Source organism: Ovis canadensis, chromosome 6, assembly GCF_042477335.2.
Source record: "Ovis canadensis isolate MfBH-ARS-UI-01 breed Bighorn chromosome 6, ARS-UI_OviCan_v2, whole genome shotgun sequence".
Lineage (NCBI taxonomy): Eukaryota > Metazoa > Chordata > Mammalia > Artiodactyla > Bovidae > Ovis > Ovis canadensis.
In genome coordinates, this window is record NC_091250.1 from 105,598,931 (window position 1) to 105,653,554 (window position 54,624).

Sequence of the window (54,624 nt, forward strand, 5' to 3'; positions counted from 1 at the left end):
TTGCACTCATATGCTACTGCTGTCAGATGGCTTGTTATAAGGCTACAGCTAGATGAAAGGGCAACTAGGAAATGTAGTCTCTCACAAGACAGTCATATTTTGGGTAAAAGGGAAAATTGATTGTGGTTTCTACAATTGATGTCTACCACACAGGCAAAGGAAACCAAAAGCTGTAATACTGGAAAGAGCTTGGCACACTAAAGGAACCAAGCGGAGACTAGGGTGGATTAGGGAAAGTGGTATGAACATGAAGCTAAATTTCAGATCCTCTTCTGCAATCAATTTATAATCCATTAGAGGCACAGACAGTGACTTCCCTGGTGGCTCAGGGAGTAAAAAATTTCACCTGCAATGAAGGAGGCCCAGGTTTGATCTGGGTCGGGAAGATCCCCTGGACAAAGGAATGGCTACCCACTCTATTATTTTACCTGGAGAATTCCATGGGCAGAAGAGCCTGGCAGGCCACAGTCCGTGGGGTTGAAAAGAGTCAGGCACTATTAAGCGACTTTCATTTTCTTTCAGGAGAGACAGAAATAAGCAAACATGATTAATGCTATTATGAACACAAATAAACACCATGCATTGGTATCAGAGAATGAGGACATTGGTTTTCCTCAGGAGTTTGTGGAGAATGGGACATTTTAAATGGACCTCTGTGGCAAAGAATTTGGGTGCAAGGTGACAGGTGGAGTCATGGGAAGGAAGACAGGCATTTGTACAGAACAAAAGCAAAGGCAAGGAGCCAGGAAATTTCAGGGTAAATTCTAAGAGTGCAAGGACTGTGGTTTAAAACATGGTCAGAAAGAGAATTTGCCTAGCCGCTAAGGAGAAATTCTGCACCATTATTACAGCTGTGTGTTGTGTTTAGTTGCTCAGTCGTGTCAAACTCTTTGAGACCGCATGGACTGTAGCCCACCCAGGCTCCTCTGTCCATGGGAATTCTCCAGGAAAGAACACTGGAGTGGGTTGCCATTTCCTCCTCCAGGGAATCATTCTAACCCAGGGATCAAATCCAGGTCTCCTGCATCACAGGCGGATTTTTTACCATCTAGGCCACCAGGGAAGCTCAGTAATACAGATAGGAAGTATTATAACAACAACAAAATCATGGAATCAAGATGTAATGTCAGTTTCTTGAGTTATGTTCAAAAATGTTTGAGAAAACAGTGCTCTCTGTCTTCATCTAATATCATAGTTCACTTCAGTTCAGTCGCTGATTGGGTCTGACTCTTTCCGGCCCCATGAATTGCAGCATGCCAGGCCTCCCTGTCCATCACCAAATCCCGGAGTTCATTCAGACTCACGTCCATCGAGTCAGTGATGCCATCAAGCCATCTCATCCTCTGTCGTCCCCTTCTCCTCCTGCCCACAATCCCTCCCAGCATCAGAGTCTTTTCCAATGAGTCAACACTTCCCATGAGGTGGCCAAAGTATTGGAGCTTCCGCCTTAGCATCATTCCTTCCAAAGAAATCCCAGGACTGATCTCCTTCAGAATGGACTGGTTGGATCTCCTTGCAGTCCAAGGGACTCTCAAGAGTCTTCTTCAACACCACAGTTCAAAAGCATCAATTCTTTGGTGCTCAGCCTTCTTTATAGTCCAACTATCATATCCATACATGACCACAGGAAAAACCATAGCCTTGACTAGACAGACCTTAGTCAGCAAAGTAATTTCTCTGCTTTTGAATACGCTATCTAGGTGGGTCATAACTTTTCTTCCAAGGAGTAAGTGTCTTTTCATTTCATGGCTGCAATCACCATCTGCAGTGATTTTGGAGCCCCCAAAAATAAAGTCTGACACTCTTTCCACTGTTTCCCCATCTATTTCCCATGAAGTGATGGGACTGGATGCCATGATCTTCGTTTTCTGAATGTTGAGCTTTAGGCCAACTTTTTCACTCTCCACTTTCACTTTCATCAAGAGGCTTTTGAATTCCTCTTCACTTTCTACCATAAGGGTGGTGTCACCTGCATATCTGAGGTTACTGATATTTCTCTCTGCAATCTTGATTCCAGCTTGTGTTTCTTCCAGTCCAGCGTTTCTCATGATGTACTCTGCATAGAAGTTAAATAAGCAGGGTGACAATATACAGCCTTGATGCACTCCTTTTCCTATTTGGAACCAGTCTGTTGTTCCATGTTCAGTTCTAACTGTTGCTTCCTGACCTGCATACAGATTTCTCAGGAGGCAGGTCAGGTGGTCTGGTATTCCCATCTCTCTCAGTATTTTCCACAGTTTATTGTGACCCACACAGTCAAAGGTTTTGGCATAGTCAATAAAGTAGAAATATATGTTTTTCTGGAACTCTCTTGCTTTTTCCATGATCCAGTGGATGTTGGCAATTTGATCTCTGGTTCCTCTGCCTTTTCTAAAACCAGCTTGAACATTTGGAAGTTCATGGTTCCCATATTGCTGAAGCCTGACTTGGAGAATTTTGAGCATTACTTTACTAGCATGTGAGATGAGTGCAATTGTGCAGTAGTTTAAGCATTCTTTGGCATTGCCTTTCTTTGGGATTGGAATGAAAACTGACCTTTTCCAGTCCTGCAGCCACTGCTGAGTTTTCCAAACTTGCTGGCATATTGAGTGCAGCACTTTCACAGCATCATCTTTCAGGATTTGAAATAGCTCAACTGGAATTCCATCACCTCCACTAGCTTTGTTCATAGTGATGCTTCCTAAGGCCCACTTGACTTCACATTCCAGAATGTCTGGCTCTAGGTTAGTGATCACAGCATCATGATTATCTGGGTCATGAAGATCTTTTTTGTACAGTTCTTCTGTGTATTCTTGCCACCTCTTCTTAATATCTTCTGCTTCTGTTAGGTCCATACCATTTCTGTCCTTTATTGAGCCCATCTTTGCAGGAAATGTTCCCTTGGTATCTCTAATTTTCTTGAAGAGATCTCTAGTCTTTCCCATTCTGTTCTTTTCCTCTATTTCTTTGCACTGATCACTGAAGAAGGCTTTCTTATCTCTTCTTGCTATTCTTTGGAACTCTGCATTTTTGCTTATATCTTTCCTTTTCTCCTTTGCTTTCGCTTCTCTTCTTTTCACAGCTATTTGTAAGGCCTCCTCAGACAGCCATTTTGCTTTTTTGCATTTCTTTTCCATGGGGATGGTCTTGATCCATGTCTCCTGTACTATGTCACGATCCTCATTCCATAGTTCATCAGGCACTCTAGCTATCAAATCTAGGCCCTTAAATCTATTTCTCACTTCCACTGTATAATCATAAGGGATTTGATTGAGGTCATACCTGAATGGTCTAGCAGTTTTCCCTACTTTCTTCAATTTCAGTCTGAATTTGATAATAAGGAGTTCATGATCTGAGCCACAGTCAGCTCCTGGTCTTGGTTTTGTTGACTCTATAGAGCTTCTCCATCTTTGGCTGCAAAGAATATAATCAGTCTGATTTCGCTGTTGATCATCTGGTGATGTCCGTGTGTAGAGTCTTCTCTTGTGTTGTTGGAAGAGGGTATTTGCTATGACCAGTGCATTTTCCTGGCAAAACTTTCTCAGTCTTTGCCCTGCTTCATTCTGCATTCCAAGGCCAAATTTGCCTGTTACCCCAGGTGTTTCTTGACTTCCTACTTTTGCATTCCAGTCCCCTAGAATGAAAAGGACATCTTTTTTGGGTGTTAGTTCTAAAAGGTCTTGTAGGTCTTCATAGAACCGTTCAACTTCAGTTTCTTCAGCATTACTGGTTGGGGCATAGACTTGGATAACTGTGATATTGAATGGTTTGCCTTGGAGACGGACAGAGAGCATTCTTTCGTTTTTGAGATTGCATCCAAGTACTGTATTTCAGACTCTTTTGGTGACTGTGATGGCTATTCCATTTCTTCTGAGGGATTCCTGCCCGCAGTAGTAGATATAATGGTCATCTGAGTTAAATTCACCCATTCCAGTCCATTTTAGTTCACTGATTCCTAGAATGTCTATGTTCACTCTTGCCATCTCTTGTTTGACCACTTCCAATTTGCCTTGATTCATTGACCTGACATTCTAGGTTCCTATGCAATATTGCTCTCTACAGCATCGGATCTTGCTTCTATCACCAGTCACATCCACAGCTGGGTATTGTTTTTGCTTTGGCTCCATCCCTTCATTCTTTCTGGAGTTATTTCTCCACTGATCTCCAGTAGCGTTTTGGGCACCTACTGACCTGGGGAGTTCCTCTTTTGGTATCCTATCATTTTGCCTTTTCATACTGTTCATGGGGTTCTCAAGGCAAGAATACTGAAGTGGTTTGCCATTCCCTTCTCCAGTGGACCACATTCTGTCAGACCTCTCCACCATGACCCGCCCGTCTTGGGTGGCCCCTCGGGCATGGCTTGGTTTCAATGAGTTAGACAAGGCTGTGGTCCTAGTGTGATTAGATTGACTAGTTTTCTGTGAGTATGGTTTCAGTGTGTCTGCCCTCTGATGCCCTCTCGCAACACCTACCATCTTACTTGGGTTTCTCTTACCTTGGACGTGGGGTATCTTTTCACAGCTACTCCAGCAAAGGGCAACCACTGCTCCTTACTTTGGACGAAGGGTATCTCCTTACTGCCGCCCTTCCTGACCTTCAGTGTGGGATGTCTCCTCTAGGCCCTCCTGCGTCCGTGCAGCCATTGCTCGTTGGGTTGCTCCTCCCAGCCACCACCCCTGGCCTGGGGCGCTGCCCCTGGCGTCCAGCATGGGGTGGCTCCTCCCAGCTGCCACCCCTGCCTAATATCATAGGCCCCCTTTATTCATCTCTCCAACTAAGGAAGAACTCCTTTGCATCAAAATCTTGTCGAACAAGTGAATACTTCTGATGTGTCAGTTTTATCAAAAAGATAAAATATCGCTGTACTCTTATCAGTAACACACACACAATGCAGAATTAATTTTTGTTTACTTATTATGAATTTTACTTCAATAACACTTAGAAATTCTGTTTTTCTCTCAAAGTTAAAAACATATTCAGACCTTCATACACTTGCTCATAGACTTGTTCATTCAAGAATGTTCATGAATGTAAAAATTCTATATAACTGCTAGTCACTGGAATGTGAATAAGAGACAGTTCTTGACCTCAAGAGATACTGGATCTCATAAGAATGGGAGAGGAACAAACATTACAATGTAATGCAGAGCAGGGTCAAAGACATGATATTATATAGGTATACACAAGTGCAGAAGAAGGCGAGGGTTGCTCTGTGAAAAGAAACAAGAAAGGCATTGTGGGAAGCTCGAATATTGATTTGGATTCTGAAACCTGAAGAAGAGTCTTCCAGTCTGTGGAAAAAAAAACAATACACAAATTTCTGAGTATGGCTAGCTAGCTTAGGAGTGGCGGTTAGTCTAGAGTAGATGTAACAGCTAATCAAAAGGAGAAATAGAATAGAATATAGCAAGTGAAAGTGTTAAGAGCCTTGAATGCAGAGCAAATATTTTTGAAATTTATTTCAGAAATAATGGGAAATTATTGCAGATCTTTAGGAGGAGGATAGATACAACTGGATCCATATTTTAGGAAGAGGGCTCTGGTGAGAACACAAATGGTAAGAGGTAGCTGAGCTCAGTGAGCACAGAAGGGTGGTCTCTGCAGTGCATCTTGCCCTGTGATTGTTGTGTGATACTAAGCGAGTGATTCACCCTCTCGGTGCCTTATTTTCTTCATCTGTAAAACAGGATGATAATGATGGCTACTTTACAGGGTTGTCATGAAGATTAAATGAAGTAATTCCTGTCAAGATTTTAGAACAGTGGCTGATACTTAGTAAGCATGACAGTACCTATCTCATAGACTTGTGAGGTATTAAATTAAGCAGACACATGCAAAGCTCTCAGCAAAGAGCCTGGCACTTAGTAACTGTGGGCTTCCGAGATGGCTCAGTCGTAAAGAATCTGCCTGCCAATGCAGGAGACTGCATTCGATCCCTGGGTCAGGAAAATGCTGGAGGAGGAAATGACAACGCACTCTGATATTCTTGCCAGGATAATCCCATGGACAGAGGAGCCTGGCAGGCCACAGTCCATGGGGTCACAAAAGAGTTGGACACAACTGAAGTGCCTGAGCATGTGTGCACTTAGCAATTGCTCACAAAAGAATAGGTTTTATTATCAAAAGGTACTCATGCAGGGAGTTTGTAATCCCATAGCTCTTTACCCTTGAATAACTCCTAGCCCTGGGGATGTAACTGACATAGCAAAAAAGAGCACAGGCTTTGGAATCAAGTAAGTTTGATGCTTGTTCTGCCATTTAAAGTGATATGAGGGACTTCCCTGGTAGTCCAGTGGCTGAGAATCTGATTTCCAATGCAGAGGATCTGGGTTTGATCCCTGGTTGGGGAATGAAGATCCCCCATGCCAGGAAACTTCCCAGGGCTTCCTTGATGGCTCAGAGGTTAAAGCGTCTGCCTACAATGCAGGAGACCTGGGTTTGATCCCTGGATTGGGAAGATCCCCTGGAGAAGGAAATGGCAACCCACTCCAGTATTCTTGCTTGGAGAATCCCATGGACAGAGAAGCCTGGTGGGAGAATCCCATGGACAGAGAAGCCTGCTGGGCTACAGTCCATGGGGTCGCAAAGAGTCGGACAGGACTGAGCAACTTCACTCACTCACTCAGGCCAGGAAACAACTAAACCCACATACACCACAACTAAAGAGATCGCGCTCTGCAACAAGGGAAGCCTACACACTATAACAAGAAGCCCGCCTGCTGCAACTAGAGAGAAGCTCCCATGCGCCAAAAGTAGAAAAAGCCCGTGTGCAGCAATGAAGACCCAGTGCAGCTGATAAATAAATATTTAAACAAGTGGTGTGAATGTGGACATTTTTCTAGAACTGGGACCACCTCGTTTCCCTCTGAGATAATTAGAGTACTTCCCACTTCCAAAGGCTGTTGTAAAGGTCACAGGAAACAGTTTATAGAGAGTAGCTAGACTGGTACAAAGTGGGCACACAGTAGAAGTTGCCTCCCCATCAGTTTTGAGCTTCTCCTTATATACGCTGTGAAAGATGAAAAGTCACACACCATGACCTCAGCCTCAGTATGCCTAGCCTCAAAGACAGTCCTGGTGAGAAGCCAGGCAGAAGATTAGGCACTGTTTTGGATCATGACTTGAGGGTTTTAGAAAAGGACGAGAATAGAATGAAACTCTTTACTTGCCAGACCGCTTGCTTGCCAGACCGCTTGCTCTCTGTTTCCCACTAACACATAACCTGGATTAGCCACAGACCACCAATGGACAGATGAGCCCTTGTGCAATATTTTCAACTGGATAAAGCGTGGGAAATGAGGCAAGAAGGAAAGACCAACAGACAGGGCAGTTGGGAGTTGAAAGTATTGGGTTGGCCAAACAGTTCTTTTGGGTTTTTCAGTTACTTCTTAGGGAAAAATCTGAACAAACTTACAAGCTAACCCAATATAAAGAATGATTGTAATGCATCTGGAGCATTACATTATGCATCTATGCATTAACATAGAGGGAGGTGAGATTTTTTCCCCCATCAATACACAGAATTAGCCCACATAAGTAAATAAGTGTTCTTCATATTTAGATGGTGTTATGTCATAGTGGTTGAGAAACATGGTTTGGAAATACAGATTGTTGAGTTCAACCCTGGTTTCACCACTTGTTCAGCCTTGGCAAGATATTTAAAATTTCTCAGCTACAGTTTTCTCATGCCGTGCTAAGTCACTTCAGTTGTGTCCGACTCCTTGTGACCCTGTGGACTCTAGCCCACCAGGCTCCTCTGTCCATGGGATTCTCCAAGGAAGAATATTGGAGTGGGTGGCCATTTTCTTTTCCAGATCTTCCCGACCCAGGGATCAAACCTGCAACAGTTTCCTTAGTTCAGTTCAGTTCCGTCACTCAGTCATGTCCGACTCTTTGCGACCCCATGAATTGCAGCACGCCAGGCCTCCCTGTCCATCACCAACTCCTGGAGTTCACTCAGACTCACATCCATCGAGTCAGTGATGCCATCCAGCCATCTCATCCTCTGTCGTCCCCTTCTCCTCCTGCCCTCAATCCCTCCCAGCATCAGAGTCTTTTCCAATGAGTCAAATCTTCACATGAAGTGGCCAAAGTACTGGAGTTTCAGCTTCAGCATCATTCCTTTCAAAGAAATCCCAGGGCTGATCTCCTTCAGAATGGACTGGTTGAATCTCCTTGCAGTCCAAGGGACTCTCAAGAGTCTTCTCCAACACCACAGTTCAAAAGCATCAGTTCTTTGGCACTCAGCTTTATTTACAGTCCAACTCTCACATCATACATGACCACTGGAAAAATCATAGCCTTGACTAGATGGACCTTTGTTGGCAAAGTAATGTCTCTCAGTGGTGCCTAAATCATTACATTAGTGCAATGATTAAATATCATAATCCATACAAAGCAGGTGAAATAGTCTTGGCACAAAGCAGCATATGTTTAAAATATTAACTATTGTATTTATGATTTAAGCTTTTAGTTAAGTCAACACAGCTCAAAATATATAAAGGAGAGGTAATTATCTATCTGTTGTAGGTGGTGCAAATGACAAGTCAGAGTTAAATATCTACTTTACAGCCTGAATGATATAATTTCTTAGATTTAGTCAGTATAGAATGAACCTAAATTGATTCCCCTGAAAATGACTTCCTAATAAATTCTTTTCTCTTTTCCCATTAAAAAATTATCTTTCTAAACTTCTGGATCTGAGGAACTTCTCTGTTTCTTGAGTAAATACTCTTACTAAGCATTTTTATCAAGTGATTTGCTTCTCAAATATCTTCAGGCTTGGCCATGGCTCATAAATCTTTTATGCATCACTACCACTAAGCCATGTGGTTTGGATTTATTGCCTTTCCTTCAATCTGTATAATATTGGATTGGCCAAAATTTTCATTTGGGTTTTTCCATACCATCTTACAGAAAAACCCAAATTTTTGGCCAACCGAATACTTCTTGGAGACAACAGGGCTATTTTCACCTTCTCACTCTATGATAGCATTAACTTTACTTAGAAAGTGCCCTCCTGGTCTCTACTTAGCATTGATCAAGTGCCAATTTTGTTCCTAAAGCTGTACTAGGTACCCTGAGTGTACAGGTGCAAAATTTGGGTCTTGCCTCCTAACAGTTTGCTGCTGCTGCTGCTGCTGCTAAGTCACTTCAGTCGTGTCCGACTCTGTGCGACCCCATAGATGGCAGCCCACCAGGCTCCCCCATCCCTGGGATTCTCTAGGCAAGAATACTGGAGTGGGTTGCCATTTCCTTCTCCAATGCATGAAAGTGAAAAGTCAAGGTGAAGTCGCTGAGTAGAATCTAATAAAAGAAATAAATCTCAGATGCATGGAACAGCTAGAGAATAGAGCCAAGGCAGTTAAAAAAAAAAAAGGATAATATGGTAAACACAGGACAGGGCCTCACCAGAGGGATGAGAATAGATACACATCGCTTTCTGGGAAACAGTGATCATTAGAGCCAGGAAAAGGAGAGGGTACAGTGAAAAAATATTTCTAGAGGCCAGACGGCTGACTGGCAGCACCACAGCTGAGGACACCATACTTCTCAACCTGCTGTGGCCTTTTCTAGGCACACAATGCACTTTTCTCTATGGAGACATTATAAATAGTGCTTAGTTATCAACTTTGTTTACCAAGGGTGATTCAATCCAAAGAGGAGCTAAACCATAGAGTACTAGAGAACCTTAATAATTAACATTTTGGAGGATAATGCAATGTAAAAAGAACTTTTGCTTACCTTGCCTTACTCAAGGCTGACAATTAACCACTCTATAAGGAAGTTATGATTTCCATTTTCAAAATGAGTAAAATAAAATTGACAGAAATTAAATATATTTCATAAGGCCACTAATTTAGCCCCAAATGATTACTGGTGGGTGTTATTGTGTTCCATCACTAAAATCTGTACTATGTCATACTGCCTGATATTTGAGATTAGAAAGGTTATGGATTTATGTATATATGCATGTGTGTGTGTGTGTGTGTTGATGCTGTGTCAGAAAAAGGATTATTCTGTGAAGCAATCCAGCATTCAGCACGCTATTTCTATAGGGAAAACATGTCAAATACTAACAACCCAACTTGGATTTAAAATTTTAGAATATAACCCACTTATAAATTGCAAACTGATGACAGAAAATATAAATGTGGGCCTCCAGCCTAGCATTTTACGATCTTATTTTTCCGTCAAGCAAAAAGATGTGGATTTCCTTTTCAGCATAGTTTTTCAAGTACTGATTGACGAGATCCTCGGAGATATACTAATATAGGTCTATTTTTCTCTCTCACATTAGAATAAATAATCATGCTAGAAATGAAAGGATCCCCTTTATCAATAACAACAGACTTCTGAGACTTTCCTGAAGGTCTGTCGGTTAAGACTCTGCATTTCCACTTCAGGGGGTATGGTTCAAACCCTGATTGGGGAACTAGGATACCATGTGGGCCATGGCTGCACCATGTGGCCAAAAAAACAAAACAAAAAAGAATAATAATATGCTTCTCTGGTAAGCTGTGTAATGCAGTAGTTTCCGAGGAACTTTTTGCTACATATCCCATTACTTAGACTGTTTGGCTTTAAATGAAAATGCATGCCACACCGTATTCCATTTTATTTTCTAGTTTTTCCTATCTAAGATCAAGATTTTGGTCAGAGACACTCAAGCCGTGTTTGTTTCAGTGAATTTGTAAGTATTCCAAGCTCTTGGCTGTCTGTCCCTAGATTATACCATTACCTCTCTGCTATGTTCCCTGACCTCCCATGCCTCAGCCAGGATACATTTTTTGCTAAGAATTTTCACCAAGAATTAGAGATAAATGTCTAAAAAGGTTTTGAAAAAGATTGTCTATTCCCTTTTCTGTGGTTCCAAGAATCTGTCAACATATGTTTAACAAAATGAGTCTGTATTTTCCTTCTTTTGGGAAATGAATAATTGAAGACATGTGATGCTCAGTTAATATCTTCATGAGGCTTTGATCTCTGTTAATGCCTCCACCAGTTGGCCAACATTTTAGAATGATTTAAACTATTAAATACTGGAATGTGGCAACCGTTTCCATTTTTTCATAAGACTTTGTCAATAATGACATTAAAACATGTACACACATTTAAAAGATGATATGAACTGAAAGCTGAACAGTGACTTCTATTCCTACATCTTCTTCAGATGAATTTTACCTAAAAGGATTGCTTTGTCATTTTTCTTATAGTTAGTACTTGTTATTGTAATTTCTCTCATAGTTAGCACTTGCTATTGAGAAACAAAAGTTAAATAATTTGTTCAAATATATAAAGTAATTGTCAAGGCTAGGATTAGAGCCCAGGTTTTCTAATTCTCATCTCCTAGTCCTGAGCTTGATTCACAGGATTCTACTCCTTCTGATCTCTATTTCTATAAGGCTGATACTAATATCTAAACAGGAAGCTGTCATGGACAGTACATTTGGTCTCTAATGATCTTCTGCAAGCTCCCATGGCCATCATTTTTGCAACTTTTTGAGCTCTTCCCAGTCCTTTCATTAAAAGGTTTAGACTTATTTGCCAGTTAACTTGTGTTATTCTATCTTTTGTTGGCAATGTGTATTTAGCACTAAGTGTGCAATTGAAAGGGCTTCCCTGGTGGCTTAGACAGTAAAGAATCTGCCTGCAATTGCGGAGACCTGGGTTTGAGTGGAGCTTATCTCTTCACGGTGAATTTGTTAAGTGCTGAATTATGGTATTGAGAATAATCATAGTTCTACCTATCTCCAGACTTTTGAATTATACTCTGGTCATGCTTATGAGATTTTTTGTGGGTTGGAAGATTTTTCCTTTCCCACCTGCCTAGACATGATATGTTACAGAACAACTCCACGTAAAAGTCTGACCATACAGCCCAACCCCCAGGGGAAGTCAGAGGACTTGGGAGGACAAGCAGACATCCTCATATGCAAAGCCTATGTCCAGACCTCTGTCCCCACTGAAAGCAAGCAGTCAGCCACCAGAAAAGCTAAGAAAGCAGTAGATCTAGCTTGAACCAAGAGATAGAAGTCATGGTTGAGTAATATTGTGAGACAGACAGAATGTGAAAGGTTGGAAGAGAGAGACTGGAAAGCCAGACTTTCTGGGATAAGTGGCACTCGATCCAGAAGTACTCAAGAAAACAAAGCCTGCATTTAATGAGTAAAATGATGGGAGAAAATACATTTCAAGAATTGCAAACACTAACTTGTTAAATTAATATCAGCTAAAGTAAACAGTGGCCTTTATTTTGAAATGAACTTGTCTTCTAACTCTAAATGATTAGAAATTCTTTGGGAGGTAAAGCCATTGCAAAAGGGCAAATAAGGGGTCAACAAAAAGTCTCATGGGAAGTTTTAAATTATTTTTTATTAAAAAAAATCTGGAGCATTAAAACAAAATCATGTCTTTGGGATAGGAATTAGACTTCCAAGAATATATTCTAAAAATTCATCTTACATATCTGCATTATAAACTTTAAACACAAAGATATAAATGTAAGATTTTTATGATAAAAATGAATGTACCATAAATTGTTAAAAACATGAAAGTTGTTAAATAAATGATTTTCTTCATGGTAAATGAAGAAGTCATTGTGTTCAAACAATTTAAAATACCTTAAATTGTGCATTATGATACATTAAGTGAAAAATGTGAAAACTTTGCATTGGGAAAGTATTCGCTATGTACACAAAAGTTTCAAAATACAGACTGACTATATCTTCAGTTCATTTCAGTCGCTCAGCCATGTCAGACTCTTTGCGATCCCATGAACCACAGCATGCCAGGCCTCCCTGTCCATCACCAACTCCCAGAGTCCACCCAAACCCATGTCCATCGAGTCGGTGATGCCATCCAACCATCTCGTCCTCTGTCATCCCCTTCTCCTCCTACCCTCAGTCTTTCCCAGCATCAGGGTCTTTTCAAATGAGTTGGCTCTTCACATCAGGTGGCCAAAGTACTGGAGTTTCAGCTTCAGCATCAGTCCTTCCAATAAACACCCAGGACTGATTTCCTTTAGGATGGACTGATTGGATCTCCCTGCAGTCCAAGGGACTCTCAAGAGTCTTCTCCAACACCACAGTTCAAAAGCATCAATTCTTTGGTGCTCAGCCTTCTTTATAGTCCAACTCTCACATCCATACATGGCTACTGGAAAAACCATAGCCTTGACTACATGGACCTTTGTTGGCAAAGTAACTTCTCTACTTTTTAATATGCTGTCTAGGTTCGTCATAACTTTCCTTCCAAGGAGTAAGTATCTTTTAATATCACTGCTGCAATCACCATCTGCAGTGATTTTGGAGCCCAAAAAAATAAAGTCTGACACTGTTTCCACTGTTTCCCCATCTATTTGCTATGAAGTGATGGGACCAGATGCCATGATCTTCGTTTTCTAAATGTTGAGCTTTAAGCCAACTTTTTCACTCTCCTCTTTCACTTTCATCAAGAGGCTCTTTAGTTCTTCTTCACTTTCTGCCGTAAGGGTGGTGTCATCTGCATATCTGAGGTTATTGATATTTCTCCCAGCAATCTTGATTCCAGCTTGTGCTTCTTCCAGCCCAGTGTTTCTCATGATGTACCCTGAATAAAAGTTAAATAAGCAGGGTGACAATATACAGCCTTGACGGACTCCTTTTCCTATTTGGAACCAGTCTTTTCCTATTTGGAACCAGTCTTTTCCTATTTGGAACCAGTCTTTTCCTATCTATTCCATGTCCAGTTCTAACAGTTGCTTCCTGACCTGCATACAGATTTCTCAAGAGGCAGGTCAGGTGGTCTGGTATTCCCACCTCTTTCAGAACTTTCCACAGTGTATTGTGATCCACACAGTCAAAGGCTTTGGCATAGCTATATCTTAGCAATGCAATTATGTGACATTTTCAATTATTTTTCAAATATTCTAAAGAACATAAAAAGTGGTCTAACATTATACTTAAAAACTCAAGGTCTGCATTTGGCTGTCTAGCTTATCATTTTTACTAGCTCTATGATCTCATATACACTACCAGGCCTTGTTATTTGGGGCCTCAGTTTCCTCATTTGTGAAAATGGGATAATAATACTTAACCAATAGAACTGTTGCAAAGATTAAATGAAATAATGTAAAGCAATAGACAGTCCTGACCCACAGTTACCATTTTAATAAATTTTAACCATTTATTACCTTTAAAAAAAGGAAAATGCACATGCACACACATACATATCTAAGTTTTAAAACTTGAAAATAAACACAGCTGCCCATTCTAAAAGACAGTAGAGTATTGTCAAAAACCCAGTTTAATCAGTTTATTTTGCCTACTTAGTTTACTTTGAGAAGGACATAGCATGGAAACAGACAAAGAGTAGGCTGGTCAGGTCATCAGTGCAAGTCCTGCCTAAGCAAAGCACGTTTCTTCCCTATGGCTTCATTCAGCTCTATTCCTCATGGATCATGTTTATCCAGTTCTCTCCTGATTGCTCAGTACTTTGGGATGAATTGAGATTATTAATACTGTCTTATGAACATGACATGATACACCTAGAAATATAAATTTTCCTACAAACCATTGGATATGGAAGTTTAATGTTCAAATGCTTTTTTTCCCACTCATGGAGGATTACAGACTCCATCTTCTTCACAGGCCACCTGTAAAAAGAGAGGAAGTGTTAGAAAAATGTACTGAGTTTAGTTTTTATATACTTGCCAGTTCCCTATAAGTTATAATAGTTCACTATCCCAAGTGTCTGTCTTTGCTTCAAAAGGGAACAAAAGGTGGATTGAAAGAGACAATCCCAGACTTCCCTGTAGTTCAGCGGTTAAGAATCCACCTGCCAGTGCAGTGGACACGGTTTTGATCCCTAGTCCAGGAAGATCCCACATGCTGCAGAGTAACTCATCCCACAAGCTGCAACTACTGAGCCTGCATGCTGCAATTACTGAAGCCCATACACCCAGAGCTTCCTCATGCTCCATAATGAGAATAACCACAGCAATGAGAAGCCAGTGCTCCACAATAGTGTTGCCCCTGCTCAGTGCAACTAGAGAAAGCTGGTGGGCAGCAACGAAGACCCAGCATGGCCAAAAACAAATACAGTAAATAAACAATGTTTAAAGAAAGCCAATCTCTCAGAGAACAACTGCTGGAGAACTAAGCAGTTTAATCCCAATTCTCCATTAGTGATCTCTATCCATGGGACTGTGTAGTTTAGTAGAAAAGTATAGGCTGAATGTTCAATCTAGATTTACTGCAGCTAAAATTGGGAAAATTATTTAATTTCAGAATGTTGAATTTTCCATTTATAAATCAGGATCTATAACAGATATTTCAGAGAGTTATTAAAAGGATTAACAATTATTATTTGGAATAAGATGTATCATATGTAGTAGGCATCCATTGAATGATAGCTGCTACCATACAGGAACTAAACACAAGGAAGTGTGGAATTTCCATAATGATAACAAGTGCAAATAATTGGTAACATATAACATGTACCAAGAATTATTTTGAACACTCTTCCTATAACAGTCCTCTGCAGTTAGTCCTCATAACAGCCCTTAGAGTTGGATAATATTATCAATTTACCCAATATTAATTTATATAATATTAACTTTTCTCTGTTTTTAGATAGCATGAAATGCACTTTGAAGCTCCTTGCAACTCTATTAATATTTATATTATAAAGTATCTCTCTTGCTCTAGGTTATGAACTCATCAATGACACAAACTAGATCTTTGTATTCCCAGTTTTTTCCTGGTTTATATAGTATTCTAAGGTTAAGCTATTTGTCTCTGAGGTTGGGAACTAAGCACTAAGTACTGTGTTCAGCACAGAAATTAATTTCATTTAATATTTTAGGAGCTCCAAAGGAATGAGTGGGCTTCCCTGATAGCTCAGTTGGTAAAGAATCCTCCTGCAATGCAGGAGACCTTGGTTCCATTCCTGGGTCAGGAAGATATGCTAGAGAAGGGAAAGGCTACCCACTCCAGTATTCTTGGGCTTCACTCCTGGCTCAGCTGGTAAAGAATCCGCCTGCAATGCGGGAGACCTGGGTTCCATCCCTACGTTGGGAAGAACCCCTGGAGAAAGGAAAGGCTACCCACTCCAGTATTCTGGCTTGGAGCATTCCATGGACTATACAGTTGCAAAGAGTCAGATGTGACTGAACAACTTTCACTTTCTCAAAGGAATGGACTAATTGCATCTTTGTCATTCACAATACATATTTGCACATTTAAAGATCAGAGTTTTATGGTAATTGTCAAGATCATTCATCAGTTTGTATTGAGTAACAGCTCAATAGAGATGTTATTCAGGGTGGAGTGCTGTATATCGCTGCTTTTGGAGAGCTGTTGCCAATTCAGTGTTTTCATCACCTTCTGCTGGGCCCATCAAGTTAACCACAATATAGTCCATTCATTTCATCTGGTGATACTCTTTGCTCAAGGCCTGTGTCCACATAATTAATGGAACCAAGTGTGTAAAAATTTGGACCAGTCTTTAGACCATAGAAATAACCAGGGACCAGGCTGCAATCTACAGAGTCTGGTTAAGTGGCCACAAACATAGCTGGAGTCAGATACACTGGGATTTGCTCATCAGAGAATGCAAGCAATCAATAGAATGCACACTAGGAAAAAGTCCTTATATTGACATATGATTCATTTCTGCATGAGAACATCAAAGAAAATGAACCCAAAAGAATGTTTACAGTCATTATAATAAATCTGTTTGAAATCTACAAATCTCCTTCAGAACAGTATTTCATGAAATTGAATTCAATGAATTGCCTGCAGACATTTCAGGGAAGAGTCAGGGATTAAATGACTTTTGCACAATAAGTTTATTTTCTTGATGATATGAGTGCTTTTAAAATAGGACATTTACATAATTTTAAGGCAGTCATATGTAAGTGGTTTGTAGTCTAGAGTATTTCACCTACTGAGTAACCTTTTCATCGGCTTATGGAAATCCTATGGTTATCCAGGAATGTGTTTTTATATTCCAATAGGGACATGGAGAAGTCTGAAAAGCCCATAATTTCCTTTAAAATTTTACTCACCAGTAATACACGATGATACTTATTTAAAGATGCAACTGCCTATACTAATGGTTGCCATCTCCTTAGAAATAAGCATGCAATTTTTTAAAAAGAGCAATATTGATTGCTATTTGCAGGCCCTGTTAGTGTTTTTATCTCTTTCTTCCTGCAGAGGTGTTTCAAGAGTCTCACATAACTTTGAAATAAATGTTAGTCAAATATTGATTCCAACACTATAATAGAAATTGAGGATGCAGTGAGTGAGATGATATAAAATATCTATGATATTTATTTATATCTATGATATAAAATATCTATGTCATGTTAGAATGCTTCAAAATTAATGTATCACCCTCCTGAAAATTTCAAAACAAGCTAAGCAGGCAGTAGTATTGCAAATTCTAGAGCATCAGTCCCACCTTCTAAAGTAAATTCTCAGAGATTAGTGAATTAGTGAATGCTCAGAAATTAGCCAGTGCTGAACATGTCAGCAAAACATTATGATTTATAGGACATAACTGGAGGCAAGTAAAACTGACTGGTAAGGTTATGAGTATATTAACAAAGACAATATCAAATTGAATATAAGCATGCCTCTCCTGGCAATCTAAAAATACAAGTTCAGAATGCCCTGGTGGTACAGTGGATAAGAACCCACCTGCCAATGCAGGGGACACAGGTTCAATCTCTGGTCTGGGAGGATTTCACATGCTGCAGAGCAATTGGGTCCGTGTGCCACGACTAGAAGCCCACGCACCTACAGCCGGTGCTCTGAAACAAGAGGAGCCACTCCATTGAAGAGCACTGCAACCAAGAGGAACCCCTGCTCACTGCTACTGGAGCAAAGCCCACACACCACTAAAGACCCAGCACAGCCAAAATTAAAATAAATTTTAAAATATATTAAAAAGAAAGAAAAGGTTCGACTATTAGTAAACAGTGATAGACAGGGAAGCCTGTTGTGCTGCAGTCCGTGGGGTCACAAAGTGTCAGACATGACTGAGCAACTGAATTGAACTGATTAGTAAATAAGAAGGAAAAAGGAAAATATCAAGGCAAAGCCAAAGGTAGGTTGATGACCTTCTCTGGAAGGAGAGATGTGTACATCTAATGGTGAAGAAAAGTATGGTGTAGAGTCTCAGCCAGGCAGAAGTTTAAAGAGAGGACATAGATTCTGCAAAAACTTCTTTTGGAAGAATATTCTTCACTGCTTCTCAATCATGTAATTATTCTTTCCTGTTAAGTAAGTGAACAAAAGAACTTGCATGAAATCTCTGCATGATCTATTCTATTGTTCTACTGATTACCATTTATAGGTGTCTGTAGAGTTAATAAGACATTCTCAGTCTTGACAGGTAAATAATCATAAAGAAGCATATAATCCTTTCTTTCTTTTCAATTGAGTAGCTTAAAAACTATTATAAAATATTTTAGAAGTTAAGAATGGTGTAAAAATTATCTAGTAAATAGTTGTTCCGCTTTAGGAAATAAAATTTATACCACAGTTGAAGTCCCTGTAGATGCTCCTTGAATGCAACTCTAGGAGTTGCCCCTGTTTTGAATTTGATGATGAAATGTGCAGAATCACCTGGAAGTTCTTTCTTTTGGGCAACCATGATGACCTATAAAGTCAGTAAGTGAAAATCTTTCAGTCCTGTCCAGTGCTTTGTAACCCCATGGACTATAGAGTCCATGGAATTCTCCAGGCAGAATACTGGAGTAGGTAGCCTTTCCCTTCTCCAGGGGATCTTCCCAACCCAGGGATAGAACCCAGGTCTCCCACATTGCAGGTGAATTCTTTACCAGCTGAGCCATAAGGGAAAGCCAAGAATACTATCCCTTCTCCAGCATATCTTCCTGACCCAGGAATCAAACTGGGGTTTCCTGCATTGCAAGTGGATTCTTTACCAACTGAGCTATCAGGGAAGTGCTGATGACCTATCAGTTCAGTTCAGTCACTCAGTCGTGTCCGACTCTTTGTGACCCCATGAATTGCAGCACTCCAGGCCTCCCTGCCCATCACCAACTCCCAGAGTTCACTCAAACTCACGTCCATTGAGTCAGTGATGCCATCCAGCCATCTCATCCTCTGTCGTCCCCTTCTTCTCCTGCCCCCAATCCCTCCCAGCATCAGAGTCTTTTCCAATAAGTCAACTCTTCGCATGAGGTGGCCAAAGTACTGCAGTTTCAGCTTCAAAATCAGTCCAAAGAAATCCCAGGGTTGATCTCCTTCAGAATGGACTGGTTGGATCTCCTTGCAGTCCAAGGGACTCTCAAGAGTCTTCTCCAACACCACACTTCAAAACCATCAATTCTTCAGTGCTCAGCCTTCTTCACAGTGCAAGTCTCACATCCATACATGACTGCTGGAAAAACCATAGCCTTGACTAGACAGACCTTTGTTGGCAAAGTAATGTCTCTGTTTTTGAATATGTTATCTAGGTTGGTCATGACTTTTTTTCCATGGAGTAAGCATCTTTTAATTTTATGGATGCAATCACCATCTGCAGTGATTTTGGGGCCCCCCCAAATAAAGTCTGACACTGTTTCCACTGTTTTCCCATCTATTTCCCATGAAGTGATGGGACCAGATGCCATGATGTTCGTTTTCTGAATGTTGAGCTTTAAGCCAACTTTTTCACTCTCCTCTTTCACTTTCATCAAGAGGATTTTTAGTTTCTCTTCATTTTCTGCCATAAGGGTGGTGTCTTCTGCATATCTGAGGTTATTGATATTTCTCCCGGCAATCTTGATTCCAGCTTGTGTTTCTTCCAGTCCAGCGTTTCTCATGATGTACTCTGCAAAGAAGTTAAATAAGCAGGGTGACTATATACAGCCTTGACATACTCCTTTTCCTATTTGGAACCAGTCTGTTGTTCCATGTCCAGTTCTAACTGTTGCTTCCTGACCTGCATACAGATTTCTCAAGAGGCAGGTAAGGTGGTCTGGTATTCCCATCTCTTTCAGGATTTTCCACAGTTTATTATGATCCACACAGTCAAAGGCTTTGGCATATAAAGCCTTTAAGTCAATAAAGCAGAAATAGATGTTTTTCTGGAATTCTCTTGCTTTTTCCATGATCCAGCAGATGTTGGCAATTTGATCTCTGGTTCCTCTGCCTTTCCTAAAACCAGCTTGAACATCAGGGAGTTTACGGTTCACGTATTGCTGAAGCCTGGCTTGGAGAATTTTGAGCATTACTTTACTAGTATGTGAGATGAGTGCAATTGTGCGGTAGTTTGGGCATTCTTTGGCATTGCCTTTCTTTGGGATTGGAATGAAAACTGACCTTTTCCAGTCCTGTGGCCACTGCTGAGTTTTTCAAATTTGCTGGCATATTGAATGCAGCACTTTCACAGCATCATCTTTCAGGATTTGAAACAGCTCAACTGGAATTCCACCACCTCTACTAGCTTTGTTCGTAGTGATGCTTTCTAAGGCTCACTTGACTTCACATTCCAGGATGTCTGGCTCTAGATGAGTGATCACACCATCGTGATTATCCGGGTCGTGAAGATCTTTTTTGTACAGTTCTTCTGTGTATTCTTGCCACCTGTTCTTAATATCTTCTGCTTCTGTTAGGTCCATGCCTTTTCTGTCCTTTATTGGGCCCATCTTTGCATGAAATATTCCCTTGGTATCTCTAATTTTCTTGACAAGACCTTTAGTCTTTCCCATTCTGTTGTTTTCTTCTATTTCTTTGCATTGATCACTAAAGAAGTCTTTCTTATCTCTTCGTGCTATTCTAAGCTCAGGCGACTGCAACCGGCAGGCACACTAAGCACGGCCGAGAGGAGTTACCCCATGTCCGAGGTCAGGGGCAGAAGCCGAGAGTGCCAGGCTGCGATGGCGCAGGAACGTCCCAGAGGAGCTACCCCCATCCGAGGTCAGGGATGGCGGCTGGGAGGATCCACCCCACGTCTAAGGAGCGGTGGCTGCCTGGGTGCAGGAGGGCCTAGAGGAGCCATCACACGTTGAAGATCAGGAAGGGCGGCAGTGAGGAGACACCCCTCATCCAAGGTAAGGAGCAGCAGCTGCGCTTTGCTAGAGTAGCTGTGAAGAGATACCCCATGCCCAAGGTAAGAGAAACCCAAGTAAGATGGTAGGTGTTGCAAGAGGGCATCAGAGGGCAGACTCACTGAAACCATATTCACAGAAAACTAGTCAATCTAATCACACTAGGACCACAGCCTTGTCTAACTCAGTGAAACCAAGCCATGCCCATGGGGTAACCCAAGATGGGTGGGTCATGATGGAGAGGTCTGACAGAATGTGGTCCACTGGAGAAGGGAATGACAAGCCACTTCAAAGTGTTCTTCCCTTGAGAACTCCAGGAACAGTATGAAAAGGCAAAATGATAGGATACTGAAAGAGGAACTCCCCAGGTCAGTAGGTACCCAATAGGCTACTGGAGGTCAGTGGAGAAATAGCTCTAGAAAGAATGAAGGGATGGAGAGAAGCAAAACCAATACCCAATTGTGGATGTGACTGGTGATAGAAGCAAGGTCAGATGCTGTAAAGAGCAATATTGCATAGGAACCTGGAATGTCAGGTCAATGAATCAAGGCAAATTGGAAGTGGTCAAACAAGAGATGGCAAGGGTGAATGTCAACATTCTAAGAATCAGCAAACTAAAATGGACTGGAATGGGTGAATTTAACTCAGATAACCATTATATCTACTACCACAGGCAGGAATCCCTCAGAAGAAATGGAATAGCCATCATGGGCAACAAGAGTCTGAAATGCAGTACTTGGATGCAATCTCAAAAACGACAGAATGATCTCTGTCCGTCTCCAAGGCGAACCATTCAATATCACGGTAATTCAAGTCTATGCCCCAACTAGTAACGCTGAAGAAGCTGAATTTGAACGGTTCTATGAAGACCTACAAGACCTTTTAGAACTAACACCCAAAAAAGATGTCCTTTTCATTCTAGGGGACTGGAATGCAAAAGTAGGAAGTCAAGAAACACCTGGGGTAACAGGCAAATTTGGCCTTGGAATGCGGAATGAAGCAGGGCAAAGACTAATAGGTTTTGCCAAGAAAATGCACTGGTCATAGCAAACACCCTCTTCCAACAACGTAAGAGAAGACACTACACAGGGACATCACCAGATGGTCAACATCAAAATCAGATTGATTATATTCTTTGCAGCCAAAGATGGAGAAGCTGTATACAGTCAACAAAACCAAGACCAGGAGCTGACTGTGGCTTAGATCATGAACTCCTTCCTCATTGCCAAATTCAGGCTTAAATTGAAGAAAGTAGGGAAAACCGCTAGACCATTCAGGTATGACCTAAATCAAATCCCTTATGATTATACAGTGGAAGTGAGACATTGATTTAAGGGATAGATCTGATGGCTAGGGTGCCTGATGAACTATGGAATGAGGTTCATGACATTGATGACCTATAGAGGTACTTTAATAGTCAATGCTTTGGATCTGACTATTGGCAGTAGAAGGTTTCAAAGTAAAAAATGTTCAGAGAGAATTAGGATAATGAGCTGGAACTTATAGTAAAAATTTGCTGATATTCTGATAAAACAGAGTATAGCAACTCAAAATAGCAGAAACTAGCCACTCAAAAATAATTTAGTTCAAATTGCTAGATGCTTCTTTGAGATCGAGTCAGTCTCTGTTCCATTCTCCTGATCTTATTTACACCCCTATTATTCCAGCTACCTTCCAATGGAAAAAAACATCTTAGGTTGAAAGCTGGAAGGCGTATACCTTTATTGTTTTCTATGTCACAAACCCCTCAGTGTTCCTCTGATTTCGGTCACTACAGTGGGGAAGAGCGCCAGACAATAATCTCAGCAGCACCTTGCACTGGGAACTTCCACATCAAAAGCTGGCATCTCTCTTCATTCCACTTTCACTAAGGTAGTAGGAGTGTGCCTGACTAGTGTGCAAGAACAGGTGGCCCGGAGCTGGGGGGGGTGGGGAGAGGAAGACAGGATAATGCACCTGTGCCCCTGGGAGCCATCCTCAACCACTGGCTGGATGAGGAGAACTGATGGTTATCTACTCCAGACTCCAGACTTTTAAAGGAGAATATTCTCAATCCCCCAACATTGTCTGCTTCCTGGAAACTCCAAAATGGAGACCCTGTTGTCCACAGCAGCAACTCAATGAGGGATGCTTGCTCAGACTGACTTTACACACTTCCCTGTTCCGTTTCTCTGTTTCTTTTCTCTGGTGTCCTGCATCTCTTCACAGATGAACTACCAGGACCCAAAGCCTTGTTTAGATTCTGATCTTAGGAAAGCAAAAACTATGGCAATTCTTTTAAAAAGAGAGAGAGAAAAAAATTTTAAAATTATTTTGTCTACAAAAATACATCTCTTTCATCCACATGTACACTGTTATGCTTACAATGGATAGCCAACAAGGACCTACTGTATAGCACGTGGAACTCTGCCCAGTATTATGTGGCAGGCTGGATGGGAAGAGAGTTTGGAGTAGAATGAATACATGTACAGTTCAGCTGCTCTTCTGTGCACTTGAAACTATCACAGCTTTGCAAATTGACTATATTCCAATATTAAATAAAAAGGTTTAAAAAACACATAAAGAAAAGAAACACTCTGGGAGTTCCATAGATTGTAAAGCTGTTTATCTTTCCATAGCCCAGTTGTCCACATTAAAGTTCCTTGGTTTGCATTCCTTTGGTCTTATGTTGTTTTCTCTTTTTGGAGACAACCATCAACATCCTGCATCCTAGTCTGGTTGCAGGATGGTGATAATGCAACCCCTGATGCTCTGCCCCTCACCTCCCCTTAGAGTTAGGTTGCAATGAACAGATCTGTGTGTGTGCGTGCTCAGTCACTCAACAGTGTCTGACTCTTTTGTGACCCATAGACTGTAGCCCACCAGTCCCCTCTGTCCATGGGATTTCCCAGGCAAAAATACAGGAGTGGGTTGTCATTTCTTACTCCAGGGGATCTTCTTGATCCAGGGATCAAACCCACGTCTCCTGTATCTCCTGCATTGCTGATTCTCCCGCATCTCTTGCACTGGTAGGCAGATTGTTTACCACTGAGCCACCTGGGAAGCCAAACAAAATGAGTCACTGTATTTCTGGGATATGCTTTATGCTTGCTCAAGAAATTACAACTCTTGTATACTTTTCCCAAGTGGCCTGATCTCAGATCCTACGGCTAGTTGTGTTTGTTGGCAATGAATCTAAAGATCTAAGTGTGGTCTGCCTTTAGAAAACACTAGACTGTGAGTCAGAGACCCTTGGTTCCTTTTTATGATTCTACTTACCATGTTGAGTAACCTTCTACCCTCTCTGGGCAGTTTTTCCATCGGTAATGGAGCCACCCAACTGTATGCCAGACTAAGCGTGATAGAGTTAGCTCTAGGAGCCTTTTAGAAGCTTAAATTAGAATTAAGCTAATTCCACTGCACCGTCCTGTGTTTAAAATCAAAAGTATTCCTGTGAGTTGTTTTATTTTGATGTGGTTGGAAATATGCTTTGCCTACAAAAGAAGTAAGACTGATGTTTCATCCTTCTGTTTAATCGTTGAATTCTGATGCAGGGTGATTAAATTATTTATAACTGAGAGAAACAAAAACATTTAAAATACTGAATAACATATTAGTTATTTACATCATTTTCTAAACCTCATTCTGGCCAAGTCAATATCATATTCCCTTCTAATAGCAAGGTTTCATTCTTTTGCATAAAACAATGCATCAATCTACAGGACACTTCTGGGAAATGGAACTTGGCATTTAAGAGTACTTTGTTAGAACACACACACAAACCTCTCCCACGTTAAAACTCTGTGCATGAAAATATATGTCCGAGAAGGGAGATGAGTGGAAGCAAGGAATTGTATGTGATGGGAAAGCTCCTTTCTTTCATTTTACTTTCAGCATGGGAGTGTATGTGTGGAGTGGAGGGAGACATGGGTTCCATCCCTGGTGGCTGGGGAAGGAGTGGGTAGGGAGATCCCCTAGAGGAGGAAATGGCAACCCACTCCAGTATTTTTGCCTGGAGAATCCCATGGACAGAGGAACCTGGTGGGCTACAGCCCATGGGGTCACAAGAGTCAGACATGACTTAATGATTGAGCACATTTTTGTAATAGAGATGGCTTATAGTTCTGCAAATTCTCTTTAATGTTCATTGATAAAAGCTATGGCCCATTCATTTATCTTATCATCAAGCTCTATAATCAGATCAATGACTATTTTATCTGCAACACGGAAGTAGGGGTGGATATGGAGGAGGAGTCGAGGTAATTTTTATTTGGAAGGAGAGACAGGAGGCTCTGGAGAGCAGGCTCTGGTTTGCCAGAGAGCATTGATAAAGCTGTAGGTGCCAAGAAGCAAGAACAAGGGAGAAGCAAAGAAGCTTGGGCATGAAGGTGGGATGGTACCAAAAAGAAAAACTGCTTAACAATCATGACTTTGCAATTTTCCCTGATGAACTCACAATGATATGTCTAGGTTAGCACAAAGATGACAAAATTCCTCCCATCAGCTCATCCCAGTTTTCCCAATAGAGTCTGGTCCCTGCCTAGAAAAAGAGAGAAAAAGGTTAATTTAAAAAGCTGTAAAAAACAAAAACTCTCTTTATTACTACATACTCAAACACACTCATGAATGTTTGAACACATACCCCCTCCATATTTAATTACCAGTATATTAAAAATATTAGGATTCAAATCCTAAAATATGATCCTTTATAATTATCATACAGTACATGAAGAAAGGATTCTTGTGACATATCCCTCTCAGTTTCCGAACATCTCCTTACTATCTAGTTTGAGAGGCTATTTCAGGCTTATCTCATACGTTCCCTTTGGTTGCTCTCAAGCCTTCGTTAAAGTGCTCTGCAGCTACCCCCTTATAATTCAGTGTGTTGTTAGGCCCAAGTCGCGAAATCTCCCAATGACCACCAGGGAGCAGATATCTGATGCAAAAGCAAGAGAGTTTTTATTACCAAGCTCGAGCTGGGGCTCCCACCGATACGGACACAGAGGCTATAGGGAGGAGCCCCGGGTTTTGGATTACATTGCTTATATAGGGAGTGTTCATGGAAAAAAAAAAGAATTTCTAGGTAGGGGGACGTCTGATTGGTCACTTTCTTTCGCAGGGTTGTGTGTTGGTTCTTGATTGGTCCCTATTACCTAGGTAGACCACGAGTTCCTGAACGTTAAGTCAGGAGATTCTGGTCTGGGGTCCGATTGACTCGTTGGTGGTGGGGTGAGGTCAGGGGATTTCCAAAGGCTCTTGGATATCCAAAGGCTCTTTTCCCGGAACCTTACAAAATAGAGTTTTTCTGTTAACAAAATGGAGTAGCTTATATTCTTCAGTGTGAGCATTGCTGGTGATGACATGGGACAGAGGAAGTGTCCACCATCCTCCCTTTTGCTGACACTTGCTCAGAGCAGCAGCTGCCTATCACCAAGGGTCACAATCCACAATTCCAGACACCCATAGTGCCTGCGTACATTTCTTTAGGACTCCATTATATTCCAGATTCCATTGGTTTTTGTAAATGATTTATTAAATGAATTTAAAAATAAACATACTCATATCCTCTTAGTATTGTGTAGTCTCTTATATCCTGGATCATATCCTTGCATATTTGAATCTCCAGATTTCAGGATAGCTTTCACCACTTGGAAGATTCTTAATAAATATTTGATCAGAGGAAGGAAAGAAGGCCCATCTTATCAATATTATTAACAATTCAGGCAGAAATATTAAATGCTATATTATGCATAAGGCCTGTAGCCAATGCCTGGCAAATAGAAGGTCTACTGAGAGTAACCAAAGTAAAAGCTGAGCTATTTCTGTAATCTGATGGTTCTGGCACATAAACAACAGAAAATAATTATTTTGATTTACCTCATTCTCAACATTCCCTTTGACAACATAATAAACAAGTAAAAGAAATTATGAAAATGTGCATTTGATGCTCCTCTTGTTCAGCCTCAAATTTTGAACAATTTTAAGAAAGCTATTTTAAAGGACAATGGTAAATTGAGTTTTCTGATCAAATCATTGTAAAGTAAGTGATTGTCCAGAAAGCATGTTTAAGTACTAAATTGAAACCATAAAACCAATAGATGAATCCAAAGTAAAAAGTACAAAATCTGAAAATTATGTTTACCATGTTTACAATAAACTTATAACTGCCTGAACATTGCTGCAGTTTTATGCAAACCAAAAGAATCTATAAATAAATTAATGCCTAGACTAGTTTCAGAAAATAGTTACACTTCTAGCTGTAAGAATGAATCAAAGTTTAGAATTATAATTGACTTTCTTGGGAAACAGAGGGACACAGATCAGTGAAGAAGCACATAGATTTAATAGTAGTGATGAGGTTCTAGTTTTGCTGCTCACAGTGTGTATTCATGAGTGTTTTTGTTATGCTTTTCATAATGTTTTATATTTTTCATCTTGTAAAGATTTATTTTTATTTATCAATTGTTGCATAATAAAATAGCATATAGTCAACATTTTGGAAACTACTAATCTAGTGTATCAAGCTCTTGGTTACTTCATATGTTAAATCGGGATAATACTTATAAAATTATCATTTCAGTTAGATGAAATATACAACAGAATGCCTGGTATATGTGTGCAACATATATAACCATTTATGCTAATCTTTGTTCCAATTTTAAAATTGGTCTTTGAAAGTGCACTTTAGTTTTGGTAAGTTTCAAAAGATTTTATGTATGAATATTGCATTTGAGTTCATCTTGAAATGCTTTAGGTGTACAAGTACATTTTTGATGAAAGTGACCATGTCTTAACTGAACAGCTTTCTCTAAAGTGTAGAGAGAATATGAAACATGTGTCCTCCGTCTAGTATTGCAAATGCTGTTTAATGTCTTTGTCTTGATGACTGCCTGCAAGCCCTAGCCATAAAGCAATTAAGAATACAATTTTAACAACTCACATAAAACATTTAGTTGGAAATCCTGGACATATGGTGAGTCACATTTAATTACTAATTGTTATTTACCTACACTACAACTAGACTGTCTAAATTACTTTCTTGCAGGATAAAGGAAAAAAACTTCTGTAGATTAATAAGTTCAACAGTTTCATCTTATTTCTGCTTATTTTCCTGAGCCAAAAATCAAATATGTAGGAGAGCATGCACATCAAATCTTTCTCAGTTATTCTGAAAAGTCTATAAGCTCACTCAGGAAAATATGGTTTTCTATATTTTTATCTGAAGTGTATACTCAGACCACCTTGCTAAATTCTGGGCTGCACACTCCCTAGCAATGCTGGGCTATCTACACTGCTGACCCCTTCTTGCTCTGCAAAAGCAAACCAACGGACATGGAAGATGGTGCACCATTTAGAGCTGGGTTTTGAAGCTGAATTCAGAATCAGTTGAGATGTGTTTGGATCTTTCCACTGAAGATTAAATTAATTCTTTCCATTATCCCATGGTATCACGAGTGAAGATGGTAACCAGAAGTACTATTAGGTCCTTACCATGTTCCAGGCAGGGCTTCCCTGGTGGCTCAGACAGTAGAAAATCTGCCTGCAGTGCAGGAGACCCAGCTTCAATCCCTGGGTCAGGAAGATCCCCTGGAGAAGGAAACGGCAACCGACTCCAGTATTCTTGCCTGGAGAATTCCATGGACAGAGGAGCCAGGTGGGCCACAGTTCATGGGGTCACAAAGAGTTGGACATGACTGATTGACTAAACATTTTCACTTTTTCTTTCATATTCCAGGCAAAATGTTCAGCACTTTACAAGCACATGTGACCTACTTCAAATCTCATAAAAACCTCCATGAAGAAAGTTTGATTATCTTGAAGTGACTTATTCAAGCTATGCCACTATTGAATTAAATTAGAATACCAAAGTTCTGATTCTTATCTATAACTTTTGAGGGTGATGGATATTTTTAACCTCTATACCACAATAACCAGTGAATCAGTGAAGTTGCTTAGTCATGTCCGACTCTTTGTGATCCCATGGTCTGTAACCTACCAGGCTCCGCCATCCACGGAATTTTCCAGGCAAGAGTACTGGCGTGGGTTGCCATTTCCTTCTCCAGGGATCAAACCTAGGTCTCCCTCATTGCAGGCAAATGCTTTACTGTCTGAGCCACCATGGAAGCCCAAGGTAGTTCTTAAATGGTCACTGTATCAATTATTTTATGTTTTATTCAAATATCTACCAGTTGCAATCAATTGCCAAGCATTTCTCCTAGAATTACATTATCTAGCCTGGAAAGCATTTTTCACTGTCTTGAAGGAAGTCTTTGAGGCTCCATCTTAAGACCTTAAGGAAATAAGAGGTAGAAATAATGAATTAGTCATGATCTTATAAAACCTTTAATCTGTGGCTTTCCTGACAGGATCTTACATGATTTATAATTTATAGCTTTTCTCTGTGTTTCAGGTAGAAGAAAATAAAGAGGAAAGGGTTCTGAAACTGCTTTGCAAGTATTTTTGGTAAAAACCAAAAAATAAATAATTGCTAACTAACCAACTTATAAAAGAGGAAAAAAGTAAAGATTAGAGATTTTTCTCATCCAGGCAGGCTAGGCCATACACTATTTGAAGTGTTCAATGTCAAGTATAATTCATTAACCACTTTTATTGAGACTAGCCTTGAAGAAAAATATATAGACACATTTAACAGCCTTCTTGACCATTTCAAACATATGAGGCTTGTTTTTCTATCTTGTTCCAACCAGGGGGCAGTTGATTATTAAGGAGACCACCTACACTTTCAATTGTTATTATTACCATAAACGTTTGCTGTAGTAAATTCGTACTGTTTGAATCATTTTCCATGAATACAGAGCCTTGAAGAGATATGGATTTGGGGCCACCTTGTGACAGATTTAGAAAAGTCCTGGAGGCTGAAACCTGGGGTCAGAAATTTTATTTCAATTACTAAATTGTTACCTTTCAACAAATATATTTTGCAAAGGGGTTCCATATGGTAATGGCTAATGTTTACTAGTGAAAGCATGATTGTCAGTGTTATACTAAGTTGACTTGTTTCTATGTCCCAGCCACTGCCATAAACATCTATATATTAATATAGTAAATCATTTTATGCTCACAAGAATCCTATGAAGTCAATGCCATCATATCACCACTTTACAGATGAGGCAGCCAAGGTTTAGAAGAAATAAATAATTTATCTAAGTCCCTGCAGAGAGCAAGTGAGGTCTTAAGAAGCCTCAAAATATTCTGGTTGAAGATATGAAAAAAGCTGTTCTATGTGCAAGTGAAAAATGACATGAAGTAAATCAATGTATCACCGTTTAGGAACATTTTAAAGCTTCAAATTGTATGTTACTAGCATATTTTGGATTAGAGACTCTGTATTTCTAAATGGACAAAATAACATAAAAAGGCAATAATCCTGGAAGAAAACCAAAGAACTGATAATATTACGAACAAACTCAACAGTATAGAAATTACAAAGCATAAATAATGACATGCCTGGTACTTATTCCCCTATGATCTATTTTTGACCTTTCAGTCATGTTAAAAGATAATTTGTGCGTGTGTGTGTGTGTGTGTGTGGAACTGAGGAACACACATTTTTCAAGCTAAAATTAGTGTTAAATACTCTTGAATTCTATTTACAGTGTGCTGGAATTTTCACTGAATTATGCATCCTGTATTTTTCCTTCAGGGATCACAGACAACATCCTTAAAAATAGAAACGCTACTTTAGAAACGGCTCCCTTTGTTGTTTGAATTTCGTGTGTCCAGTGTTGGTGTAGACATGGGGTTCCATAACCCAATCCCCACTTCATGGAAGAACTTTCCTGTCTGGGGGCAGGGAGCCGCTTTGAGCAAGATCATGGCCTTCCTGGGTCAGCCTGCATTCTGTGGCTCGGTGAGAGTGCAAAGGTGGGTCATCTCAGCTTCAGGTGGGGTGACATTATTTGCCCTGAGGCTTGTTCTCTGGGCTAAGTCTATGTAGGGCTTGCAGAACAATTCAACTGTTTTCTTCTGTCCAATTCTGCTCCCTCCCCCTTTTTTCTTAGGTTCTGATCCTTAATGTATGTCTTAGACTCCAAAATCATCTTGGAATTTGCCTCCTGTTTTTTTAAACTGTGATGAAAAGCACATGACATCAGTTTTACTCCCTTAACCATGCTTAAGCATACAGTACAGTAGAGTTAACTGCAGGCACTTGTTGTTCAATAGATATCGAGAACTTTTTCATGAATATCTGCTTCCTGAAAAGTCAATCCGTGACCACACTTTCTCTAATGCTCTAAATCTTTTCAGGATGTTTTGAAGTGTAGTTCTTCTTTCTTGGTAATATCCTAAACAGGTTTGCAACATGAAATTCTGAGACTGAAAGATGGCAGAATCCACATAACGCAGAGGATCTGCAATGATCACATCCCTTTTAAAAACGGGGTCAGTGAATGTTTCCCATGCACCTTGAAGATTATGTTTTTCCTTTTTCTAGCCTGCATAAGAAGTGGATAAAAACTGGAAGACTTTCTCCTTGGAAGTTTTAAGAAGACAGTGAAAGGTAATTATTTTTATTGAGAGGCCCAAACAACGTGGCAGGTATCTAACAAAGGTTTTGACTCAAAGTTTTCAGTCCTGAGCATCCCATTTGGGATTTTAGAGTTAATTATGTTTACTCAAAGTTGATGTCACATCAAAACTTTGTACTTTGGTAACTCTAACACTAAAATAGGTTAGGCTATTGTAGTGGTTTTCAGTACTGTTGCAGTAATTTAAAGGTGGCTAAGAATTTTTTTGCGGCTTCTTCCATTGAGAGGTAGAATCTAATTACCCTCCTCTGAATCTGAGTTGGCATCAGTGACTTCCTTGACAAATAGGATATGACACAAGTGATATGGCATGACCTTTGAACTAGATCTTGCAGCTTCACCTTAATCCGTAGGGACCACTCTTCTTAGGAGTCTCTGAGCAGACTAGTGTTTTCCTCAGGACTTGAGAGGTAAGGTTAGAGGGACAGATGAGGAATGAGGAAACTTTTGAGGGTGATGGATATTTTACTTACTAAGATGGATGTTTTTGATGATGGAACAATCTGGTGATGATTTCATAAACATATATGTATACCAAAGACCATAAAGTTGTTCATTTTAAATATGTACAGTTTTTGTAGGAAAAGTACGCTTCATTAAAGTTGCAAAGAGAGATAGAAATTGGTTATCTCAAAGAATTTCCTCAGGCGCCAGAAAGTCTGGCCCAGAGGACTCAGTTGGAATAAAAAGGCAACTGAATTTCACAATAGAATGAAGCTGGCAAAGGCAACATAACTATTCCTCACTGGATAGGAACACCACAGATCACACCACTGATCCCCTGAACTAAAAAAAAAAATGATTGCTCTAATGAAAGTGTTTGTTTCTGGTGCTGCATCTGAAAAGAGAGGCACCTTCTTCTTCGGCTGCCACCCATTGCCAGTTACACTAGTTCTTCCGGGTGAGTTTCAACACAGATTATCTTCTTAGGTATTAAATCCTATTGGGAGTACTCAGATCAGCCCAGAAGCATCTATTAAAGTTCATTAAAAATCTTTTTGAGGAGGAAAATGTGGTTTTTTCCTTCCTTTCAATAGGTTTTGGTACCTAGTATTACCATCTCATAATCTCACTCTGAAACCAGGGCTTCACAACAAGCTAAAGAGTTCATAACAGGGTTTGGAAAATAAATACTTAACAGCCAACTTTTGTTGACCAATAAAAGTACAGAAACCCTCTGTCAGTCAAGTTTTTCCTGGGACTCTTTTTCACTATAACTCAAAATGTATATATGAGGAGATTTCAAAGTAATTGTGTTGGTCAACTTTTCTTTAATAGAGGTTCTTAGACCATTGGTCTCTACCAAAAATAATTATCCAAAATTGTTTAATATACTTCAGTTACTCAATGTTACCATTACTTGCTTCCCTTTCATATATCTAGTGTACTTTTCATCTACAGAGTATACCTAAACCCCAGCACAAATCTTCCCCTCTATTTTATCTTTCTATTTGCTGATTACTTGAGCTTCTCCTATATAAAAGCTTTTTAGATCCAAATCATGGGGGTTTCTATAATGACGCCCAGGAGAGAAAAGGAGTATGCTTTATTTTTTCCCCATCTTTCCCTTGTATTGAGATAGTTTTCATTAGCATGCTGTGGCACTAATATACCTGTACTTTAAAGAGAGTAAAAATAGTCTTGTCAATGTGCCTTCTTCTACTATAAATTTTAGATCTGTATGACCAGGGTCACCAGATTCCTTTCTTTAATTCTATAGATTATTCAAGGAATTTTATCTTCTCAATACTACACCTTGTTTTGGGGACCTCAAAAGTTATAACATGTACATTATCACACAGTTGCAAATTCCAGCTTCTAGATTCAGGATAATACAATCTTTTTAAAAGTGCTTTGAAAGTAAGCATTCATAGATGCCAACTTCTTACCATCTTAGACAGTTCCCATGAAGCCCAGTACCCCTTATTCTCTGTCAAGTATATCTTGTCTATGTATCCAGATGATCTGTTGCTGGTAGAAAGTAATTTAGAAAGCTACTTAATCATCTGCAGAGTGGTTATATGAATTTACATTTCTCTTTGGGCAATGTATGTGTTCACATTTTTCCGTATACTAATGCTCAGAGTTGTTTGATATATTGTTTCTTAGTACCTCATTGCGGTTTAATTTGCATCTCTGTTAGGCAGAAAGCATTAGCATCTTCTCATTTAAATTTATTCTCCCACATTTTATAATAGATGGTCTTTTTCTTCTTGCTTTAATTAATTGAATAAGCTAAAAACTCATTGTGGAAAAATGAAATTTTTATCATGTTTTAAATTGATGTTGGTGACATATTTCAGATGCACCTAAATTATCTCTGACTTTCAGTTCAGTTGAGTTCAGTCGCTCAGTCATGTCTGACTCTTTGCGACCCCATGAATCGCAGCACACCAGGCCTCCCTGTCCATCACGAACTCCTGGAGTTCACCCAGACTCACATCCATCGAGTCAGTGATGCCTTCCAGCCATCTCATCCTCTGTCATCCCCTTCTCCTCCTGCCCCCAATCCCTCCCAGCATCAGAGTCTTTTCCAATGAGTCAACTCTTCGCATGAGGTGGCCAAAGTACTGCAGTTTCAGCTTCAAAATCAGTCCAAAGAAATCCCAGGGTTGATCTCCTTCAGAATGGACTGGTTGGATCTCCTTGCAGTCCAGGGGACTCTCAGGAGTCTTCTCCAACACCACAGTTCAAAAGCATCAATTCTTTGCTGCTCAGCTTTCTTCACAGTGCAAGTCTCACATCCATACATGACCGCTGGAAAAACCATAGCCTTGACTAGATGGACCTTTATTGGCAAAGTAATGTCTCTGCTTTTGAATATGCTATCTAGGTTGCTCATTACTTTTTTTCCATGGAGTAAGCATCTTTTAATTTCATGGCTGCAGTCACCATCTGCAGTGATTTTGGAGCCCAAAAAAATAAAGTCTGACACTGTTTCCACTGTTTCCCCATCTATTTGCCATGAAGTGATGGGACCAGATGCCATGATCTTCGTTTTCTGAATGTTGAGCTTTGAGCCAACTTTTTCACTCTCCCCTTTCACTTTCATCAAGAGGCTTTGAGTTCCTCTTCACTTTCTGCCATAAGAGTGGTGTCATCTGCATAACCTGCAATAACCTCAGGGTTATTGATATTTCTCCCGGCAATCTCTGACTTTACTAGGTCTTAATAGGAACAATTTTCAATCTGCTCCACCTTTATTCAGAGTTTTCAATCTTTCTCCTAACTATTGCACCAGACTACTCTCATCAACTCTAATGTGCCTGTAAGTCTGTAGACATATAAGAATACCTAAATTTTTATCCAGCCTTGAGCCTCCTAGCTATGTAACCACAAGCATATCACTTAACTTCTTTGTGCCCTGGTTCCCTCATCTGTTAAATTTAAAAATGATACCACCTATTTTGAGTTACTATGAGGATTGCACATATGCAGACAAGATAGAGAACAATGATAATTAGACAAAAGTACATAACACACAAAGAGCATTCCAACTTCTACTCATTCTTTTGCTTGTTTGCCTTGTGTTTTTAGCAGTTTATTGACAGACTCAAAGGTGGTTTAAAATAATATTTAATACAGCCTTGAAAATTATCTTTAGGAGTCCATCTACTACCTATTCCATCGGTGGAAAAAGAAGTCTACAGATTTATGTTTCAAGCCCATAGTTGTGTGCCTTATTTCCTCACAGTATGACTTTATTCATTCTTATAACCCTTGAAAAAAGTTCATTTCTCATCAGGATATGGAAAGCTTTTATGAAGAAAAGCATTTTGGCTTCTGAAAGCAATTATTAAAATAGATATTCCTCTTATTGTCTACTGCCAACTCACTTGTCAAGCCAGTCTTTTATGTGGGAGAAAATGGATAATAATCAGACCTTCTCCTAATGCTAATAATCACTCCAATTGGACAGTATGGCTAGCTTTGGATGCACTGTAGATTCAAAATTAAGAGAAACTGGACCTAAGGAAGAAGAAGCCATTTGTTTGAAGCCCTGTTGTTAGCAGAAGTCACATGGTTATATTTTCAAACCTCAGTTAACTATAGATGTAATTTCACAAAGCTGTCTTGAAACAAACAACAGCAAGAATCAGCAAAGGTGAAAACAAACTCTTCAAGTGCAATGTATCCAAGATAATTAGAACTTCTAACACAATCAATACCCTGGCTAATCCAAACCTTATAATGTCTACATTATACCTTATGATCTGTAAAACATATTATAATTTAGTCCAGGTATCCTGAAGATAGAATGGTAACAGAGCATAGTAGTTGGAACTAAACATCCTGACTAGATCCAACCAGGTTATCTTTCATTTGAGCATCCACCTGGCTTTATTGTCCTGTTGCTACTTAGATAAATTCTACAAGATATTAAACCTCTTAGAGCCTCAGTTTTCTCATAGAGATTTCATCCATTTTATGGAATTATTGTGGACAGTTAATAAGATCAAACCAGTCAATCCTAAAGTGTATCAACCCTGAATATTCATTGTAAGGACTGAAGCTGAAGCTCCAAAACTTTGGCTACCTGATTCAAACAGCTGATTGACTGGAAAAGACCCTGAAACTGAAAAAGATTGAGGGCAAGAGGAGAAGAGGCTGACAGAGGAAAAGATGATTGGATGGCACCACTAACTCAATGGGCATGAGTTTGTGATGAGCAAACTCAGAGAAATAGTGAAGGACAGGGAAGCCTGGCATGCTGCAGTTCACTGGGTAGTAGAGAATCAGACATTATTTGGTGACTGAAAAACAACAATATGGCACAAACTAGATACACAATAAGAGCTAGTAAATTTTATGCCCAGGATCATAGAATCAGAGGGTTATTTTTTCTTCATATGTGCAAATTTCATTTCCTTAGCTGACTGATAATCTCATCATCAATTCTATTTCTTCTCCCCTTCTGCTAAAAGCCTAAGAAGTGTAGTGCTTGGTAAGTGTAGTCATTGGTTTACGGATAGTCTGAAGTCAGCCTGGGAACAAGTATCTAAATTCTAAGGATTTTTTCAAATAACTCCTTATAAGGACTTAAGACAAAATTCCCAAACTAAAAGATTCAAGTGTATAAATCCTCTGTGGAATAAGCTCTACATGTTAAAAATAAAAGTATAACAGTTTCCAAAGGAAAATTTTAATTTTCTAGGTCAAAATGTGATTCATAAAATAAACAAAAACTTTCTAAAAATTTTACTTACAAGGAAAGAAGGGAGGGAAGAAAAACGAAGGAAAGAGGGGAGAGAGGGAGAAAGAAAAGGAAGTAAAGAGAATGGAGTAAACATATATATTACCAACTACCAAAATGGTGGGAATAAAAGAAACTTTGGGGGAGCATAGGAATAAATATATTTTTAAAAGCTTAAAAAATAAAATAGTAATGACAAACACTTATTTGAATAAAATAATGACAATCTATCAGTTCAGTTCAGTTCAGTCACTCAGTTGTGTCCGACTCTTCATGACCCCATGGACCACAGCACGCCAGAGCTCCCTGTCCATCACTGACCCCTACTGAGTCAGTGATGCCATTCAACCATCTCATCCTCTGTCATCCCCTTCTCCTCCTGCCCTCAATCTTTCCCAGGTTCAGGGCCTTTTCAAATGAGTCAGCTCTTCGCATCAGGTGGCCAAAGAATTGGAGTTTCAGCTTCAACATCAGTCCTTCCAATGAAAACCCAGGACTGATCTCCTTTAGGATGGACTGGTTGGATCTCCTTGCAGTCCAAGGGACTCTCAAGAGTCTTCTCCAACACCACAGTTCAAAAGCATCAATTTTTCAGTGCTCAGCATTGAATTAGGTAAGAGCAAAGGAACTTTTTTGTTGTGCTTTTTTTTTTTTTTGAGAAATTAATAGTATTAAGTTTACTGTTTTACTCTACATTTTCAGTAATTAAAAAAGCAAAATTGCTTTTGCTGTTTTTTTTCTTTCACTGAAGAGGCAAATAATCATATAAGAGCAGCAACAGAAAAGGTGGTGGGTTGGAGTTAGTAAGATTCCATCAGGTAATTGAGGAGCTGATTTTCTGAGTTCTCCTTAGTAGTTCCACAATAAATGAAAATTTTAATTGCAAAAAATCAAACCAACTCTTCTCAAAATGATCTATACAACTACTGTCTGCACCCACTTTTTCTAAAGTCTCAGCAGAGGTCTGTTTGTGAATGAGCTAAAAAAAAAAAAAAATTGGGAGATTGGATTCACCTGTTTTTAGGTATTCTTTTGGCATTGAAATCATGGTCCTTTGAGTTCAGTGGTTAACTGAAATGGTCCGGACAGGATTTCTTCACAATTTTCCAGTAGCCACGGCAGCACTTCACTTACGTTGCAAAAGGCCATTGGACCCAACAGTCAGAGTAAAGGGAATTCCCGGGTAATCTGGAGGCAGGTTGCTAAAGTTAACCGGGATGAACCAAGAGTTGCTTTAATCACTGCTGTGTTCAGTCGTTTGTGTCCCACTCTTTGTGACCTCATGGACTGTAGCTTGCCAGGCTCCTCTGTCCATGGGGACATCCAGGCAAGAATACTGGAGTGAGTTGCCATGTCCTTCTCCAGAGGATCTTCCCAACTCAGGGATTGAACCGGTGTCTTCAGCAATTCTCCTGCATTGCAGGCGGATTCTTTACTGCTGAGTAACCAGGGAAGCCATAATCATTCCCAATTCAAACTTATTATTTCAGAAACTCTGTCCTGCTTCTCCAATTACTTTAAAGGATGGAGGTTAGCCAGCTCCCCAGGCGGTGATTTGGAATCTGTTTATATCAAATAAGTGGAACTACTGCTCTAGGATTTAGAAGCTACAGAACACAAGCCAAAACTAAACAGACATCTGCACCACATTAAGTTTCATAAAGACGGAGATATTTCTTATTTTTGTTTACCACTGAACACCCAGAACCTCGTTCCTCTTCAGTGGCAGATGCAAAATAACTCAGCACTTTTAAAAGCAATTACATGATTTCTAAACTTTTACAGTGTGATCTATTCTGAACCATTCTTCATTATTTGACTCATTTTGAATGGAAAGGAATGGGACATGCTATCATCCACTGGCACTGAAGCAGTGCACTCAGACTTGGCACAATGGGAGCAGTGAAAATAATAAAGGAATAGGCCCCGGTTTCATTAAAAGGAACTACTTCGCTGCATCTCTTTAAACTCTAACATGATGAGTTAAGGATCACACACACACACACACAAGTCTTAATCTTAAGAAGAAGATTGCTGCAAATAAGACTACTTTTTGGCCATCCTTTGACTTCCATTTGCTTTCTCTCAGGGAGGCCTGGCGTGCTGCAGTTCATGGGGTTGCAAAGAGTCAGACACGACTGAGCAACTGAACTGAACTGAAAATGTTTTTGCTGACTGCTTTGAGTAACTTTCTCTGTGAAGACTAATATTTATAGTTCTTAAAATTAATGTTGAACCTCCATGTGACACTTTTTCTTCCACCTGATTTTGCAGAATCCTCTGTGAAACCATAGTGGTATTTGCAAGAGGTCAGCTATAATAACATCAACAAAGAAACCATCTTTAGAAAGAATAGAAACTTATGTCTAATTCACAGAGATGTGTTTTTAAAAAATTCTTTAATGCTAATGAAAGATGAAAGGAAAAATTCAAGTGCAGAAACCACATGTTAAAAACAAGATGTTACTGGTTGTAGAACAGATTGTCAGAAGGGTCTAGGATCCCTCATGGGGTCTTCAAAACAGATAGGAAATGATTATTGTCTGAATCTTCATCAACAGAATTATAATTAAAACATATGGGTTACCTGCTGCTGCTGCTGCTAAGTCGCTTCAGTCATGTCTGACTCTGTGCGACCCCATAAAGGGCAGCCCACCAGGCTCCTCTGTCCCTGGGATTCTCCAGGCAAGAACACTGGAGTGGGTTGCCATTTCCTTCTCCAATGCATGAAAGTGAAAAGTGAAAGTGAAGTCGATCACTCATGTCCAACTCTAGCGACCCCATGGACTGCAGCCTAGTTCAATGTTAATGACCAATGTTTATCAACTGTGGATCCCAAGGAATATAATATAAATTGTAACTGGGTTTGGGTATATATGTATTTATATATAGTGACAGTAGTAGTTGTGAGTCGCTCAGTTGTGTCCAACTCTTTGTGATACTATGTACTGTAGCCCACCAGGCTTCTCTGTCCATGGGATTCTCCAGGCAAGAATACTGGAGTGGCTTGCCATTCCTTTCTCCAGAGGATCTTCCTGACCCAAGGATTGAACCCAGGTCTTCTGCATCGCAGGCAGATTCTTTACCATCTGAGCTATGGGGAAGTCCCATACATTGGTCTTTAAAATTCAACTCATATTCAGACATGTAAATAAATGTGTTATAAAACAAGATTTGATTCTTAGCAACTGGATGTTTATACCAATCCAAATATCACAACTTCCTTAGAGGAATAGAGATAGAGCCTAAATAATTCAAAGTCTGATTCAATCACAGCTGACTTATACATGAGGCATAGTAGATGCAGTGCCTAAGGACCACAATAATTTTAGGGGCCTGTGAAAATATTTCAGTTTCTTTTAAAATCAAAAGAAAACATAAATATTTAGAGCCAAAGAAAGTGTTAGTAAAGGTAAAGTTGTCCAAGGACTATGGAAGTCATTTTGCATCCCTGTTCACATTAAATGAAATTTTTTTTTGTTTTGAAAATAAATGTTTGTTCTTAAAGCATTTTGTTCTTAAAGCCTTACTTTCCGAGGATCATAATTAGATAAAAGAAAGCTCTAGTAATCAGAAGTATCTACCTACCTTTGCCCGATGCTACGGAGAGCATGAAACTGCCAAGAAAGCAAAAGAGCAATGGTCAGCTTGGAAGGCATGTTTACCCTGGATCCTCTCTCTCCAGGTTTCTGCAGCCCCAGACACCATTTGCTTGACTGTCTCTGAGGACTTGTGTTGGCTGGGGTGCTCCTGAGGCTTTTTATATTATTGCAACACTAAAGGTACATGGGTTCTCATCCTGTACTACATTACTGGAAATTACACAAAATCCAGTCTGTCTCCCTGCACTTTGAAACTAACCCTGAGAGAGGCAAACACTCTTAGGTCTCAACAAATTCTCAGCATGCTTAAAGTTTAACTGATTTGGTATAAGAACTATTTTGTATAATGTCCAGCTCTTTCTCTGTTAGGGCTGCTGTACCGAAAATACCACATAGGCTTGCAGCTTAAACAAGAATCACTTATTTCTCAGAATTCTGGAGACAAAGAATTCCAGGATCAAAGAGCCAGCAGATTAGGTGTCTGGTGAGAACCCATTTCCTGGTTATAAGCAGCCTTTTTCTCACTGTGTCTTCCTAAAGCAGGAGAGGTGATAGAGGTATCTAGGATCTCTTTTATAAGAATTCTACAGGCATACCTTATTTAATTGTGCTTTGCTTATTTGCAGACACTGCTTTTTTTATATATATAAATTGAAAGTTTGTGGCAACCCTACATCAAACAAGTCTATTGGCATCATTTTTTCCAATAGCATTTGCTTGATTTGTGTCTCTGTATCATATTTTGGTAATTTTGGTAATATTTCTAATGTTTTCATTATTATTCAATTGCTTTAAAAAATTTATTTCTTACTGGGGTATAGCCAATTAACAATATTTTGATCATTTTAAGTGAACAGCAGAAGGGACTCAGCCATACATATACACATGTCCATCCTCCCCCGAGCTCCTTTCCCATCCAGGCTGCCACATAACATTAAGCAGAGTTCCATGTGCTACACATTAGGTCCTTGCTGGTTATCCATTTTAAATATAGCAAATGTGCATGTCAATTTGTTATGGTGATCTGTTATCAGTGATCTTTGATTTAATTATTGTAATTGTTTTGGGACATCATGAACTCTGTCCATATAAAATTGAGTTTAATTAATAAATATATATGTTCTAATTGCTTCACCAAACACTATTCCCCCATCTCTCTTCCTCTCCTTGGGCCTTTCTATTCCCTGAGACACAACAACATTGAAATTAGGTCAATTAATAACCTTACGATAACCCCAAGTGTTCATCTCTCCCTTTAAATCATAAATCAGAAATGATATAGTTTAGGGAAGAGGTCAGTTCAGTTCAGGGAAGAAGGCATGTTGAAAGCTAGGGTAGGTTGGAAGCTAAGCTTCTTGTGCCAAACACAGCCAAATTGTGAATGCAAAGAAAAAGAGAAGGAAATTAAAAGTGCTACTCCAGTGAACACACAAATGATAAGAAAGTGAAACAGTCTTATTACTGATATGGAGAAAGTTACAGTGTCTAGATAGGTGATTAAACCAGCCACAATATTCCCTTAAGTTGAAGCCTATCCAGAGCAAAGCCCCAACTCTCCTCATTCTCTAAGGGCTGAGAGAGGTGAAGAAGCTGCAGAGGAAAGGTGAAGCTAGCAGAGGTTGTTTCATGAGGTTTAATGAAAGCAGCTGTCTCCATAACATAAAAGTGCAAAGTGAAGCAGCAGGTGCTGATGTAGAAGCTGCCGTAACTTATAGAGAAGATCTAGCTAAGATAACTAATGGCAGTTACACTAACACCAGACTTCCCTGGTGGCTCAGTGGTTAAGAATCTTCCTGCAGTGCAGGAGACCTGGGTTTGATCCCTGGGTCAGGAAGATTCCCCTAGAGAAGGGTATGGCAACCCATTCCAGTATTCTTGCCTGGAGATTTCCATGGACAGAGGAGCCTAGTGGGCTACAGTCCATAGGGTCGAAAAGAATCAGATATCACTAAGTCGACTGAACATGCACGCATACACTCTAAAACCATCCTCACAGATTTTCAGTGTAGATGAGACAGGCTTCTATTGGAGGAAGATGCCATCTAAGACCATCACTGCTAGAGAGAAGTCAATGCCTGGCTTTAAAGTTTCAAAGGACATTCTGACTCTTGAGTCTAATGGCTAATGCAGCTGATGACTCTAAGTTGGCTGATAACTCTAAGCCAGTGCTCATTTACCATTCTGAAAATTCTAGGGCCCTTAAGAATTATGCTAAATCTACTCTGCCTGAGCTCTATAAACAGAATAACAAAGTATGGATGAGAGCATATTTGTTTACAACATGGTGTACTGAATATGTTAAAAATCAACTTGAGATCCACTGCGAAGGAAAAAAGAATATTTTCAAAATGTTAATGCTCAACAACAATGCACTCAGATATCTGATGACATGTATGATGGAATTAATGTTTTTTAGTGCTTGCTAACAAGGAGAGATAAGAAAGCCTTCCTCAGTGATCAATGCAAAGAAATAGAGGAAAAACAACAGAATGGGGAACACTAGAGATCTCTTCAAGAAAATTAGAGATACCAAGGGAATATTTCATGCAAAGATGGGCTTGATAAAGGACAGAAATGGTATGGACCTAACAGAAGCAGAAGATATTAAGAAGAGGTGGCAAGAATAAGAAGAACTGTACAAAAAGATCTTCACGACCCAGATAATCACGATGGTGTGATCACTCATCTAGAGCCAGACATCCTGGAGTATGAAGTCAAGTGGGCCTTATAAAGCATCACTACGAACAAAGCTAGTGGAGGTGATGGAATTCCAGTTGAGCTGTTTCAAATCCTGAAAGATGATGCTGTGAAAGTGCTGCACTCAATATGCCAGCAAATTTGGAAAACTCAGAAGTGGCCACAGGACTGAAAAAGGTCAGTTTTCATTCCAATCCCAAAGAAAGGCAATGCCAAAGTGCCGGGAGCCAGTGTGGGGAATCCCGTCCGTGGCAAAGGTCATGAGGAAAGGGGCCTGACAAAATGCAAAGGCGGGATCAGGCCTCAGGGGTCCCCCTGGACTTTCTCAAGCATACACCCCTAAAACCAGAGTCTGCCTGCCTTACTGCATTATGCTTTCCACTTATTCTTCTGACATTACAGGGGGGCTATCCCCAACCACCTTTCTCTGGAAAAAGTTAACTTAGAGCTCTAGTTAATAGTCTCCTGCATATAAAAGGAGTGTCTCAATTCAAACCCCTCTGACGGCTCTCTAACTTGCTGGTCAGGTTTACCAGGACTTTTACAACTATGCATGTTGTTTCAGTTAAGTATCTCAGTCGTGTCCGACTCTTTGCGACCCCATGAATCGCAGCATGCCTGGCCTCCCTGTCCATCACCAACTCCCAGAGTTCACTCAGATTCACGTCCATCGAGTCAGTGATGCCATCCAGCCATCTCATCCTCTGTCGTCCCCTTCTCCTCCTGCCCCCAATCCCTCCCAGCATCAGAGTCTTTTCCAATGAGTCAACTCTTCACATGATGTGGCCAAAGTACTGGAGTTTCAGCTTCAGCATCTTTCCTTCCAAAGAACACCCAGGGCTGATCTCCTTCAGAATGGACTGGTTGGATCTCCTTGCAGTCCAAGGGACTCTCAAGAGTCTTCTCCAACACCGCAGTTCAAAACCATCAATTCTTCAGTGCTCAGCCTTCTTCACGGTCCAACTCTCACATTCATACATGACTACTGGAAAAACCATAGCCTTGACTAGACAGACATTAGTCGGCAAAGTACTGTCTCTGCTTTTGAGTATGCTATCTAGGTTGGTCATAACTTTTCTTCCAAGGAGTAAGCGTCTTTTAATTTCATGGCCGCAGTCACCATCTGCAGTGATTTTGGAGCCCACCAAAATAAAGTCTGATGCTGTTTCCACTGTCTCCCCATCTATTTCCCATGAAGTGATGGGAACGGATGCCATGATCTTCATTTTCTGAATGTTGAGCTTTAAGTTAACTTTTTCGCTCTCCTCTTTCACTTTCATCAAGAAGATTTTTAGTTCCTCTTCACTTTCTGCCATAAGGGTAGTGTCTTCTGCATATCTGAGGTGATTGATATTTCTCCTGGCAATCTTGATTCCAGCTTGTGTTTCTTCCAGTCCAGCGTTTCTCATGATGTACTCTGCATAGAAGTTAAATAAGCAGGGGGACAATATACAGCCTTGACGGACTCCTTTTCCTATTTGGAACCAGTCTGTTGTTCCATGTCCAGTTCTAACTGTTGCTTCCTGACCTGCACACAGATTTCTCAAGAGGCAGGTAAGGTGGTCTGGTATTCCCATCTCTCTCAGAATTTTCCACAGTTTATTGGGATCCACACAGTCAAAGGCTTTGGCATAATCAATAAAGCAGAAATAGATGTTTTTCTGGAACTCTCTTGTTTTTTTCCATGATCCAACAGATGTTGGCAATTTGATCTCTGGTTCCTCTGCTTTTTCTAAAATCAGCTTGAACATTAGGAAGTTCACGGTTTACGTATTGCTGAAGCCTGGCTTGGAGAATTTTGAGCATTACTTTGCTAGCATGTGAGATGAGTGCAATTGTGTGGTAGGTTGAGCATTCTTTGGCATTGCCTTTCTTGGGATTGGAATGAAATTAACCTTTTCCAGTCCTGTGGCCACTTCTGAGTTTTCCAAATTTGCTGGCATATTGAGTGCAGCACTTTCACAGCATCATCTTTCAGGATTTGAAAGAGCTCCACAGGAATTCCATCACATCCACTAGCTTTGTTCATAGTGATGTTTTCTAAGGCCCACTTTACTTCACATTCCAGGATGTCTGGCTCTAGATGAGTGATCACACCATCGTGATTATCTGGGTCGTGAAGATCTTTTTTGTACAGTTCTGTGTATTCTTGCCACCTCTTCTTAATATCTTCTGCTTCTGTTAGGGCCATACAATTTCTGTCCTTTATCGAGCCCATCTTTGCAGGAAATGTTCCCTTGGTATCTCTAATTTTCTTGAAGAGATCTCTAGTCTTTCCCATTCTGTTGCCTTTCCTCTATTTCTTTGCATTGATTGCTGAAGAAGGCTTTCTTATCTCTTCTTGCTATTCTTTGGAATTCTGCATTCAGATGCTTATATCTTTCCTTTTCTCCTTTGCTTTTCACTTTTCTTTTCACAGCTATTTGTAAGGCCTCCCTAGACAGCCATTTTGCTTTTTTGCATTTCTTTTCCATCGGGATGATCTTGATCCCTGTCACCTGTACAATGTCATGAACCTCAGTCCATAGTTCATCAGGCCCTCTATCTATCAGATCTAGGCCCTTAAATCTATTTCTCACTTCCACTGTATAATCGTAAGGCATTTGATTGAGGTCGTACCTGAATGGTCTAGCGGTTTTCCTTACTATCTTCAATTTGAGTTTGAATTTGGTAATAAGGAGTTCATGATCTGAGCCACAGTCAGCTCCTGGTCTTGTTTCTGTTGACTGTATAGAGCTTCTCCATCTTTGGCTGCAAAGAATATAATCAATCTGATTTCGGTGTTGACCATCTGGTGATGTCCATGTGTACAGTCTTCTCTTGTGTTGTTGGAAGAGGGTGTTTGCTATGACCAGTGTGTTTTCTTGGAAAAACTCTATTAGTCTTTGGCCTGCTTCATTCTGCATTTCAAGGCCAAATTTGCCTGTTACTCCAGGTGTTTCTTGACTTCCTACTTTTGCATTCCAGTCCCCTAGAATGAAAAGGACATCTTTTCAGATGTTAGTTCTAAAAGGTCTTGTAGGTCTTCATAAAACCATTCAACTTCAGCTTCTTCAGCATTACTGGTTGGGGCATAGACTTGGATTACTGTGATATTGAATGGTTTGCCTTGGAGAGTAACAAAGATCATTCTTTCGTTTTTGAGATTGCATCCAAGTACTGCATTTCAGATTCTTTTGTTGACCATGATGGCTACTCTATTTCTTCTGAGGGATTCCTGCCCGCAGTAGTAGATATAATGATCATCTGAGTTAAAACACCCATGCCAATCCATTTTAGTTCACTGATTCCTAGAATGTCGACGTTCACTCTTGCCATCTCTTGTTTGACCACTTCTAATTTGCCTTGATTCATGGACCTGACATTCCAGGTTCCTGTGCAATATTGCTCTTTACAGCATCAGATCTTGCTTCTATCACCAGTCACATCCACTGCTGGGTATTGTTTTTGCTTTGGCTCCATCCCTTCATTCTTTCTAGAGTTGTTTCTCCACTGATCTCCAGTAGCATATTCGGCACCTACTGACCTGGGGAGGTCCTCTTTCAGTATCCTATCATTTTGCCTTTTCATACTGTTCCTGGGGTGCTCAAGGCAAGAATACTGAAATGGTTTGCCATTCCCTTCTCCAGTGGACCACATTCTGTCAGACCTCTGCACCATGATCGGCCCATCTTGGGTTACCCCACAGGCATGGCTTAGTTTGATTGAGTTAGACAAGGCTGTGGTCCTAGTGTGAATAGATTGACTAGTTTTCTGTGAGTATGGTTTCAGTGTGTCTGCCCTCTGATGCCCTCTCGCAACACCTACCATCTTACTTGGGTTTCTCTTACCTTGGGCGTGGGGTATCTCTTCATGGCTGCTCCAGCCTAAAACATAGAGCCTTTCAAAGAGTTAAAAGCTGTTGGAATAGTGCTGGTGTAAGAGTTCACTGTTGAGCCAATGCTTGCTGCCAAGTTCCCATATCCCTTATCCACTGTGCACCAGGGAGTGCATTAGTTAACATAGTTGGAATGCAAGAAAAACAAGTGTAGCCTTGAAACTAACCACATCAGACCTTTGAGCTAATTGGTTCTTTCTTTGTTGTAACTCGCTGCACCTTTGCTTCATGAAAATGCAACTCTGTTTGATACTTTCTGAGGTTAACGTAGATAAGAAATATAAAGAAAAAACACTTCAAGGGAAAATAAGTTTTCTGGTTGAGCAGTCTTTATCAAAAGAGGGTCATAAAATGTCCACAGGCCTCCAAGGCCAGAAGATAATATACACAACATTGTTTGTGGGAAAGGTATGCAGAAAAAAGGCTTGTCTCGATAAGGGTCAGGGCTGCTGACCTTGCATGACTTTGTATTATCCATTGATCTCTATGTACAACTTAAAGTATAACAGTTTTTCTGGAAAATAAAGGAAAAAACAATTTCTCGGAAATCTGGCTCCCCCCATGTCAATTCTCTCTCTCTCTCCCTCTCCCTCCCTTTCCTTTTCAGGCTGAATTCCCGTCTGGAACACAAAGGCTCGCAGTGTCTACTAATTTTGCCTGGGCTTCTAAGACTAAAACGGGGAGGTGCTTTGCATCTCCACTCCTTCGGGAGACCAGGAGGGCGCCTGTGGCCTAACGTAGACGGTGCAAGCTCCTTGTCTCAGAACTTTATTAGCTTCTTGTGTAAACCAAGGAATCTCAGCTCCCTTTTTTCTCCTACACTAGTCTCTTCTAATCTCTCTTTATATCTCTAAATAAATAAATCTTTCCTAATCGCCAACTCCGTCCCCACTTCAAATTACCCTGGATCCACCAGGGCTGGACCCCGATGCCAAAGAATGCTCAAACTACCACACAATTGCACTCATCTCAAACACTAGTAAAGTAATGATCAAAATTCTCCAAGCCAGGCTTCAGCAATACGTGAACTATGAACTTCCAGAGGTTCAAGCTGGTTTTAGAAAAGGCAGAGGAACCAGAGATCAAATTGCCAACATCCGCTGGATCATGGAAAAAGCAAGAGAGTACCAGAAAAACATCTATTTCTGCTTTATTGACTACGCCAAAGCCTTTGACTGTATGGATCACAATAAACTGTGGAAAATTCTGAAAGAGATGGGAATACCAGACCACTTAATCTGCCTGTTGAAAAACCTATACGCAGGTCAAGAAGCAACAGTTAGAAGTGGACATGGAACAACAGACTGGTTCCAAATAAGAAAAGGAGTACATCAAGGCTATATATTGTCCCCCTGCTTATTTAACTTCTATGCAGAGTACATCATGAGAAACGCTGGACTGGAAGAAACACAAGCTGGAATCAAGATTGCCAGGAGAAATATCAATCACCTCAGATATGCAGATGGCACCACCCTTATGGCAGACAGTGAAGAGGAACTAAAAAGCCTCTTGATGAAAGTGAAAGTGGAGAGTCAAAAAAGTTGGCTTAAAGCTCAACATTCAGAAAATGAAGATCATGGCATCTGGTCCCATCACTTCATGGCAAATAGATGGGGAAACAGTGGAAACAGCATCAGACTTTATTTTTGGGGCTTCAAAATCACTGCAGATGGTGACTGCAGCCATGAAATTAAAAGACTCCTTGGAAGAAAAGTTATGACCAACCTAGATAGCATATTCAAAAGCAGAGACAGTACTTTGCCAACAAAGGTCTGTCTAGTTAAGGCTATGGTTTTTCCAGTAGTCATGTATGTATGTGAGAGTTGGACTGTGAAGAAAGCTGAGCGCCAAAGAATTGATGCTTTTGAACTGTGGTGTTGGAGAAGACTCCTGAGACTCCCTTGGACTGCAAGGAGATCCAACCAGTCCATTCTAAAGGAGATCAGCCCTGAGTGTTCTTTGGAAGGAATGATGCTAAAGCTGAAACTGCAGTACTTTGGCCACCTCATGCAGAGTTGACTCATTGGAAAAGACTGATGCTGGGAGGGATTGGGGGCAGGAGGAGAAGGGGATGACAGACGATGAGATGGCTGGATGGCATCACCGACTCAGTGGATGTGAGTCTGAGTGAACTCCGGGCATTGGTGATGGACAGGGAGGCCAGGTGTGCTGCAATTTATGGGGTCACAAAGAGTCGGAAACAACTGAGTGACTGAACTGAGCTGAACTGAACAGAACAGAACATCCATTCTGTGTCCCATAGATCAAGGAGTCATTTCAGCTTTCAAGTCTTATTCTATAAGAAATATATTTCATAAGGCTTTATCTTTATTCATAGATAGTGATTCTTCTGGTAGATTTGGGCAAAGCCAATTGAAAAGCTTCTGGAAAAAATTCACCATTCTAGATGCCATTAAGAACTTCTGTGACTCATGGGAAGAGATCAAATTATCAGCATTAACAGGAGTTTGAAAGAAATTGATTCCAACCTTCATGGATGACTTGGAGGGCTCAAGACTTCATTGGAGGAAGTAACTGAAGATGTGTTAGAAATAGCAAGAGAACTAGAATTAAACGTGAAGCCTGGAGTTGTGACTAAATTTCAACTCATGATAAAATTTTAATGGATGAAGACTTGTTTGTTATGGTGGACAAAGAAAGTGGCTTCTTGAGAAGGAATCTACTCCTGGTAAAGATGTTTTGGGGCTTGTTGTAATGACAGCTAAGGATTTAGAATATATGTAAACTCAGTTAATACAGAAGTGGCCGGGTTTGAAAAGATTGACTTCAGTTTTGAAGAAAAGTTCTACTGTGAGTAGTGTTGTCAAACATCATTGTATGCTGCAGAGAAACTGTTTGTGAAAGGAAGAGTCAAATGATGATGCAAAATTCATAGTTATTTTATGAAATTGCTAGAGCCAAACCTTCAGCAACCTCAACCCTATTCAGTCAGCAGCCATTAACATTGAGGCGAGACCTTCTAGCAGCCAAAAGTTTAGGATTTGCAAAGGTTCAGATGTCAGTTAGCATTTTTTAGCAATAAAGTGTTTTTTAATATGTTATGTACATTGTTTTTTTAAGACATAATGCTGTGGCATACTTAGTATACTATAACAAATTGGGAACATAATTTTTATATGCACTAGGAAACCAAAAAAATTGTGACTCATTTTATCAAGCTAGTCTCTTTATTGGGATTTGCTAGAACAGAACCCACATATCTCTGAGGCATGCTTATAATCCCATTTGTGAAGGCTCCACCCTCATGACCTAATCACCTCTCAAAGAAACTATATAGTCCTTTAGCCTATAATGCTTGCTTTGTAGAAACTTCTAGATAGCTTACATTAAAGATGCCCATGTAGAAATCATAACTGTATCTCTCTATTGAGCCATTCTTACTTCCCATACACCACTGAGTGTATCTCTTTTACATAAAATCTTTCTCCTTTCATCCTTTTCCCTGTTTTCGCTTACTTCCTTTCATCCTTATTTTCTCCTTAACTTTTGTCATAGTTCTACATTACAAATATGATTCACTTTGAATATATAAAAATATAAAACAGAAGAGAATTATCATCTATCACCTCACCATCCAGAGATTATGGCTTTTAAGGTTTTAATATATTTTGTTTTAATCTTGAATGTTGTGTATGCCATGACTTTATATCTTGGTTATTTCACCTTCTCTTGTGTTGTCAGCATTTCTTTATATCAGTTAGTACTTCTATTTCACAATTGTCTGGCCATTAGTTCTACTTGCATCTCTGAAGTATTCCAACATGTAACGGTACCTAGTCTTTTAAAATTTTCAAATAATTTCTTAGTAAATTTCTTCCCTCTTCCTATCTCCACTACAATAGACTGGTCCTCCTTTCTCTTCCCCAGATTCCATAGAAATATCCTAAATGGCCTAACCCAAGTCTTCTCCCTCACCATTCACTTGCTTTACCAAGAGAACTTTCAAAAACATGAGTCTGGCCATATTTTTTCTCAGGCTTAATCATCAGTGTCTGCCACTTGCCATGGTCTTCAGGATAGTTCACGTTCTTCACCTGATGGAAGTTTTTCTCTGCTTGACTCTGTCAGACCTCCCCAGTCTCCTCTCTCAATTTCTCTCTCCTCCCATCTTTAGCTTCAGTCTTTTAAATTCTTGTACCTTGTACCTTCTGCCCATACTATTTTCTCTGTCTGGAGTGTCTTTCCCCTTTTTACATGACAAAATCAACGCAACTTTTGAAATTCAAGCCAGGTCACACCACTGTTTGGGCACTTCCTAAGAGCTCATTCTTGCAATCTCCCCCTCACCCATAAGAGTTAAGATCTCAAGGTCTGTCCTCTCCTATCTCTGAGCCTTCCTATAGCCCAAACTGTACCTCTCCCTAAGTGACTTCCTGGTTTCTTTCCTCTTAACCCTGGGAGCTGAATTGGAACCCCACCCACCTCACACAGAGTGAAGGTTCAAGAAAAGTCTGATGAAAATAGAAATCTTTCATAGCCATTCTAGCGCAGCAGCTGAGAGTCCCTGTGTCTGAAGCCAACTTCCTTCTGTTGACTCCATTCCAACAACAGCATGCCTGGTACATGAATCATGGATCCTGGACAATGTCATTTGTTGACATGGCTATGAAGAACAGTTGCGGAATTTCCCAACGATTTCAGAATCTCCCTTTAAAATCCCTTTCCCTCCACATTTCTACCATAGGCGCCTCCAGAAAAAGAGTAATAGGGCATTATTACCCTGAGGGTAAATCAGCCACTGAAAAAATCTCCTACATTAACTTTGCTATTAGGAATTACGAAAGAGGAAACCAAGTGAGAGTTAGTTTGTGAATTTGCCAAGTTAAAATTTAATATGCAAATTTTAATATAATGGATGTGAGTGGTCTGGATGGACATTCAGAAAGACAGAAAGAAACCTTTGTGACTAGTTCAAAATCCTAACCAAGAAAAAAAACCTCTTTAATCCTACCCTTATATAAGTTTATGAAATATTTATGAAAATATTTTTCATAAAAATATTTCAGTGACTTGGATCTGATTCACCATTTTGACCATACAACAGAATCTTCATATATTTATCACTCTTACTAGTTACTAAGGTCATATTTACTAACCTAAACATAAGAATGAACATTTTCCATGTTGTAAGCAATGATGCCATTCAGATAGATAAGAAATTCATCACAGCCATAGGCAGATGTATTACAAAGCTAATCAGTTGAAGTTTTAGGACCCTCACTAGTTTAGTCTTTTTTCAATGTTTAGGTGATGGGAGCTAACAACAGTCATATATTTTTATAAAATTTGCTGAAGTCATGTATTTTAACCAAATTAGTTATGACTGCTTATTTTTTTCACTCCCACTTTCCTTCTTTACACTTCTGCTTATACTGGAGGCTGTTGATATAGCTGTGCTTTTGAGATGTGGCTGAGAAGTTGAGCCAAAGATGGTCAAGTTTAGATTTAGTGATATATATTTTACTGGTTCACAGTTACATTATCAATGGTTCTGTTTTTACTATCCTGGTGTAAGACTAGCTTCTAGAAATAACCCTGTACTTACCGTGCCTACAGATCCATTTTCCTGATGCAGAGATCAGAATGGGTTTTAAGGTGTCCCCCACTTCTTGATTACAGGAAATTACAGGAGGTAAGCTTCATTCAGCCTCTATGACCTTTCCTGAGTTCCAATGAGTAGGTTCAAACAGTTGCTATTTAGGGATGGGAGGGGATGTGGAAATAAGGGAGAAACAGCCAAGAGAAACAACAGGGCTTTCCTGGTGGTCCAGTGGTTAAGACTCCACTGCTTCCACTCCTGGGATGTAGGTTCAATCCCCAAACGGGAAAGTTCAGCACACTTCTCTCGTGGTATGGCCAAAACAGAAAAGCAATAGTGCAGCCTTGGGGCAAGATTCTGATTCCCCATCAAGGAATATAAATTTTTGAGCTGTTTTGCAGATACTGAAACCCCCACCAGGCAGGAGAACTGTATGCTCCCCACAGTTGTAGACCCTAGACTGGTTGGAATCAGAAGACTCCCATTTACCTAACCACCAATCAATCAGAAGAACGTCCATGAGCTGACCACACTCTTTCTGCAGCTCTTCACTAACCTCCAGTTTGGGACACATAACTGTGAGGGCAATAGGCCACTGTGGCCCAATTTGCCCAGCAAAGCAGTAAAAATATTCTTTTCCACTTCACCCCAAACTCTGACTCCTAGGTTTACTTCTGTGCTGGGATACAAAGGCCGTTTTCTGCTTCAAGGCTGGGTGGGGTGAGAATCCAACAAACTAATCCACAGGAAAAATCCAGTTCCCTGAAGCACACTGAGGAAGATACTTAATTTACATTTTAATCCCCTCTCTATTGGCAGCCAAGCTGTTGTTCTTTATTGTGACCTCTGCTATGGCCTCAGGATCCATCAATTTAGACATTAATATGTATATCAATGATCTCACACATTTGTGAAACGCTTTGGAGTTTTCAGAATGATCTGTCACGAGTAACAGAGATGCTAACCCATTTCCTGCGGTCAATTCATTACACAGTTCAATTCAATACACGGTGGAGACCTATGGACCCAGTTTTCCAGACTCTAGGCTTAGCAGAGCCCCTCATTCTCCACTCTCCCCACAGATCCTGTCATATAGCTTTCAGCTGGTACATCCAACAAGCAGGACTTTTTATAGAAATGGAAAGTGTCCTGAGTCCATGCATTATTACTTCGGACTGGAAATTTTCAAGGACATGCTTGAGGCAAGATGTAAAGCTAAAAGAGGAAATAATTTCTGCTTCCTTATTTTGTTCTTTACTTTTCTCAGAATGGGTTCTGGTGACTCATCCTGCTTGCTTCAGCCATTCTGCTTATCTTGAGTGCTGCGAAACATCATGGGATGTAGCCATGTGTGGGGAACTCAAACCCAGTACCAAAGCAGAAAAACCAAACTCCTACCAGGATGTAAGCTCCATGACGACAGGGGTTGCTGTCTGTTTTATTCACCCTTTAGTCCAAAGTTCCTATAATACTACCTGTGACATAGTAGATGTTCAGTATATACTTGTTGAATGAGTGAATTCTGCTTAACAAGAATGAAATTCTGACTTCCGACCTCACAAGGAATTTTGGGCAGCTGTGTGGTAAGCGCTTAGTATGAATTATTGCCACACTTAGGACATTGTATCTGGAATTTCTGTCAGGCATCAGGTGAGGTGTCACTTGGTTTCCTACCTACAGCTAAACTCTGGAACAAAAGCTGGACCTTGTTTTTGAAGGCAAATGTACATAGCACAGTGCTAAACCCCAGTAGATGCATAATAAACATACAAATATAAATAAATAATTCCTCTCTGAGAAACTGATATTTCTACTCATTGTAACCTTAATCTAACCACTCTGTTAATATCCTCTAACCAGAAGGTTCTTTCTGCTAAATACCTGAATAATCAAAGATCAGATGGCATTTAAAATCAAAGGACGTGGAAAGCTTTGAGGGCTGTGCGATCCAGGCTATGATGAGGTTTCTCAGAGACCATTCCCTTGTGACCAACTTCAGTTCAGTTCAGTCGCTCAGTCGTGTCCAACTCTTTGCAACCCCATGAACTGCAGGCCTCCCTGTCCATCACCAACTCCCAGAATTCACTCAAACTCATGTCCATCAGGTCAGTGATGCCATCCAGCCATCTCATCCTCGGTC

The 54,624-nt window shown here is 40.1% G+C and overlaps 1 long non-coding RNA gene across 4 annotated transcripts; it reads right to left on the reverse strand.

Moving 5' to 3' along the window:
- Nucleotides 1-12,335: 12,335 nt before the first annotated feature.
- Nucleotides 12,336-40,544, reverse strand: LOC138442633 (uncharacterized). 4 transcript variants are annotated; one of them, XR_011257797.1, is made up of 7 exons: nt 40,337-40,482; nt 28,496-28,591; nt 25,461-25,544; nt 23,950-24,061; nt 17,667-17,779; nt 14,533-14,614; nt 12,336-13,569 (listed from the first exon to the last, which is right to left on the reverse strand). It is a non-coding gene; the product is annotated as an uncharacterized lncRNA (long non-coding RNA). The 4 variants fall into 4 exon arrangements; XR_011257799.1 differs by lacking the exon at nt 17,667-17,779 and having other exon boundaries at nt 40,337-40,466; XR_011257800.1 differs by lacking the exons at nt 12,336-13,569; nt 17,667-17,779 and adding an exon at nt 29,230-29,294 and having other exon boundaries at nt 14,248-14,614.
- Nucleotides 40,545-54,624: the final 14,080 nt, after the last annotated feature.